Raw genomic sequence first — 55,938 nt, 5'->3', positions numbered from 1 at the left:
CACTGGTAAATCCACACTCTGTTTCTCCCAATCTGTGAGAAATAGGCTTAAAGGGGCAATCTGCAGTTGCTACATCAATTGATGGACTCATAAATGAATGATATGCACCAATTGTTATTTCAATAATATGGCTTATAATTGACTCATGGGCTCAGGTCAACTGTCAAACCCCATCAGATCCCAAAATATAAGATTGTGCCCCCCCCCCCAATGTTTTTAAACAAACCAACACTGTATAGCCTCAAAACTTGGTTAAAACTAGAATTTTTATATCATGGATGCCCAGTCCTTGAATCCATAGCTCTGTCTATACATTGAGTGGTTGCATTTCTCCGGCTCCATCCCTCAGCCTTTTACCAAAACAGGGGAAGCTCTTTGTCATTGTTTCAACTGCTGATTGCTGCTTTAAGATATTATTCCTTTCATTCCAATCCTAGTGATATGCACAGATCTCAAGTTAGGATTCAGTTCTTATAGATTTAAACCTTTAAGAGTAAATCAAGTACTGCGGTATATCCAGTGGAGGGGGCAAGAGAGTCAGAACTATACAAACTGCCACAGAAATCATCCAATCATCCTTTCAAAGTTCTTGAAGTTTTTTAATTGACTGACCTACGTGTCTTAAAGAAATTATGGATTGTCGTTTCTCTTTGCTTATTTGAGCTGTTCTTGCCATAATATGGACTTGGTCTTTTACCAAATAGGACTATCTTCTGTGTACCACCCCAACCTTGTCACAACACAACTGATTGGCTCAAACGCATTAAGAAGAAAATACATTCCACAATTAACTTTTAAAAAGGCACACCTGTTAATTGAAATGCATTCCAGGTGACTACCCCATGAAGCTGGTAGAGAAAATGCCAAGAGTGTGCAAAGCTGTCATCAAGTTGGCTACTTTGAAGAATCTCAAATATAAAATATATTTTGATTTGTTTAACACTTTTTTGCTTACTACATGATTCCATGTGTTATTTCATAGTTGTGATGTCTTCACTATTATTCTACAATGTAGAAAATAGTAAAAAAATAAAGAAAAACCCTTGAATGAGTAGGTGTGTCCTAACTTTTGACTAGTACTGTATAAAGTGGGTAAAACAGAACGTAAACATTATTAAAGTGACCAATGTTCACTGACTCTATGTACATAGGGCAGCAGTCTCTAAGGTGCAGGGTAAAGTACCGGGTGGTAGCCGACTAGAACAGTGACTAAGGTTTAGGGCAGGGCACTGGGTGGAGGCCACTAGTGGTGACTGTTTAACAGTCTGATGGCCTGGAGATAGAAGCTGTTTATCAGTCTCTCAGTTCCAGCTTTGATGCACCTGTACTGTCTCCACCTTCTAGATCAGGGGTGGGCAACTCCAGTCCTCGGGGGCATGATTGGTGTCACACTTTTTCTCCATCCCTAGAAAACACAGCTGATTAATGAAATTCCATTCTAAGCAGAAGATCATTATTATGTGATTATTGGAGTCAGGTGTGTTAGATGTGGCTGGAGCAAAACTGTGACACCAATCAGGCCCTCGAGGACTGGAGTTGCCCACCCCTATTCTAGATGTTAGCAGGGTGAACAGGCCATGGTCTCGGGTGGCTGAGGTCCTTGATGATCTTCTTGGCCTTGTTGTGACACCGGGTGCTGTAGATGTCCTGGAGGGCAAGCAGTGTGCTCTTGGAGAGTCCCGTGGTTGCGGAGGGTGCAATTGACCATACCAGGTGGTGATACAGCCTGACAGGATGCTCTCAATGGTGCATCTGTAGAAGTTAGTGAGGTTCTAAGGGGTCAAGCCCTCTCCCTGTCAATGTGGGTGGGCCGTGCTGTCTCTGCTGTCTCTTCTAGTCCATGATCAGCTCCTTTGTTTTGTTGACGTTGATGGAGAGGTTGTTTTACTGTCACCACTCCGCCAGGGCTCTCACCTCCTCACTGTAGGCTGTCTCATAATTGTTGGTAATCAGACCTACCACTGTTGTGTCATCAGCAAACTTGATGATTGAGTTGGAGACGTGCGTGGCCATGCAGTCATGGGTGAACAGGGAGTACAGGAGGGGGCTGAGCGCGCACCCCTGTAGGTCCCCCCTGTTGAGGATCAGCGTGGCTGAGGTGTTGCTGCCTACATTCCCCACTTGGGGTCAGCCCGTCAGGAAGTCCAGGACCCAGTTGCACAGGGAGGGGTTCAGTCCCAGGGCTCTGAACTTAGTGATGAGCTTGGTGGGCACTATGGACTTGAAGGCTGAGCTGTAGTCAATGAACAGCATTCTTACATAGGTATTTATCTTATCCAGGTGGGATAAGTCAGTGTGCAGTGCAATGGCGATTGCGTCGTCCGTGGATCTGTTGGGGCAGTATCAAATTGTAGTGGGTCTAGGGTGTCGAGTAAGGTGGAGGTGATACAGTGGGGCAAAAAAGTATTTAGTCAGACACCAATTGTGCAAGTTCTCCCACTTAAAAAGATGAGAGAACTTGTTATCAGTATAAAAGACACCTGTCCACAACCTCAAACAGTCACACTCCAAACTCCACTATGGCCAAGACCAAAGAGCTGTCAAAGGACACCAGAAACAAAATTGTAGACCTGCACCAGGCTGGGAAGACTGAATCTGCAATAGGTAAGCAGCTTGGTTTGAAGAAATCAACTGTGGGAGCAATTATTAGGAAATGGAAGACATACAAGACCACTGATAATCTCCCTCCATCTGGGGCTCCACGCAAGATCTCACCCCGTGGGGTCAAAATGATCACAAGAACAGTGAGCAAAAATCCCAGAACCACACGGGGGGACCTAGTGAATGACCTGCAGAGAGCTGGGACCAAAGTAACAAAGCCTACCATCAGTAACACACTACGCCTCCAGGGACTCAAATCCTGCAGTGCCAGACGTGTCCCCCTGCTTAAGCCAGTACATGTCCAGGCCCGTCTGAAGTTTGCTAGAGAGCATTTGGATGATCCAGAAGAAGATTGGGAGAATGTCATATGGTCAGATGAAATCAAAATATAACTTTTTGGTAAAAACTCAACTCGTCGTGTTTGGAGGACAAAGAATGCTGAGTTGCATCCAAAGAACACCATACCTACTGTGAAGTATGGGGGTGGAAACATCATGCTTTGGGGCTGTTTTTCTTCAAAGGGACCAGGACGACTGATCCCTATAAAGGAAAGAATGAATGGGGCCATGTATCGTGAGATTTTGAGTGAAAACCTCCTTCCATCAGCAAGGGCATTGAAGATGAAACGTGGCTGGGTCTTTCAGCATGACAATGATCCCAAACACACCGCCTGGGCAACGAAGGAGTGGCTTCGTAAGAAGCATTTCAAGGTCCTGGAGTGGCCTAGCCAGTCTCCAGATCTCAACCCCATAGAAAATCTTTGGAGGGAGTTGAAAGTCCGTGTTGCCCAGCAACAGCCACAAAACATCACTGCTCTAGAGGAGATCTGCATGGAGGAATGGGCCAAAATACCAGCAACAGTGTGTGAAGACCTTGTGAAGACTTACAGAAAACGTTTGACCTCTGTCATTGCCAACAAAGGGTATATAACAAAGTATTGAGATAAACTTTTGTTATTGACCAAATACAGTGCCTTGCGAAAGTATTCGGCCCCCTTGAACTTTGCGACCTTTTGCCACATTTCAGGCTTCAAACATAAAGATATAAAACTGTATTTTTTTGTGAAGAATCAACAACAAGTGGGACACAATCATGAAGTGGAACGACATTTATTGGATATTTCAAACTTTTTTAACAAATCAAAAACGTAAAAATTGGCCGTGCAAAATTTTTCAGCCCCTTTACTTTCAGTGCAGCAAACTCTCTCCAGAAGTTCAGTGAGGATCTCTGAATGATCCAATGTTGACCTAAATGACTAATGATGATAAATACAATCCACCTGTGTGTAATCAAGTCTCCGTATAAATGCACCTGCACTGTGATAGTCTCAGAGGTCCGTTAAAAGCGCAGAGAGCATCATGAAGAACAAGGAACACACCAGGCAGGTCCGAGATACTGTTGTGAAGAAGTTTAAAGCCGGATTTGGATACAAAAAGATTTCCCAAGCTTTAAACATCCCAAGGAGCACTGCGCAAGCGATAATATTGAAATGGAAGGAGTATCAGACCACTGCAAATCTACCAAGACCTGGCCGTCCCTCTAAACTTTCAGCTCATACAAGGAGAAGACTGATCAGAGATGCAGCCAAGAGGCCCATGATCACTCTGGATGAACTGCAGAGATCTACAGCTGAGGTGGGAGACTCTGTCCATAGGACAACAATCAGTCGTATATTGCACAAATCTGGCCTTTATGGAAGAGTGGCAAGAAGAAAGCCATTTCTTAAAGATATCCATAAAAAGTGTTGTTCAAAGTTTGCCACAAGCCACCTGGGAGACACACCAAACATGTGGAAGAAGGTGCTCTGGTCAGATGAAACCAAAATTTAACTTTTTGGCAACAATGCAAAACGTTATGTTTGGCGTAAAAGCAACACAGCGCATCACCCGGAACACCCTATCCCCACTGTCAAACATGGTGGTGGCAGCATCATGGTTTGGGCCTGCTTTTCTTCAGCAGGGACAGGGAAGATGGTTAAAATTGATGGGAAGATGGATGGAGCCAAATACAGGACCATTCTGGAAGAAAACCTGATGGAGTCTGCAAAAGACCTGAGACTGTGACGGAGATTTGTCTTCCAACAAGACAATGATCCAAAACATAAAGCAACATCTACAATGGAATGGTTCAAAAATAAACATAATCAGGTGTTAGATTGGCCAAGTCAAAGTCCAGACCTGAATCCAATCGAGAATCTGTGGAAAGAACTGAAAACTGCTGTTCACAAATGCTCTCCATCCAACTTCACTGAGCTCGAGCTGTTTTGCAAGGAGGAATGTGAAAAAATGTCAGTCTCTCGATGTGCAAAACTGATAGAGACATACCCCAAGCGACTTACAGCTGTAATCGCAGCAAAAGGTGGCACTACAAAGTATTAACTTAAGGGGGCTGAATAATTTTGCACGCCCAATTTTTCAGTTTTTGATTTGTTAAAAAAGTTTGAAATATCCAATAAATGTCGTTCCACTTCATGATTGTGTCCCACTTGTTGTTGATTCTTCTTGAAGCCTGAAATGTGGCAAAAGGTCGCAAAGTTCAAGGGGGCCGAATACTTTCGCAAGGCACTGTACTTATTTTCCACCATAATTTGCAAATAAATTCATTAAAAATCCTACAATGTGATTTTCTGGATTTTTTTTCTTCTCATTTTGTCTGACATAGTTGAAGTGTACCTATGATGAAAATTACAGGCCTCTCTAATCTTTTTAAGTGGGAGAACTTGCACAATTGGTGGCTGACTAAATACTTTTTTGCCCCACTGTATGTTCCTTAACTAGCCTTTCAAAGCACTTCATGATGACAGAAGTGCATGCTTCAGGGCGATAGCCATTTAGTTAAGTTACCTGGGGAGGCAATCAATAAGGTAAGAGTTCAGGTGAGTCCCATGAAGCGCTGATGCGCGTAACAATGGTGACAGGTGTGCGTAATGATGGGTCACCTGGTGCCCTTGAGCGCCTTAGAGGGGGAGTGGAAGCAGGCGTGACAGTACCCCCCCCCCTCTAGGGGCACCACCTGGCTTCCCCCCTGGGCGAGCCTGACGGGCCGGCCGAGGCGCGGGAGCTGGACGAGCCGGCTGAGGCATGACATGGGATGCTGAGCCAACCGAGGCAAGAAAACCTCTCGAGCCAGCTACGGCATGGAAGCTCAACGAGCCAGCTGAGCCACCCCCGGTTCCTTCAGCAGCGGCACCCAGACCCGACTTCCCCAACCATAACAAAAAACTATTCTTCCAATATTAGTGTCTGCATTCTGTGAGGACATATGCTGGGAGACAAGAAGCAAGTACAGGGAGTGAAGATTTAATGGATAAACGGACATGAAACAGGGGAAACATAGCAACAATAATGTAGACACTGGGAAGAAACTGAGGAAGTGACAGATATAGGGGAGGCAATCAATAAGGTAATATAGTCCAGGTGAGTCCCATGAAGCACTGATGCGAAGCACTGATGCGTGTAATGATGGTGACAGGTGTGTGTAATGATGGGCCTCCTGGTGTCCTCGAGCGCCAGAGAGTGGGAATGGGAGCAGGCTTGACAGAAACAAAGCAACAAAGCAACAAACACAAAACTTTATTAAAACTTAAAATGGCACTCCAGTCTCCTTTTCACCTTATTTAAGAACTAATTTAACACCTCATTTAACATCTGAAAGGCACATCGCAATAGGTGGTCCAGGTAAGTCATGACATAGCAGTGGGGGTTGGGCCTTTCCTCTTTTGTTCTCTATTGCTTCTCTATTGTTCCTCAAGCAAGGAGGAGGCAGATGACATCACGGATTCCCATTAGACCAACTCATTGAATGCCCTAGTCCTTTAAGTTTGCAGTTGTGTCTAAAAAACACTATTCTGCCCAAAATATATTTTTTTACCCTTTAGTGTGTGTACTTTATTGTATTTATACTGGGGATATCGCTTTTCAACAGTAAAAGTTCATAAATCGCTGGAGGCCTTCTTTAGTATGTTAACTTCTTATCCTTCTGTGATGTTGCAAGAGTTCCTGGGTTCAGATCCCAGGCGAGCCCCACAAAATGGATCCTCAGTACAGCATAGGAGGTTACACTTCTCTTGAATTGTAAATTATTTTCTTCTCATGTTTTTTAACCTTCTTATGAGACCCTGTCAGTCATACCTACAGCACATTGTACCAAGAGGTTTCATACCTACAGCAGTTACACAGAACCAGACATGATTAAAACTATGTGTGGACCACAGTTGAAACAGGACTTTTAGAAGAGAATGCCCACCTAATGCCACAGTTCTGATGGAGTGAGAAGGAGAGCTAGTGAAGTAGAGGCAGAGATAGAGGACTGCACACACAAAGGTGGGACTTGAAGGGGAAATTGGTACATTAGTGGGTCCCAGAGGGAACTATATTATAAACTCATAGCTAGTCTAGACCCGAGGCAGTCTGGTCAAAACGCTACTCCCTCTTAGTGTAGGCTACATGTTGTTGTCCCTCTTTGATTAAGTCTGTCTCCATATTTATCCAGGGTACTGAAAAAAATGATACAATTTCACAGGCTGTTTCATAAAAAAAATGTGCCCCCTCAAACTGAACTGTGACAGACAGTTGTATTCCTCTCCCTTGCCAATAGTGTCAAGTTATCTGTGTTCTGTTCTTGAGAAGCAGATGATGACAAGGCTTGACAGAGGAAACTGACACTTTCTGGTAACGGATATTTTATGTGTCTGATACAGCCTGCCAGGGTAATAAAATAAAACCTTTTCACCACAGCGAAACCAACTTATTTTAAAACCCCTAAGAAGGACAAATTAGCCATGATGAATTTCAAACATTATACTTGGAAAAATGAATCTTTAGGGAAGAACGTCCACCTGCTAGTCCTTGAACATGAAAGGACAGCGTGTGCTACCGTAACGTTAGCTCTGAGAAAATATCCCAGCACAGATGGTGACAAAAGACAGAGACAGTCTAGCCCCTCTCGCTTGGAGAATTACTCCAAACACACACTGGAGCTCGAGGGGCAGGGTGGATAATGTTTGGCCCGCCTCAGACTTCTCATGAACCTGTCCCGACTTAGGCCTTTTCCAGTCACCAAAAGCCAAAGACAACCTTATGATGTTGACTGGGACTTGCTTCAGTTGGCCAAACTATCTGGATGGAGCCTCAGCCCCTCCACCCTTTCCCCATCCTCCTAGCCTTCCCTTCCAATCCTGTGGTGTCTGACATGCCCGCAGGCATCTGGGGAATGCCATATGGGGTGAGTGTGGACGGAGGCCTCTGTGGCACCACATACCTGCGAAGTGGCATGGTAGGGCTTTGGGGGTAATGTGGCTGGTGCATGTGGCCCTAAGAGTCCCTGTCTCATGTGGCTGCAGACGCACAGACTAATCCACTCACTCAGTGATGAGAAGGCCCGGCCTGGCCTTTCTGATGGACCTGATGCCTGATGCCAAGACTCCAGCAGACAGTTCGGCCAGGCAGCCACAGAAAGAACAAAAAGTTAAAGGAATTTCTGAAAGTTATGAAACTTAACTCATTCTAACTGACATTGTAACTCATTCTAACTGAGTTCTACGAGGAAGAAAATAAACAGTCTGCTTTGTCTGAGACATTGGACATACAGTATTCTCATACTCTTCTAACACACACACACACACACACACACACACACACACACACACACACACACACACACACACACACACACACACACACACACACACACACAGGTACACACACACACACACACACAGGTACACACACACACACTGACAACCACACACACACACACACACACACACACACACACAGGTACACACATGCGCATGTGCACTCACACACTCATCGTCTGCCCCTCGGTCTATTCACCGTAATAACTTGGGCTGTTTTTGTAACAAAACATGACCCTAATCCCAAATGCAGGGAGCTGTGAATGGCTCTGAACAAAATGGCAGACAAATGAGAAGGATTAGAGTAGGCCTGTGAAAGACTGAAGGGTTTGCTATTGATCTTCGGTGGTCCTGGGCTCTCTCTGGGCCTTTCTGTTTAAAAACTCCACTGGGTAAGAGCATGCAGGGCCACTCCAGAGCCCCCTCGGCAACTGAGAGACACACAACAGCCGCAATTAGTCTCAGGAGCTGTAATAGCAATTCAATAAGAGCTTTAAAATTCTGCCCCTTCCCCCCACCTTTTTAGTCTACATACATCAGATCGGTATTGTGAGTGGCAAGGTTTTTTTTCTTCTCCCACCCACCACAGTTCTTTTCACTCCTCTGAGAGAAATTGACCACACAGGGTTTCAAAGGTCCCTGAAGCTTTAGGACGTTGTAGCTAAAGCAGCATGACTTGTGCCCCATCATATTATTGCTTGTTTTGTCTGGAATTTTCATGACGCTTTTACAGATGACAAGGCATGTATAGATACAAAACAAAAACTGCTTAGTTCAATAATCTACATACAGTATGTGTCTGTAAAAAAGGGTAATAGGCAGAAAAATGTATACTAAAATCACTGTTTGAGGTTAGAATAATTCCCACAGTACTGCCCTAACATTGTGAGGTCAGTACAGAGCTCTGCTGTAATGAATCAGGACAAATCATTAGAACACTGAGCAGCTATGCATTGCTATGGGGTCGATTTCAAACATAGTTCTTCTCCACTAAATGATATTGCTTATATTTTCTATGCCCTTTGCCAAACCTTGGAACCACCCTATACGAGTGCATAAACACAATGTGTAGTGACACATAGCAACTGATGAAACCCTATATTTAGTAACAAGCACCTGTGCATAGGGCATTAACAGGCCATGGTAGAGTGGGAGTGGGTGGTGTCCTTTGGATGATATCCATTCCCATTCACTTGTATTGTGTTTGGAGCATATTCCACCTTGATTTTTTTCATGCCATTTTTGATCAAAGTCGATTGCTTTGATGACCGCTGCCTAGGGATCCCTCTTGTTTTTCTGGCGAGCACACTGACAGGACAGCAGAGGAACAATGATAATTACAGACTCCCATTTAGTGTCCCTGTGCTCTGAGCTGGGTCTGGCATAAACAGGCAGCCTCACCTTAAAGCCAAGAAATACATTATTGTACTGTTAGACGTGTGGAGAGGTGAAGACACTTTGACGATGAGGTGGGCCATTCAACAGAACAGGCATAAAATGGGATTACTTTACTTTGTCGGCTTGCATGTTTCAAAGAGATGCTGTGCCTGCTGAAGGATTAACAAGGACGCATTGGACGAGAAACACCTGCAAAACTAGATTTCTGCAATTACAGTATATAACATCTGTCTATTGTCTACTAAACCTTATTTCCCCACTTAACTCTCAGTAAAATACAGAACTAAGTGAAGGTTTCACTACTTTCAGCTGTTTCTTGTGAGACCCTATAGATTGGGCATGTGGCACTTTAAAGGTTCAGATGGTGTCGCAGCTGAAACTTCCTCCACTAAGATACAAGTAACCCTTGGCCACGTCTTCAGCTCTAAAGATGTAAAACTATAAGGGTATAAAAAAAATACAATTAAAAACTAACACACTCAGTCTCCCTAGACCCTCACACCCACATCCAATTGTTTGGCAGACCTTTGGATCGAACGGCAGCGTGACACAAAGTTGTTTTGAATAGACATGTTTCCCATCAAAAACAATTTCACATTATGACATGCTGAAACGTTTGCCTTTCTCCCACCAATAGAGGCCATTCATCTCCATCTTTGCAGTCTGGGTCATCATGGGTCAGTCAATGTGATTGAAGACCCATGATGGCCCATTGAAGACCCATGATGGCCCATTGAAGACCCATGATGGCCCATTGAAGACCCATGATGGCCCATTGAAGACCCGTGATAGCCCGTTGAAGACCCGTGATGGCCCATTGAAGACCAGTGATGGCCCATTGAAGACCCGTGATAGCCCATTGAAGACCAGTAATGGCCCATTGAAGACCCCTGATGGCCCATTGAAGACCCATGATGGCCCATTGAAGACCCGTGATGGCCCATTGAAGACCCGTGATAGCCCGTTGAAGACCCGTGATGGCCCATTGAAGACCCGTGATGGCCCATTGAAGACCAGTGATGGCCCATTGAAGACCCCTGATAGCCCATTGAAGACCCGTGATAGCCAATTGAAGACCCGTGATAGCCCATTGAAGACCCCTGATAGCCCATTGAAGACCCCTGATAGCCCATTGAAGAGCTCATCAGGGGAGGTCCACTACATCAAATCCACTCCTGCTGTGAATGTTCATGTGGAGATGATGATTATGTAACTCTGATGGAGATGTTGACAACCCAAAACAATCAAGGCAAGTACAGTACATTGCATAAGAGGCAAAATGGTCACTATTTTAGAATGGAGCTAACTGAAGAGATGTGGTGCGTGTTAGCATAAGTGACTCCTTGAACATTGGGTAATTTATGTGTATTTTATTGACGTTCAAGCTGAACACGAACCAAGAAACTCACTAATGTTGTTTTGATGACAGTATTCAATTAACAGACTACCTAATAACTGACTAATAGTTGAAACATGTGTTCTTGTAGATCCTCATTGCTGACCATTCAGATGTTGGGAGGAGGTGCCATATTGCAGTAACATACAGTATAGACTACAATTAGGATTTCAGACTAGACACAAAATGGAGACAATAACATCAACTTCAAATGTTATACGGTACAAAAAGGTTGAAATATATTAAAAGTTCTATTTGCAACAGGTTTTTGAAAATGTTAGCAAGACATGACAAGATAATGCAATAACCAGCTATCATACATACAAAATTAATGGGTTAAGTCCTATCACTGTCAAAAAGTGTACATACAACCCAGTGGAGGTTGCTGAGGGGAGGACGGCTCATAAAAATGTCTGGAGCGGAGAAATGGAATGGTATCAAACACATGGAACCCACCTATTCCACTCCAGTCATTACCACGTGCCCATCCTCCCCAATTAAGGTGCCACCAACCTCCTGTGATACAACCTCAAATGCACTACGTGTTTCAAAGGGAGTACCGTATGCATTTAACTACTGAATTCTGGAACTAACATATCAGAGACAACGTCGTGACTCCCACTTTGACCCCTGAGCTAGTGGTCTAGGATGAAAGAAGGAGGCTAAAGCAGACTTCTGCAGAGCTCACAAGTTCATTTCAGAAACCCAGAAGACCCGATAGCCTTCTAGTCTATGTTTATTCTATTCTACTGAGCCATTTACTTTACGTTCCTATTCTTGTTTTTTTACTATGTCTTATTGTTGATGCATTGTCGAGAAGGAACCTGCAAGTAAGCATTCCATTGGACGATGTATACCATGTATCCCGTACATACGACTACCCGATGTCTTACAGCAGATATCCATGGTTATCAATGTACATCAGTCCAAACGTTTCCGTAAACATGGAATTCTGTCCCCTCTGTCTGAAGTCCACTCAAATGCAGAGTCCTTGCAGCGTTGATTGTAAAGGCCTTTCAGTATCTTTAGAGAATCATCTCTCTCGATCAGATGGATATTTTTGACAACCTAAATCAAAGCCCTGTTCACTGTTTGTCAGCTCTTTTACATCGGCAGTCCATTGGTTTAACAGCATATTGTAAGGTCACTCAAGGGAAAGCATTGTCTCCTGTAGAGTCGCAGAAAATAAGGGATGGGGGCAATATATAGACAATACTCGTACCCCTTTAGAGGGAGGATATGTTTCAATTACACACTTTCTCAGCGGACGGTGGAGTCAAAATTACTCCTTGACACAGAAGAGTGTCATCATTATTATCCTCTCGGCTTGATAATCAATCATAATAATAGTAGACATACTGTATTTACACAATATTAGCAGCTTTACTTCTGGACCTTACGCTCGTGGGGGGGGGGGGTGATGAATAACTTACTTAAACTTACTGTATTATGCCCCCCACTTCGATCTCGACAAACAAAATAGTTTATAAGACCCCAACAAATGTACATATATGGGAGAAGGGATGGATATAATAATGATAATCAAATAATCATATTATTCCTAATTATCTTGGTAACCACAACACTAGTAGGAGGGACCGGCTGCAGAGCAGAGCATGAGTCCAGTTGTTCCTCTATGAGGGCAGCATGGGGAGGAAGTGGGTGGAGGGGTGTCTCCTCCGGGCTTTGTGACCTCGCCGGGGCTTCCCCCTGCCGTTCAGAGATACGAACATCTGCCTGCCGCCGTGTTTCCAGCGCAGGGAGGCATACGTGTTGTAGCCGTTCTCCTCGATGCGCTCCTTGAACTTACAGTTAGGGTTGTACTTCACCTGCAGGGGAGGGAGAGAGGGAGAGAGGGAGCGAGGGAGAGAGAGGGAGAGTGAGGGAGAGTGAGGGAGAGTGAGGGATAGCGGGAGAGTGAGGGAGGGAGAGAGGGAGAGAGGGAGAGAGGGAGCGAGGGAGAGAGAGGGAGAGAGGGAGAGAGGGGGAGAGAGGGAGCGAGGGAGAGTGAAGGAGGGAGAGAGGGAGAGAGAGAGAGGGAGAGAGGGAGCGAGGGAGAGAGAGGGAGAGTGAGGGAGAGTGAGAGAGAGAGGGAGAGAGGGAGCGAGGGAGAGAGAGGGAGAGAGGGAGAGAGAGAGGGAGAGTGAGGGAGAGAGAGAGGGAGAGGGAGAGAGGGAGAGTGAGAGAGAGGAGAGTGAGGGAGAGGGAGAGGGAGGGAGAGAGGGAGGGAGAGAGGGATCGAGGGAGAGAGGGAGAGAGGGAGAGAGAGAGGGAGCGAGGGAGAGAGGGAGAGAGGGAGAGAGGGAGAGAGAGGGAGAGCGGGAGGGAGGGAGAGAGGGAGAGAGGGAGAGAGAGGGAGAGAGGGAGAGTGAAGGAGAGAGGGAGGGAGAGAGGGAGAGAGGGAGCGAGGGAGAGGGAGCGAGGGAGAGTGAAGGAGGGAGAGAGGGAGAGAGAGAGAGGGAGAGAGGGAGCGAGGGAGAGAGAGGGAGAGTGAGGGAGAGTGAGAGAGAGAGGGAGAGAGGGAGCGAGGGAGAGAGAGGGAGAGAGGGAGAGAGAGAGAGAGAGAGGGAGAGTGAGGGAGAGAGAGAGGGAGAGGGAGAGAGGGAGAGTGAGAGAGAGGAGAGTGAGGGAGAGGGAGAGGGAGAGGGAGGGAGAGAGGGAGGGAGAGAGGGATCGAGGGAGAGAGGGAGAGAGGGAGAGAGAGAGGGAGCGAGGGAGAGAGGGAGAGAGGGAGAGAGGGAGAGAGAGGGAGAGCGGGAGGGAGGGAGAGAGGGAGAGAGGGAGAGAGAGGGAGAGAGGGAGAGTGAAGGAGAGAGGGAGGGAGAGAGGGAGAGAGGGAGCGAGGGAGAGGGAGCGAGGGAGAGAGGGAGAGAGGGAGAGAGGGAGAGAGGGGGAGAGTGAGGGAGAGAGGGAGAGTGAGAGAGAGTAAAACGTGTTTATTATGACCAGGAGTAACTAACAGCAGTAGCATGGACACACCTCTGAGATAGGGACAAAGGTCCATGTCTGTTATTGCATTCATGTTTTCCATTTATTTCTGTGTTGTTATGGAGTTATTTGTTGTGTGTTGTTTCTATGTTGTTCCATAACAAAACAATAACCATCCACATTGAATGGCAAAGCATTTTATAATTAGGTGTTCATTATGGTCGGATCACGGCCAAGAAGATATAACAATATAAAAACATGTATTTTTGATACTGTAACTAACCTACATGAAGAAGTGTTCATCTGCAATGTAAAATGTTTTGACAGTCATCTATCAGATTGTTATCACTTCCTTGATCCATTTCTGAGGCTATGAACAGAAACAGGGATTTGTGTCAATATACAGGCACAGGCCAGCCAACAAAGCCCTCTCCTCATTGCCATGGGTGGTTGGAACTTCTTATCTGTATGTAGGTATGACCTAAAGATATGACCATCAAAACAGATTCTGGAGCAATCCCATCTACATGCCACTATCAGGCTGAGATCACAGGGCCCTTATGGAGATAGCATCAGGCTAGCTTGATTCTCCTGCTTAATGGTCATTAAGGGAGGTTTCAGTGGGAGGTTCTAGGAAGCTGAGTGAGTTCATCTATGTCCTGTTTATGCTGGTGGCAGGGTGAAATAATGGTCTGCAACTCATCACAGCTTCACATTGCTGACTGATTGCCAGCTCCAGATTTTTCTCTCTCTCTCTGAGCTGTAAAACACTTAGATACCACGCCATAGGCAGCCTCATTACATGACAGAGAGAGAGAAAAAGAGGGAGAGAAAGAACGAGAGAGCTGTGTATGAGCACAACAAGTGGCAGATGGCACGCAAGACCTTCACATCTGCCTCTTCTGACATTAGTTCAGCCTCCTTTTCTTGGCTATCTGCAGTATTCTGACTTTTCTTGGCTATCTGCAGTATTCTGACTTTTCTTGGTTATCTGCAGTATTCTGACTTTTCTTGGCTCTCTGCAGTGTTCTGACTTTTCTTGGTTATCTGCAGTATTCTGACTTTTCTTGGCTATCTGCAGTATTCTGACTTTTCTATCTGCAGTGTTTTGACTTTTCTTGGCTATCTGCAGTATTCTGACTTTTCTTGGCTATCTGCAGTATTCTGACTTTTCTTGGCTATCTGCAGTATTCTGACTTTTCTTGGCTATCTGCAGTATTCTGACTTTTCTTGGCTATCTGCAGTATTTGGACTTTTCTTGGCTATCTGCAGTATTTGGACTTTTCTTGGCTATCTGCAGTATTTCAACTTTTCTTGGCTATCTGCAGTGTTTTGACTTTTCTTGGCTATCTGCAGTATTCTGACTTTTCTTGGCTATCTGCAGTATTCTGACTTTTCTTGGCTATCTGCAGTATTCTGACTTTTCTTGGCTATCTGCAGTATTCTGACTTTTCTTGGCTATCTGCAGTATTCTGACTTTTCTTGGCTATCTGCAGTATTTTGACTTTTCTTGGCTATCTGCAGTATTTTGACTTTTCTTGGCTATCTGCAGTATTTTGACTTTTCTTGGCTATCTGCAGTATTCTGACTTTTCTATCTGCAGTGTTTTGACTTTTCTTGGCTATCTGCAGTATTCTGACTTTTCTTGGCTATCTGCAGTATTTTGACTTTTCTTGGCTATCTGCAGTATTTTTACTTTTCTTGGCTATCTGCAGTATTTTGACTTTTCTTGGCTATCTGCAGTATTCTGACTTTTCTATCTGCAGTGTTTTGACTTTTCTTGGCTATCTGCAGTATTCTGACTTTTCTTGGCTATCTGCAGTATTTTGACTTTTCTTGGCTATCTGCAGTATTTAGACTTTTCTTGGCTATCTGCAGTATTTTGACTTTTCTTGGCTATCTGCAGTATTTTGACAGTGGAACAAGCCTCTCTTCAAGACCCGCGTACGAGCATCACCTGCAGCTATTATCAAGCTGGGCCCAGGTATATAGTCATGATTGATATTGCCACTATTAGAACTTCATACATGAAACTTTGGCCTGCTGTTGATTTTCCTAGTGTAGACCTCAAAGACTCATTTGAATGGAATGACCTGTGCTTGGAGGAAACATCAATGTCCCCTAGCTGGAACCTGGCTTCCCATGGTGTCTCATGTAACAATGTTGCAAGGTGTACCTACCGATCCAAACAGTGTGCCTTTTTTGGACATTGCTAAGTACAGCCCGGTGCTGACCGATTTGATGGCGACGACTCCCACACTGACAGATCGGATTTCCATTAGACCTGAAAAAGAAGGAACAGACGTCTCTGTTAGAACAGGGGAGTTTTCCATCATAAGCTACTCTATCGTTATCGATTAGGAAACCAGACGGGCATATGCTCTGGGGAGAGGGTTTTCCCAAGACAAAAGAGAAAAAAACTGGATATGCATAATGGCCCATTTAAATGTTTCCCTTTGTGAAGAGACATCTACAACTCAGTTTCTTATTAACAATCGTCTCACTGAGAACTACTAGACTGCAGAGACATAAATACATTTGAAAATAGGCTGTGTCATCCTTCAGAAATACAATATGATTCAAATCAGCCATTTCAAAAACATATCATACACAATATTCAAGAGGAAAAATCTATTTACTTGTAAGACAACACTGTTTTCAAGTTTAAAAAATTATAATTTATTATTCTGTGTCTGGAAGTACGATATGATTTATGCAATGAAATGAGAACACCCAGTCTTTTAATCCATTCTGAGCCAGACAAAATTTTCCAGAGCTCACTGTATTTACACCCTCTCAGTAGACTGACTATAGCATTCAGCACAAAGAGCATTATGGGCTGGGTCCTGTCTGCACAGGGAGGGAGTGCCATCATCCCAGACCAGACACTGACACTCCACCCAGATGATGCTCGGTGAAGTTTACCAGGGAGACACAAAGCAGCGTCTGATGGCCACTTACACCAACCTCTTACCCACTTTCTCCATAAAAGACCTGGCAGTTCTGCAGGCTAATTGTTTCTTCTGGGCACTGATTGCAAACAAATCCCATGTGGCTTGGTCATGATCTGGTTTTAGTCTACACAAAAAGCCCTTAGCCATTGTCATGGTGATAGACGGAAATGTTTTGGAGATGACCTGTGGGTCTTACCACGGGGGCCTGAAAAGGACCTAATTGCTGGATATGCTGCTCCCTTGGAGAACTCCTCCTGTCTCACCTTCAAAGGCACCCCGATGTGGCCTGCTATCAGATCTAAGCACACATCCCTCCCAACAGACACCGCAAGCCATGGAAACCTGTTTTTTGGAGGAGAAAACATCTTGAGAAACATGCTGTTTTTTTCTCCTCTAATGGGCACCTCTGAATGTTGCTGAAACGGAAAACGAGGCTAACAAATAGGCTGTTGCATTTGGACAGGGCCTGTAAACACAGTAACATCAAGGTGCTGAAGGAGATGAGGACCTCACACCAGTAGGAAATGAAGTAGGAGCAGTAAACTCACGACCCAGACCAGCGGTGCAGCGCTGCTCATGCAGAACCACATGTGCTGAAGGGGGCAGCTAGTGGGTTTCCGAGCAGGGACACTGGTTAAACCCATCCAGAGATGAAAAATAAACGCGCTCACCAGGGTCCGAGCAGGTGTTACTCTCCCGCCACTGCCATCTTTCCCCTATTTATTTATGTCAATCCAGACTCTGTTTGGAATGAAATTAGGAAAAAGCTGTAATTGGGAGCAAGTGTTGGCTTAATATGTTTGGGGATTTAAAAAAGAGTATTATAAACTGGGTGGTTTGAGCCCTGAATGCTGATTGGCTAAAAGCTGTGGTATATCAGACCGTATACCACGGTTATGACAAAAATGTATTTTTATTGCTCTAATTACATTGGTAATCAGTTTATAATACTATAACACACCTGGGGTGTTTGTGGTATATTGCCAATATACCACGGCTAAGGGCTGTATCCAGGCACTCCGCATAATAACAGCCCTTAGCTGTGGTATATTAGCCATATACCACACCCCCTCGAGCCTTATTGCTAAATTATATGTCAATCATTATTTGAATATGTTGGTAACCTATTGTTTGAAAATGATAATGCTGTAGAAGCAGGTGTTTGTAGGATATATTGGCACGGTTTGAAACACCCGTGTCAATTTATCCTCCAAACACCGGCCTCTCAGGCATTATCACTTAAATAACAGAGAAGGGTAATGGTCTTAGAGACACTTAAGATCAGGGAAGTTTTTATACAGGTGAAATCCTTATCAACAATTGACATTGTGAAACCAACTACTAGATAAGACAGCCAAAGACATTGACAATGTTTCTCTTTCCTTCCTTCCTGAACCATGTAGCGATACACAGACTCACAGCTGCTACCACCACTATCCATGCTTACCAGGTGAGGTCATCCACATCAGACACACAGAGAGACAGAGAGACAGAGAGACAGAGAGGGTAAATACATAGAGGACCTGTTGAGTGTCTTTCTTCTCTGACATGTTTGTGTACATGGAGCCCCTTTCTCCACACAGCTGCAGTGGGACAGCCAGCCCAGGGCCAGTCAGCCAGAGCCCAGGGCCAGTCAGCCAGCCAGCCCAGGGCCAGTCAGCCAGCCAGCCCAGGGCCAGTCAGCCAGTCAGTCCAGGGCCAGTCAGCCAGCCAGCCCAGGGCCAGTCAGCCAGCCAGCCCAGGGCCAGTCAGTCAGCCAGCCCAGGGCCAGTCAGCCAGCCAGCCCAGGGCCATTCAGTCAGCCAGCCCAGGGCCAGTCAGCCAGCCAGCCCAGGGCCATTCAGTCAGCCAGCCCAGGGCCAGTCAGCCAGCCAGCCCAGGGCCAGTCAGCCAACCAGCCCAGGGCCAGTCAGCCAGTCAGCCCAGGGCCAGTCAGTCAGCCAGCCAGCCCAGGGCCAGTCAGCCAGCCAGCCCAGGGCCAGTCAGCCAGCCAGCCCAGGGCCAGTCAGCCAGCCAGCCCAGGGCCAGTCAGCCAGCCAGGCCAGGGCCAGTCAGCCAGCCCAGGGCCAGTCAGCCAGCCAGGTACCAATCCATCCAGCTGCACCCCCATCCCTCTGATCCTTCAAAGGCATGTTAGCACATTGATGGCAATGTCCCCTTTTGAGCTGTGTTTACAAACACTGGGCGTTATGGTGGTAGGGAGCGTGCAAGCGACTCATAAGCAATTAGGCCCAGGCAGGCTGGTGATTGGAGCTCACTGTGGGTTTATGGGGACTTGTCTAGTCCAATGAAAAGCGCTGGTGCCTGAAAGTGCTGCTGCCTCTAATTGCCATTATTTGCTGCTCTGAGCTCCAGGCACGGTAGGTGCTGCCATGATCCTCACTCTGATACGTAGATTGCACTATGTACTAAAAGCAAGGAGTGGATGTCGTGGTTACAATTACTTTTCTTCCCTGAGGTATCGAATGCAGGAACGTGGATCTCTTACGTGTGAGAATAGTTTTGTACGGAAGATCTTTTGGATATCAGTCTTCAAATAGACCTCATAAGTCCTCATTATGTTAAGGCTAATGACCACCTCATTAGACCCACGTATCATGTTGACAACATGTTGTGTCATATTTATGTGTTTCTGCTTTTTCAATGCAGTATTAACCCATTTTTGCATGTTAACCAATTATTGCATGTGCACATGCAATAAAGGAACTAATGATGAAAGAAAGGGTAGCTATTTGTAATCATGCTGTTTATTATAATCCACTCTCTGCTGTGCATGTTTCATCTGCTCTGTTGACGAGACAGGTAGCTTTAGCTTCTTTCTTACCCTTGGCAGGATCTGTTGACATGTTTTGGCCAGAGCTGTTAATAAGCTGAAGCTGCTATTACAAACAAATCCCTATACAGGACTAGTCAAGTGTGGACTGACCGTTTTCTATCTTCTATGGGATTTTCAAAGCCCAGTCGTCTTTTACTCTTTCTCTTTTCTTTCGTTCCCCCTTTTTTGGAAGTGAGCCCCTCGTCAGATCATTCAGCCTTTTCTGACCTTGAAATAAAAACGTAGAAAGGAAAGCGAGAAACTCTCACGGGGTTCCTTTTGTCAGACTCATGCTATGGGAGGAGGAGGGAGTGGGTACTGGGTGTAGGGGCTGGTAATAAAAAGGGGAGGGGGGTCATAAAACTATGTGGACTCCAACTTGCCCCTCCGTCCCCCAATAACTCTTTGTTACTTACCTGAGAGGTGGAGGAAAGACAAGATCTTATTAATGACTGAGCTTTTTGTTGGACTTGGGGGGGACGGGACGGGGGGGGGGGACCGTCCCAATACACAATTATAAAGCAGGGGATAAGGGAGGAGGAGAATCGAGTGAAAGATTTCTTGGATTGCCCCCTTCAGCAGCCCTCCATGGCCCGGTGCTCGACCAGGAGAGAGCCTGGGAATCGGGGCGCTCCCGCTGGGCGCCTGCTCTTGATTGACATACCTTTTCAATTATTTCACAGTTTGCCTTTAAAATGGAGAGGTCCCTGTTGTTTTTTTTCTCTGCCCTCCTTTTCAAAACACAAGCTTTTCATGCTGGGTCTTCACTGCTGGGCCTAATGGCTGTGACCAGCACCTTTGATCTGAGCTGACCCCATCAGAGGGCTGGGGACTGGGTCCAAGCAAAGGCCTGTGTGTGTGTGTGTGTGTGTGTGTGTGTGTGTGTGTGTGTGTGTGTGTGTGTGTGTGTGTGTGTGTGTGTGTGTGTGTGTGTGTGTGTGTGTGTGTGTGTGTGTGTGCGTGTGTGTGTGTGTGCATGGTTAAGGAAGGAGGGGACAAAGCCAGCATCACTCAATACTACTTTAAACACCTTGAAAAAGTATCATGGGAACAAGAACTTGATAGGTGATTGGATCAAAATTGTTTCAAATGAACCCTGGCAATTAACTTTTTATGTAGCATCACTCTGTTATTAAGCATAGCGTTTTTACTCTAATCTCAATGTAGGTCACAGGTTTTGAATGAATTCGCAGAATATGGGAATCTGTAGATATATACTACAGATATACTATTTTTACATTATGAACAATTATCACATCAAAAGGAGGATAAGGAATGTTAACTTCAGCTATACGTGTCTTGTTGAAGCTATGTGAACCATATCAGTCTTATCAGTCTTATGTGAGCCATATCAGTCTTATCAGTCTTATGTGAACCATATCAGCCTTATCAGTCTTATGTGAGCCATATCAGTCTTATGTGAGCCATCAGTCTTATCAGTCTTATGTGAACCATATCAGTCTTATCAGTCTTATGTGAGCCATATCAGTCTTATGTGAGCCATATCAGTCTTGTAAGTCTTATGTGAACCATATCAGTCTTATCAGTCTTATGTGAGCCATATCAGTCTTATCAGTCTTATGTGAGCCGTATCAGTCTTATCAGTCTTATGTGAACCATATCAGTCTTATCAGTCTTATGTGAGCCATATCAGTCTTATCAGTCTTATGTGAGCCATATCAGTCTTATCAGTCTTATGTGAACCATATCAGTCTTATCAGTTTTATGTGAACCATATCAGTCTTATCAGTCTTATGTGAACCATATCAGTCTTATGTGAGCCATATCAGTCTTATCAGTCTTATGTGAACCATATCAGTCTTATGTGAGCCATATCAGTCTTATCAGTCTTATGTGAACCATATCAGTCTTATCAGTCTTATGTGAACCATATCAGTCTTATCAGTCTTATGTGAACCATATCAGTCTTATGTGAGCCATATCAGTCTTATCCTACAGCCAAACTCTGCCGGGTAGAAAGGAGAAAAGGACAATCGACCCCTCTTGGCCTTTTTTCGTCGCTTTTTATGAGTATATAGTGCTTTTTAGACATCTTGAGACCCCCTTCTTTTGTGTGGAGCTCGAAAGGCAATGGGGTGAACAGAGGAAGAGAAAGGGGAGCTTAACTTCACACCACTGGCTTCTACCTTGTCACTTGTCTGTGTTTGAAAGGCTGGGGAGGGGACAGACTTTTCTCAGTCTGTCCTGCTCAGCCTCTCATAAAGGACTACTTTCACCTGCATGTTTAATGGATAGTCTCATCTAGAACAGTTTACACACAATCTTCTCCTTGACCTGTAGATAAGATACTGTAGGGCACCAGAGGAGCAGTATTAGTTTCATGACAAACACTTGATAAGGACATCTCTCAACAAAATGTACAGGCTTTTATCACCTTTTTGTTTCATGAGCAAAGAAAATACCCCCCCTCCCCTCCTACAACCCTGACAAAAACAGCTGACCTGGCCATCAGTTAGTGGGCCATTAAAAATACAAACATCATCATCTAATTGGTTTCAGTCCCTGTCCAAGCTGACAACCTGATATGATAATGCTGAACCACATAGCCATGTTGTTATGGGCAGCCTGAGGTTGTGGTGACAGATCAAGTCCAAGGACAGACTCATGCCACTGGCAGGTTCATCGCTCTCTCTCAACACAGCTCTGAGGGCAGAGAGGTAACAGAGGTAACAAAGGTTAGCCAAACGGTGGGCAGGGATCTGTAATGTGAGATCCGCAAAATATATTTGAAAAAGAGTGGATCATAAACATGTGTGTTATATCATACATTGTAGAATTTATCGCCTGGTTGAAATACCACTGAATAGATCCCCCCCCCCCCCCCCATAAAGTCAAGGATTGTGTTTAATTTCATTAATTCCATTCCGACTGAAAGAGAAGCTTGGCTAGGATTTGGCAATATGACTTCTATATAATAGAATTGCATTGGTAACAGAGAGGTGTTTAATATAGCGGGCATTTTAGAAATGGCATGTATAGTATGGAGAATACTATTGGATGGCCACAGTCTTGACAGTTTTACCACTACATTGGGTGGCCCATTCGTTTTACTGATAGCTGAATAATAGATGGTGAATTTCTTGTCAGGGTCCCAGTACATGTAGATTATAATAGCAGAATTTACTGGAAGCCTGATAATTCTATCATGGCATGTGATACTGCCTCATTGATGGCTGTTTTTTTTATGAGTGGCTGTATGAAACCAAATCTTCCATTAACTTCGAGTCTGACAGTGTTGGGACGGAAAAGGATCTCTTACAGGACACACAGACGTCTGCTGGGAGGCGAGGAGGGAGACTTGCTAACCTTTACATAGGAGCTTGTAATTCAGTCAGGGTACATGAACTCACATCCACTAAGGAAAAAGACAGCAGAAATATATAATCGATCAGCTTTCAATATTACACTGTCTGTATATTACTACACAGCACTTGGTACATTTGGTGAAGCCAAGTTGCACTTGTCGCAATTATACATTTCCACAGTATAACGGTGCACTTTGACTGTGACATTCAAACTGAACCATTAACCACTTCATCTTTCAAACAGCTTTTAACTCTGGAAAAACAAAGAGGGGTGGATTTAGGTAGATTGTATGTGGTCCGTGTGCGTGATTGGCCCTGTTACATGATGTCATGAAAGCAAAGATGGGCAGGTTTATGTTAGTGCAGGGAGGGAGCAGGCAGCAGGGCTTGTTTGGGTCATGGTGCTGCATGGTGCCTGTGCCACATGTCCTTCCCATTAATCCGTGTCTGAGGAGGAGGTCAGTGACAGACAGGAAGCAACATTGATCAGGTTCAATCTCAGCATCTACCTGCTGAAACCAGATGACAAAGCCCAGACAGGGAAGAGGTACAGGGAAGGGCAGACAGAGAGAGCCCCATAGAGCTCCATAAAGCCCCATATCATGACTGACCGAGCGGCTGGTTGGGTGATTAAGAATTACAGCTGGAAAAGAGATTACCCCTGCTGAAATATCGCACCCTTTGAAACAAATTTAGAGACATGAGAGAGAGGCCTTGATTAGCCAATTGGGGGAGAATTGAAACAAATTTAGAGACATGAGAGAGAGACCTTGATTAGCCAATTGGAGGAGAATTGAAACAAATTTAGAGACATGAGAGAGGCCTTGATTAGCCAATTGGAGGAGAATTCCCTAAGCACTATTTCTAATCCTGGAGGGCTCAAATGGTTTGTTCATCAGACGGAAGAGAGAAGGGAGAATTGGATATCTAGCCCTGTAGATGTACATGCAAATCAATGCACCGTAACTAAATCCAATTCTAGGAGAAACTAAAAAACATGTTTAACCCTTAGAGGTGAAACATGCATGTTTTTGACTATCTTCACATCACATTCACTTCTCACTGAATGGTTTATTCATGTAATTTATCTTCAGGGATGTTGGTTTGGATGCTAGAATATGTTCTACATACAGTTTAATTTAAAGACACACTGTAGTCAAACTTGCGTCAAATGGAAAGCGAGCCAGATTGGATGAGGGATTTGTGACCTATGGTTTTTACATGTTTTCTTTTTAGAACGGCACGTTTCATAACTAATGTGGCTGTCAAAAGGTTGTGTCAGTTTTTGCTGATATACTGAACATATGGTGTGATGCCCTCACCAGTTTAAAGGACTGACTGGGGTTGGAAAGCAGAATAAAATGTTCAATCTCTGCCACCCCAGAGCAGTGCCCCAGAGCTGTTGAGCTGCCCCTGTGGAGCTCAAGGCTCAGCATCAGGGCAGCAGCCTGTGTCTCTGGACATGCATCATGCCTAATTAAGTCTCACAAGGCAAAGATGATTTATTCATCCCACCCAAATGGCTATGAGACATGTCTCCTCGGGGCAGAGTGCAGCTAAGAGGCTCCCTCACACAGACACACACAGAGGCACACACAAAGACACACACACACACACACCTCTCACCCGCTGCAGACCCCTTGCTCCTTCCCACATGTTTTAATGTTGCTGGTGTGAGTGGGGAAGCACAGCTCAGCAGAGCCCTGAATGCTGTCCAGTGCGAGGACCCTCCTTGTTCTGTGTTGCGGTCTGTGATGATATAGTACATATACTGTAATGCAGTATACACGTTCAATAATGTGTTGCTTCTAATCGCTGACTGCTTGTCTAAATAAATAGATTAAACAAATGTAATTCTAAATCATTCATTTCCAGACCCAGACCCAGACATACTCAGTCTTAGATGAGATGAAAGCTACTGAAACAGAAAAAAAAATGGCAACCCCACACCAACTTGATGAAATCTGAGTCTACTAACATTACCTGAACACCTCTCTCAGGTCTACAGCATGTTGGAGACATTAAATGCATCCAAAGTAGCCGAAGTGAAAAGTATCCAGCCCTATAGCCTCTCTCTTGAAATAAATGAAGACTGTCTTGGACTCTTGGCTACCAGAGGTTCTAACAAGTAATAAAGATACTCATGGCTATTTTTACTCTCATTTTTGGGCGGTTGTGATCATTGCTCATAGTAATGGATGTTGTTTTTATTATACAGATGTACTTTTAATAACCAGTCACCCTGACACGGCTAATGAAGTGAGGATAAGACAATACAGTTTGAAGTTTGTACAGTCTGGTGCATGTCCTACTACACACACCACAACCACACACCACTACTACACACACCACTACTACCACACACCACTATTACCACACACCGCTACTACACACACCACTACTACACGCACCACTACTACCACACACCACTATTACCACACACCGCTACTACACACACCACTACTACACGCACCACTACTACCACACACCACTATTACCACACACCGCTACTACACACACCACGACTACACGCACCACTACTACCACACACCGCTACTACACACACCACGACTACACGCACCACTACTACCACACACCACTATTACCACACACCGCTACTACACACACCACTACTACCACACACCACTATTACCACACACCGCTACTACACACACCACTACTACCACACACCACTATTACCACACACCACTACTACCACACACCCCTACTACCACACACCACTATTACCACACACCACTACTACACCCACCACTACTACCACACACCACTATTACCACACACCACTACTACACACACCACTACTACACGCACCACTACTACCACACACCACTATTACCACTACTACACACACCACTACTACATGCACCACTACTACCACACACCACTACTACCACACACCACTACTACACACACCACTACCACACACACCACTACTACCACACACCACTACCACACACACCACTACTACCACACACCACTACTACACACACCACGACCTCACACCGCTACCTCATACACCACTACTACACATACTCCACTACCACACACACCACTACCACACACACCACTACTACACACACCACTACACCACACACCACTACTACCACACACCACGACCTCACACCTCTACCACACACACCACTACTACACACACACCACTACTACACATACCACGACCACACACTCCACTACCACACAAACCCCTACCACACACACCACTACTACAGACACATGCCAAAACCCTGTGTCTGTCTGAGGACTTACATGTGTCTTGTACGGTGTCTCTGTACAATGTGATGTCCTATACAATACCCTCCCAGCTGATGACTTCATGTGTACAGTACAGTGGACACTACCCTGTCTGCTGATGACATGCATGTGTGATCAATAATGTGACTAGATCATGTATAGGAATAGCCATTGTATTTATATGATGTATGCAATATGTTGTGTAGTCAAGGAGGTACCTGGAGGAAATTGAAACAGAGTGAGAGGAAGGCCTGTCTGGGTGTGACGGTGTCTGTGTGTTCCCTTCGTATATGGCCAAGAACACGGAACAACAACGGACAATTGACAGAATGGAGAACAGGAAAACCAGAAGAAAAGAGCTGGCAGAGCTAGCTCCTTCCCTACCCAGATCTCCACTGTTGTTCCCACATCCCTCTTGGGGGATGAGAGCGCCGATGGGCCTGATAACATTATTTGCCTACTGTCTTTTAATCTATCAGTCCACACTCACTCACTGCCGAGCTATCTGTGTGTGTTGGGATAGGCTCGCACGGACACGTCCCATACACACTGGACAGCTCCGCATAGACCAGTAGTATGGGGAAGTGATGGGGAATGTGCAGTGACATGGGGATGTGGGTAGACTTAAGTCATTTTATTGTTCAAACATTTTTCTCTATTTATGGTCCGACAGATATCAATCGTTTTCAAAAGATGGCCAGCGGGACAAGATTTTTTCATTTTGCACAGACAAAACTACATATTTCAATGGCATGTGCAAATCATAGAACATTCCACATGACAGTATCGAGATAAACAAATAATGCAATGCTTACTCAAAATAGTTCACACAAAATCCCCAGATGATAATGAAGTGCAACTGTGATTCTCTGATCTGAATGCATCTAACCTAAGATCCCGACTCTTTTTGCAGGGTGCTTTACAGTTCTACGGTATGGTTGAGCTGTTTTATCTTATATCTTATATAATATAATATATCTTATCTTATAAACAAAACACCCCTTTGACAATGTCATACCCAGTATAGTTTTACAAGCCCACGGCACAAGTCATGCAGTATAATGCCAGCAGTTGACGAATGAGCATTCAATGTCAAATGAAATACTACTTGTATGACATGCTACTAGTACGGAAACATGAATTCATCCCTATTCCGGCTCTATTTTACTCTAACCTTCTGAGTGCAGACCAGAACGGGCTTCTGCTGTGTGTGTGTGTGTGGGTTGGTTTGTTCTTGTATCCTTGTGGGGACCTAAAATCCGCAAAAGTCCCCACAAGGATAATAAAACAAGGAAAATTCTCCCTTTTGGGGACATTTCCCACATCCCCTTGAGGACAAAGGCTATTTTAAGTTTAGGAGTTAGGATTAGGATTATGGTTAAGAGTTGGATTTAGGGTTACGGGTTAAGGTTAGGATTAAGGTTAGGGTTGTGATAAGGGTAACGGTTAGGGTTATGTTTAGGTGTTAGGGAAAATAGGATTTTGAATGGAAATTCATTTTAAGTCCCAATGAGGATAGAACAACATAACGTGTGTGTGTGTGTGTGTGTGTGTGTGTGTGTGTGTGTGTGTGTGTGTGTGTGTGTGTGTGTGTGTGTGTGTGTGTGTGTGTGTGTGTGTGTGTGTGTGTGTGTGTGTGTGTGCGCGCGCGTGCGTGCGTGCGAGAACGGGTTAGTGCTCAGGTGAAAGCTGACTCTCACACTCCCTCGGCCGCAGATGTGAGGGGTGACATTCTCTCACACACAATCCCTCTCTGGTACAGTTTCAGGGCCAGCACAGCACTCGGCCCAGTTTCCCCTTTATACTGCTGCTGCTGGGAGAAGTGCTCGGGGGATTAGCCAGGTCCTTCAAAGGCCCTTAAAGCAAATGACAGGTATCCTGTTTCGGCGGTGCTGGGACAGGCCAGGTGAGGAGCACAGAGGCCAAGCAGGAGAGCAAGGGTCAGCTGGGGACAAAAAGACAAGGCCAGCGTGGGCCCCACTCTATCTGGCTCACTCCCTGGCTCAACTAAACTGGGAGCCCTGCGTTTATGAATGGTCCGCTTGATGGGACCGCCGAGACATTGTCTCACTCTGGTAACTTGAGCTTTTTACAGTCCGGCGTTTTGTTTTCGGGTTGGGGAGTTTTTCTTTTCGTATGGGCATGACTTCCCCGATGGAGAATTGATTTGAATGAAAATAAAACGTATCTCATCAGACTAGTCAATAATTCAATGTTTTTACCTTACCAACGATGCTCATTCACATTGTAATTTGCATTGCAACACTTCTCTAAAGTAAAGAAACACAAATGAACACAAAAGACTAAGCAGTGTGAAATGAAAGGTTTTTTTCAAACAAGATTTTGGAGGACAAATGTTGTTGGTGACAAATGGATTTAGGTTAAGTCATTCTAATGTTTCCCTCTATGTGGGGATTTCAGACTCTATCGTACTAGTTAGAAGTTATGATATGGTACATAATAATAATGATAATAATACATGGGACATATGTAATACTTTCAAGAACCCAAAGTTGTTTTACAATTGCAGAAAGCTGGCAGCTAGTGCTGTACTATATGGACAGAATCATTACCAGACAATCCTTCCCCTCGGCTAAACATTTTCTTAAAATTGCACTTAGATTTTGCATTTCCATCAAAGACCTACATTTGAATACTTGGGACGGCCACACACCATTGAAGTTTACCAGTCCATTGTTTTATCACTCTACATCAATCTATTGGACATTGTGGAAGACATGAGACAGATACAGCTGATAACCATATATAGATGGCCATGGAGAGTTCCATAGCCTGCCATTGTCCCTGGACATCACGTACGCAGTTTGTCCCTGGACATCAAGTATGCAGTTTTTCCCTGGACATCACGTACGCAGTTTGTCCCTGGACATCACGTACGCAGTTTGTCCCTGGACATCACGTACGCAGTTTTTCCCTGGACATCACGTACGCAGTTTGTCCCTGGACATCACGTACGCAGTTTGTCCCTGGACATCACGTACACAGTTTGTCCCTGGACATCACGTACACAGTTTGTCCCTGGACATCACATACACAGTTTGTCCCTGGACATCACGTACAGAGTTTGTCCCTGGACATCACGTACACAGTTTGTCCCTGGACATCACGTACACAGTTTGTCCCTGGTCCACCGCCATCCACCACCACCACCACCACCACCACCACCATCTCTCTCTCTCTCTCTCTCTCTCTCTCTCTCTCTCTCTCTCTCTCTCTCTCTCTCTCTCTCTCTCTCTCTCTCTCTCTCTCTCTCTCTCTCTCTCTCTCTCCACCCCCGCCCCACTCGGTGAACGACTATCTAGCAGAGCTGCGGAAGTGTTGAATTAACCAATTACCTCTTGCAGATAAAGCACACGTTCTCACAGTCTGGTAGACCAGGGTCAAATGTGACCAATTACCCCATCCCCTCCAAGCAGAGATCCTCAGTCTGTCTGATTCATCCACAGTAAGACAGGGCAAATCCCTCAGAATCCTGACCCACAACTAGAATGGCCCAACCCAAAGACACATAGTAAAATTCTACAACAGTAAAACTCAAAAACAACACTGAAGAAAACAGACTAACAGTGCACATTACCACTAAGTTGGGTTGCCGCTGATGTACTGGGCCTAGCTATGCAGATACTGAACATCAAATAACTTGTTGTAAACTATTACAAACATGAGTCATTCAAGATAAGGTATGCAGTAAAAGAGGTTTGTATGGGAGACCTCCCGCCCTGCCACACAGATAGCTAATAATTTAATCTGTAAACACAGCCATATGGAAGACGTGCTCATGCTTGGAATGCCAACATGCAACAAGTGGTATTATAAACAGTGAGTTCCTCAGGTCTGCTAAGACTATGCTGGGACCCCATTAACTCCCTCCAGCATGAACAATCAGACAACAATCCCCCTGTACTGATGAAACCAAGAGGCATGGGGGGCAGCCCCGGGGTGCAGCGGTGCGGGTCGTGGGGCAACTGAGGGATTGGAGGGGTGAAAGAGGTTAACTGAGCCACAGTGTGGTCATCTGTCTGCGCCTGTGTGGTACAGATGGGGTTTTCTTTAATCAGTGAGAGAGAAGTAGCGCAATGCCTCCAAATCATGCATCACATCCGTAACGAGCGAGAGGCTGTCAAAGGCTTCACAGATAGTTACGAGCAGATTCGCCCCGTGCATTGTGACTCACGGCTTCTGCAGTTTCCTGCACTTTGCTATCAAAAGGGGGCCACTAAATTACAGTTGGAGTTGCATCTGCAGCTGGTTTGCTGTCCAGACACAGGCACAGGCCTCTGACTGGAAACAGAACCAGAGGAAAACAACGGCTTGTTTACCATTTCTTACCTTCATCTTTGGCTGCAAAACGGTGCAACACTGATTCAGGAGCAGGCGCATCTAAACTTAAACAGATAATGTCAGGTTAAACAGTGGGGTTTCATAACTTAGGTACAGCGAGAACTTGACGCTCGTGTTTACAAACCCAATTATCATGCTATCAGAATACATGCTATTTCATTAACTCATTTGAACTCCACTTAGTTCCCTTTAGCCTTAATTAACCCTAACCAGTCCAGTGATGACCTCTGGCTTATTTGGGTTTCTTCTGAACCTCCCTGTTTCCAACTTATCCAGGACTCTGAACAAAATAGGCACAGTGTTGCCATGACAACCAGGATGAGACAAGGTGTGTGTCTCTTTGAGTGGCAGGGGATGAGGTTGGGTGGCTCATCAAGTTAAGTTCAGAGAAGTAGAAAGTTCCACTGGATGAATATGACACAGAGTTGTCTCTCTGGCCTCAGTTTGCCCCGTATTTACATTATTAAAATGAGACGGGCAGACAGGGAGGTGACAGGTGGCACAAGAGGGAAATCAGGGCCCTGTCAGAACTGTCACTAGCTCCACTGGCCAAAGGGCCCTGACCCCAATCCTATCCACTGCAGGGGAGGAGAGAGAGAGGAGGGGGAATGGGGCTGGCATCTAGACCCTGTCGGCTCATCCCAGTCACCAAACACACATACACACACACACACATTCACGTCAACCAGCTCATGTTGCAGCCGCTGCAACTGTCACTGGCAAAGATGTGAATAAAGCCTGCAATTTTAAACACGTCTAAATATTCTCTCTGGGGATGCCTTGCTACGGATGGATGCAGGGTTCAGGGGGTTTCATCACCTGTTCTCTGTGCCACTTTGTTAGCTGACTCCAAGTCTTCATGAGTCATAGTCATTTCTGAATAAATGCTTAGTTATCTGATAAATGAATGCACCGTCCCATATGAAAGTCATGTTACTTCCCTCTGTCTCATTCATAATATTCCGTCAGAATAAGCTCTAGGCAGGAATCATTACTGTAACTGCTCAATGAGGTGCTGGCTTGTTTTGATTGAAGTCCTACTGATTGAGTGTACTTCCTTACTGCAGCTGTCTGTGGAGAAAGCCCTCTGACACTCCAATGCTTTGTTACCACCCGATGTGCTTTAATGAAGAGCATGAGCTCCTACATACACAGAGAGAGCGAGAGAGCGAGGGAGTCTGAATCTACTGAGGTAAAGTCTGGTTCTGATTAGGCATTAGTGGAAGGAAAGGCACATCTTTCTCTGTTTAGAGTCCACATCATGCTCCTACAATGGCACAAGAACAAACACTGCACATCCATTCTATAAAACACACACGTGCAAGTTCACAAATAACTTTTACATGCTACTCACATCCTGCTCATGTTCACTTAGCTAAATGCCCCCTCAGATAAAAAACAGGTACAGGGGATGCGTGTGTAATGCATTCCTACAGGAAAGTGAGGTGCAATGTCTAAACCTGATGGTATGCGAAACCTGGGGAGTTGCCGTTTTTACACTTTTACATTTGCATTCATTATCCACTTCCAGAAATAGCTAGGAAGGTTACAGTACATCAGACAGAGACTTTAGACCTGCTCGACTTTGGGTGGGCATATGAAACTATGTCAGGGGTATTCCTCCTATCTTGAATATTGTATCAATATTCTGGGTGTGGCCTAGGACTACAGAGGGGTCGGGGTTCACTCCTGTGATCTGTGAAAACACATCCACTGCTTGAAATGTGCCAGAGTATGTCTCACACAGGAGGAGTTTGGGATTATTACCATTGATTCATACCAACAACCCCAGCACCACTGTATAATAATGAGTCATAGCGACATGGTGTAAAGATAAGGCCTAGTAGTAAAAATAGACCAATATGTCCATGTAAATCTGTCATTTCCAGTATATTTCACCGTGACACAATGTGACTTCCCTGTGGAGGTGTTGTAATTAGCCAGATATACACTCTATTACACACATAGTAGCAGTCAATGAAGTCTCTCTTTCAGTTGCCTGACAGCAGGTTAATATTTACTCCTAGCCATGCACGCAGGTTGTTGATGTGAGGGACTTGGGTCCAGAGAGCTTTCCACACAACGCCTCTCCTCCCTTCACAGACAGATGAGGCAAGGTGGGTGGGTCTCTCAGGCCGGGCACCAGACTACTGTAAGTAGGAAAGGGTGGGGAGTCGAAGGACCAGATTTACGTGAGTGTAGGGGCGCGTGGCATCCAAACCTTGCCCTATTTTATGGTTGCTTGTTGCTTCCTTTAATGATGCAATCCAGGAATATCTGTCTAAAGGGTGGGCAAGCTAGCCAACAATCTGCAGGTGTGCCGACTACGCATTCTTAAATGATATTGCTTTCTTCCTTTTACCATTTATTACTCACATCCAGGACCCTGTGAATGCAGGTCAAATTTGTACACCTTTAAACTCTCCACTCAGGCATTACCTGATTTCAATGATGCCAAGTTGTGCCTATTTTCTACTTAACATGTTTTTTTGCTATCTCCTCTTCTATTCCAGGGCCAACAGCTCTTTCCAAGACAATGATGTGAGACTCATTATTCGAAAAGGTCAAAATAAACCATTATAACTCTGACAGTTGGCCTGAGGGAGGGCCTGCCCTTGTCTTCCACCTCGCAGAGCCTCACAGAGCCTCTCAGAGCCTCGCAGCGCCTCACAGAGCCTCACAAAGCCTCACAAAGCCTCACAGAGCCTCGCAGCACCTCACAGAGCTTCACAAAGCCTCACAGAGCCTCACAGAGCCTCGCAGAGCCTCGCAGAGCCTCACAGTGCCGGGGTTGAGTCCATGTCTCCCTCTCCATGTTATGGAGCGGACTGATTTAAGCCGAGAACTGAGTACTGGTGACAATATTTCCTTTGGCAGATGATGATTCAAAACATACTGTATGGTGCTGCTGCCTGAATAAGACTGGCTGACTGGCAGTTCTCAGCTGATATAATGAATACTTACTTTACGCCTTTCACAAAAAAAACTCTAATAATAACAGTGCTAATGACCTCTCATTGAGGAAAATGCTGAGCTCTACTCCCCTCTAAAAAGTAACAGTCCGTGTAAAACACTGCAATGCCCACTGTAATGTATTGTAGGTCATTAAAATGATGTATACACAGGGAAAATCATTTAGGGAGCATGGTTTGGACTCTATTAGCTAGAGTATATTAGTCAAGGTAGCCAGCAGACAGAGCTGAATAATATCAGACAAGAGCTGAATAAACATCAGACCGATATTAATAACGTCAGACGGAGCTGAATAACGTCAGACGGAGCTGAATAACATCAGACGGAGCTGAATAACATCAGACGGAGCTGAATAAGGTCAGACGGAGCTGAATAACGTCAGACAGAGCTGAATAACGTCAGACGGAGCTGAATAACGTCAGACGGAGCTGATTAACGTCAGACGGAGCTGAATAAGGTCAGACGGATCTGAATAAGGTCAGGGGGAGCTGAATAACATCAGGCAGAGCTGAATAAGGTCAGACGGAGCTGAATAACGTCAGACAGAGCTGAATAAGGTCAGACGGAGGTGAATAACGTCAGGGGGAGCTGAATAACATCAGACAGAGCTGAATAAGGTCAGACGGAGCTGAATAACGTCAGACGGAGCTGAATAACGTCAGACGGAGTTGAATAACGTCAGACTGGGATTAATAACATCAGACGGAACTGAATAAGGTCAGGTGGAGCTGAATAAGGTCAGGGGGAGCTGAATAGCGTCAAGGGGAACAGTTTTTTTCTGGAATCAAGAACACTTGATGACTTGTCTTGCTGTATCTTTCATTTATAGGCTGTCAAACTATGTAATTGTTTCAGTTCTCGGCAATGAACTCTCTCCAAGGTCTATAATGTGTTAAGCTCTTATTCCCCTCGTCATTAAAACAGCCATTCAAATGGAAACCCTCTTAACATCATTTACTCAAGTCTTTTGAAGAGGGTTCCTTGTTGGCAATGAGATCGTCTCCTTTTTGTACTCTTTCAAATCCACAGGATGTACAAAAGGTAGGATGTAAAAAGGAGTTTGCTCTTGGAGCCAAAGTCAGACTCAATAAACCCAGTGATGAACTCAGTACGTAACAGAAAGGAGCTGAGGCCAGACTGCGGTTGTTAGCTGCTAATTGCCCAAAAAGCCTGGCCATTCATGATATCAAACTCCGGTGTTAGAAGGTAGTGAGGTTAGACTAATTAGTGCCACTGCCACACGTTTCCCGCAACATTCCCAGGGTGTGTGTGTGTGTACAGTTTTTTTGTTGTTGCTTTTTGCCTCCCAATACCAGGAACCGCTGGCAAGAGATCGATTTTTATAGTTTCCCACTCGGACCAGGGCCGCTGTCCTTATTCGGAAGGATTAAAGCGGCAGGATTCGTGGGATTTTCCCCTCCTGCTGGCACCATGATTCTCTACGAAGCCCCTTAGACTCTTTGGAGGGAACCTTGCACAACGTCTAATGAGCAATGGGAAAGACTCCAGCTCTCCTACCTTTTAAATGTCCACCACAATACTAAGCAGAGCACACCCCGGCCCTCTCACACCCTCATTAACATGTGTGAACTCCCTATTCAAAACAGCCTGTCCTTACTTTAGCCAGGTGCTTCCTTCTTTAGCTTTTTCTCCATGATTTTGATCCAGTCACACATCTAAGTCCGTCTGACTTCTCTTAGCGTTAATGGTGAGTCATGAGAGGAGTTAGACAGAATAGAACTTTCTCACGCCTTCAGAAGGGCTAACTAAATACCCAGAGCATAGTGTAATGTCTAACAAGTGAATGTTTATGGCCAAAGCAAGGAAATACAAACATGTTATACAATACATTTGGAAATAGGGAAATAAACAAGTCATTCAGTAAATGGTTGGGATTCCTGCCTTGGTTCAGTATCAGGAACATCGTCAATAAGGAAAAATAATCACAATTAAAAACTCAGGTGTCCACACTACCTTCATGTTTACACCAATGATAGGTCAGTTTTACTGCCCTCTCTCTCTCAAGACCCCTTGACTGTTCCACATGTTCTTATGTTACAGCCTTATTCTAAAATATATATTTTTAAACTAATCTAGTTACACACAATACCCCATAATGACAAAGCAAAAATAGGTTTTTAGATTTTTTTTGCAAATGCATAGAAAAAAATCGATGAAATATCACATCTACGTAAGTGTTCAGGCCCTTTAATCAGTACTTTGTTGAAGCACCTTTGGCAGCGATAACAGCCTCGAGTCTTCTTGGGTATGACGCTACAAGCTTGGCACACCTGTATTTGGGGAGTTTCTCCCAGTCTTCTCTGTAGATCCTCTCAAGCCCTGTCAGATTGGATGGGGAGCGTCGCTGCACATCTATTTTCAGGTCTCTCCAGAGATGTTCAATCGGGTTCAAGTCCAGGCTGGCTGGGACACTCAAGGGCATGCAGAGACTTGTCCCGAAGCCCCTCCTATGTTGTCTTGGCTGTGTGCTTAGGGTTGTTGTCCTGTTGGAATGTGAGTCTTCGCCCCCAGTCTGAGGTCCTGCGTGCTCTGGAGCAGGTTTTCATCAAGGATCTCTCTGTACTTTGCTCTGTTCATCTTTCCCTCAATCCTGACTAGTCTCCCAGTCCCTGCCACTGAAAAACATCCCCACAGCACGATGCTGCTACCACCATGCTTCACCGTAGGGATGGTTTGCCAGTTGATGAGCGGTGCCTGGTTTCTTCCAGACTTGACACTTGGCATTCAAGCCAACGAGTTCAATCTTGTTTTCATCAGACCTGAGAATCTTGTGACCATTGGGTTCTTGGTCATTGTCAACTGTGGGACCTTATAAAGACAGTTGTGTGCCTTTCCAAGTCATGTCCAATCAATTGAATTTACCACAGGTGGACTCCAATCAAGTTCTAGAAACATCTCAAGGATGATCATTGGAAACAGGATGCACCTGAGCTCAATTTCCATCTCATAGCAAAGTGTCTGAATACTTATGTAAATAAGGTATTTCTGTTTTTTATGTTTAATACATTTGCTAACATTCCTGAAAACCTGGTTTTGCTTTGTCATTATGGGGTATTGTGTGTAGATTGATGAGCATAAAAAAAATAAGTAATACATTTTAGAATAAGGCTGCAACATAACAAAATGTGGAAAAACATTCTCTGAATGCACTGTGTACATATATTTTTTTATATATATTTCTCTCTCTCTTTCTATTTCTTTCTCTCTCTCTTTCTATTTATCTCTCCATCTCTCTCCCTCTTTCTCTCTTGCTCTCTCTCTCTCTTTCTAAAAAGGAGATCACTATCTTATAGCTACAATTAACAGAAATAAACTGGCATTTTAGAGACTAAGCATAAAAGATTTTTAAGGTCTTACAAGCAGCAATATAGATGCCTGCACAATAATTTATCCTGTCCATTCAAATGTGCCCAATTCATGTTCAACCCAGTCCTTCTCTGGTCGGTGAGTGACAGTTTCCCCTCTCTCAAAAGGGTTTAAATCATTTCCACATCCTATTCAGAAGGGGTGGAAGATTTTCTTCTCTTGGGCCCAGTCCAAGTCAAATACTCATGAAGTCATTGCAAAGGAAAAGTCTTACATCAAACAGTGAGATGTTGCAAAGCTAAGCTCAAGGGAAATGTGGTAAACAGGACACATGTCCTCCCAGTGAAAATGGCACAGATGAAGAAAGATAAAACAGCAAATTGGCAAATAGCGAAGCAGGCATCTTTTTTTACTTCTCTGATTATACTTGTCGCAGGGCCTCATTTCCTCAGGTTGAACGCGGTGTCATAGCCTGGAGGTCGCTCAACGGTTTGATGCCTTTAGCCACACCCTTCAATTCAACAGTGGGTCCTTTTCAAGTGAGATGTGAAAATGTCTCATACATTGGCATACTTGCCAACTATATTTCATAGGGAACTGACCTGAGAAAAAAGGGAAAAGTAAGAAAACAAGGTTGGCCAAGCATAATCATCCCGTATGTATTTTGACATGGACTAAGGCTGTCCGGGGGACATCAAACATTGTGTTGGGATTTTATTGGTCCCTAACAGCGTCCTCCCTATTCAGTGATTGGCTGCTGTGGTTTATCGTGTGGAAGATGGTCCAGCCTCAACAGCTGTTGTGCTCTTCTTAATTAGTAAGATTTGACCCATGACCTGGGACAGGATATGATGAGTAATGACTTTTAGAGCTTTTGTAAACACTTTGATTTGTTTGGCCCTTCGATCATTGTACCTTCACCATTTACTAAAAAGAAAAACATGTTGAACCCCAATCAGTCAAAAATAAATCTCTCCCCTCTTATTATTATTTCAACACGCAACTTTAGTGCCTTGGTGACATGGTAGTTTGTAATCATATGAAGGCCTACTTTACCAGTGTGGTTTTTGCAAGCTTTCCACCATTGGCTAGGTTTGGCAGGCACTTTATCATGGCTGATGGGTATCTAGATCATTTGTTTTATAAATACTGTGCTGTGGCCTGTGGGGATTAGGTCTGGCTGTGACAATAACAGGTTTAAGGAATTGATACATGACCTGTGTGCTCAAAAGCATCAGGACAGAACAGGATGCTACTGTATAAGACAGAACTGAACCTTTGAAATTATAAAAAAAAATATGCAATTGATATCTGGCCCACAAATAATGTCCAGACCAGCACAAGTGTTACATTTCAATATATACCACAGATCATTCAGTCATTCAGCGTAATATTCCACTGCGGGACCCCAAGAACCTCACTGTAGAGGTGCAGTATCATATTGTATCTCGACATAAATATGAGAACACAAATCACAGCATCTATCCGGGTATAATACACAGTTGAATTATTGGAAATTATATCCCAACCATTTTTGATTTTGGACTATCACTCCCTTGCTCACCCTTTTCTCTCAGACTGTGCTCCCTGACCTCTTTAACCCCACTTTCTCTGTCTCTCTCTTTCTAAACAGAGAAAGATGTGCCTTTCCTTCCACTAATGCCTAATCAGAACCAGACTTTACCTTAGATCTCTCTCTCTCAATTCAATTCAAGGGGCTTTATTGGCATGGGAAACGTGTTAACATTGCCAAAGCATTTTCGGTAGATAATATACTCTCTCTCTCTCTCTCTCTCTCTCTCTCTCTCTCTCTCTCTCTCTCTCTCTCTCTCTCTCCTCTCTCTCTCTCTCTCTCTCTCTCTCTCTCTCCTCTCTCTCTCTCTCTCTCTCTCTCTCTCTCTCTCTCTCTCTCTCTCTCTCTCTCTCTCCTCTCTCTCTCTCTCTCTCTCTCTCTCTCTCTCTCTCTCTCTCTCTCTCTCTCTCTCTCTCTCTCTCTCTCTCTCTCTCTCTCTCCTCTCTCTCTCTCTCTCTCTCTCTCTCTCTCTCTCTCTCTCTCTCTCTCTCTCTCTCTCTCTCTCTCTCTCTCTCTCTCTCTCTCTCTCTCTCTCTCTCTCTCTCTCTCTCTCTCTCTCTCTCTCTCTCTCTCTCTCTCTCTCTCTCTCTCTCTCTCTCTCTCTCTCTCTCTCTCTCCTCTCTCTCTCTCTCTCTCTCTCTCTCTCTCTCTCTCTCTCTCTCTCTCTCTCTCTCTCTCTCTCTCTCTCTCTCTCTCTCTCTCTCTCTCGCCCAGCCTCTTCCTTCAGCTGTTCCATACTCTGGTCCACTGGGATGATACAATATTTTCCAACCTCAATTAGCAGAGGGCCCGTTGACTAATTCCAACTGTTTTTACACCTGAGAGGTTGGGAGCAGGGGCTGGAAAAACTGAGTGAGGCAAGGGTGTAGCAGGGCAGTCGGGGGCAATGTAGCCGTGTTGACAGACCGCAACACAGAGAACAAGGAGGGTCCTCGCACTGGACAGCATTCAGGGCTCTGCTGAGCTGTGCTTCCCCACTCACACCAGCAACATTAAAACATGTGGGAAGGAGCAAGGGGTCTGCAGCGGGTGAGAGGTGTGAATGTGTGTGTGTGTGTGTGTGTGTGTGTGTGTGTGTGTGTGTGTGTGTGTGTGTGTGTGTGTGTGTGTGTGTGTGTGTGTGTGTGTGTAAGTTAATTTCACCAACTGGGGAGATTTTGTTGGTCCCCACAAGGTCAAATACTATTTCTAGGGGGTTTAGGGTTATAATTCCATTAAGTGTCAGGGTTAGGAGCTAGGTTTAGGGTAAGGGTAAGAGTACCGGTTAGGGTTAGGGAAAATACTATTTTGAATGGGACTGAATTGTGTCCCCACAAGGTTAGCTGTACAAGACTGTGTGTGTGTGTGTGTGTGTGTGTGTGTGTGTGTGTGTGTGTGTGTGTGTGTGTGTGTGTGTGTGTGTGTGTGTGTGTGTGTGTGTGTGTGTGTGTGTGTGTGTATGTGTGTGTGTGTGTGTGTGTGCTCATATGTGATGTGTTCACAGAATTTGGTTACATTACATCTATGTTTGGATAATAAAGTAGTTGCTGTTTCCTTATGTTTTATTAGACAAAACATTTTTGTCAACTCAACACAAACATCTCCTGTGCAAGCCAAGCCACTTAGAACTCAACACAAACATCTCCTGTGCCAGCCAAGCCACTTAGAACTCAACACAAACATCTCCTGTGCCAGCCAAGCCACTTAAAACTCAACACAAACATCTCCTGTGCCAGCCAAGCCACTTAAAACTCAACACAAACATCTCCTGTGCCAGCCAAGCCACTTAAAACTCAACACAAACATCTACTGTACCAGCCAAGCCACTTAGAACTCAACACAAACATCTCCTGTGCCAGCCAAGCCACTTAAAACTCAACACAAACATCTCCTGTGCCAGCCAAGCCACTTAAAACTCAACACAAACATCTCCTGTGCCAGCCAAGCCACTTAAAACTCAACACAAACATCTACTGTACCAGCCAAGCCACTTAGAACTCAACACAAACATCTCCTGTGCCAGCCAAGCCACTTAAAACTCAACACAAACATCTCCTGTGCCAGCCAAGCCACTTAAAACTCAACACAAACATCTACTGTACCAGCCAAGCCACTTAGAACTCAACACAAACATCTCCTGTGCCAGCCAAGCCACTTAAAACTCAACACAAACATCTCCTGTGCCAGCCAAGCCACTTAAAACTCAACACAAACATCTCCTGTGCCAGCCAAGCCACTTAAAACTCAACACAAACATCTCCTGTGCCAGCCAAGCCACTTAAAACTCAACACAAACATCTACTGTGCTAGCCAAGCCACTTAAAACTCAACACAAACATCTACTGTGCCAGCCAAGCCACTTAGAACTCAACACAATCATCTCCTGTGCCAGCCAAGCCACTTCAAACTCAATATAAACATCTAATGTGCCAGCCAAGCCACTTAAAACTCAACACAAACATCTACTGTGCCAGCCAAACCACTTAAAACTCAACACAAACATCTACTGTGCCAGCCAAGCCACTTAAAACTCAACACAAACATCTACTGTGCCAGCCAAGCCACTTAAAACTCAACACAAACATCTACTGTGCCAGCCAAGCCACTTAAAGATATGTGCCCTCTTTTCACCGAGACAGTCGTACTGAGGCTGCAGTCTTGTGTCTGTGTCAATGGAAGCTCATTAAAAATGCAGAGCTCCCTCTCTAATCTAAAGCATAGTGACCATATCAATATCAAGGAATTCTCTAGGTGCAATGACCTGTGGTAACACAGAACCCAAACTGGACCTCAGAATAGACCAGGCCATATCGTCTCATTGTGAGGTATGACCACATCACGACCATAAGGTCCATTTCACTTATTTCAAGGCCGAATGACCACTGGTTTGGCAGGGTGCAGCTTTAGGGGTGCAGGCAGGTACACACCCTCACTGTGCTGTAGTGTTCATAGAGAACCATTCTTTCCAGGGCAGGAAATGAGAGGATGGTGGTTAAAGAGTATGAGAGCATTGCATTTGGGGGCTGCACATTTTCATGGGGAACCAGTCTTTACAACTGACTAAGCACTTCTGACAAGACCACGGAAAGACACAAATCTCCCAATCCAGATGCATCACTTTTGCTGTTTTCCAGCATGAAAAAGCTTCATGTAGCTGCAGTCCTCTTAAGAACTTGCATTGTGATGCCAATTCCTGATTTCCGCTCCTGCTCCAATCTGATTTTAAAGTGACAAACATAAGCACGACCTGAGAGTGTAACGTTTTCTGATTATGTCTGACATCTAAACCACCTTCATGAAAATTAGAATCCCCATTTGAGGGAAAACAAACACCAGCACAATTTTGAATTGTGATAATTCAAGTCAATGTGAATGGATGTTGATGTGTGTGAGGTATAAAACTGTCTGCCAGACGAGAAGTCTACTAGCCCCGGCAGGTTAACAAATGTCACCGACTGTTAAAAAGCTGTACACAGTGGCAGACTGACTCGGCAGTCCTTGCTGTTACCTCGGTAGCATGGAAAACCCCCGATTCAGCCACTTGTGTAAAAAGGCATTAACGACTAAATACATAAATATAACCGTCAAAGGCATAAACCTCTCAAGGCTGTCCAGTAGCCACTGGGAGGTCAGTTCATGACCAGAGACAACTCGTCTGTCCTGGTCAACAGTCTGAAAGACACCATTGATGGAGATTGTGGAGTGAGTGACACCTATGCCCAGTGCACTGCTCTCCTCTCAAGTGTCCTTACTACTAACATCAGATACAGTGCAATCTAATCTGGGGGATCTTAACATACAGAGATGAGATAATAGCAGCTGATCTGTTCAAGGCATTTTTTGAAAGATCATTGACTGATAGGTGTGTGTGTAAGAAGACTTTACACTTTGCATGGGTATGTAGAAATTCTCAGAGTGTCTACAGTAAATTATACAGTGCTGGTGAGCCCAAGGCACTTGTTGTACGTGGAAGTGAAGCCAGCTCTCTGGTCTAGTCTGAAGTTTTCACACACACGTGATCTTTGTTGGCGGTTGTTTCTGGGTCTGTACTTAACAGTTTATATCACAGAGGCTCCAAATTATCCTGACAATTCCACTAACAAGCGCTCAACAAAATCGGTGAGAAAACTGTGAGAAATAGAAAATTGCTGCCCCTTGAACCAGAGGACTTTCAACACAGTTTTGACAAGTTAATCCCCTGTGATATTGAAGCTTTTTTCCCAAGCCCAGTTTGCATGAACAACTGATGCATAATGTCTTTCTTCAAGTCTGCCTTGCTGTAAACACAGTGCCGGGGTTCCCATGAGGTGTGTTACTCCACACTGGGTATTCCCAGTTTACCTAGCAACGCCTCCCGCTCCAAACACAACATAAATAGGAGTGACAGGCTGATACAAACCAGTGAAACCCCTATGAACCACTATAAAAGTAGCAAGATAAGAGAGTTCACACCACCATAAAATATCATATAGTGTCATAGGCATCCCGCCACTCCTCCATCACATAGGAGAGATAGAGAGGGGAGATAGTGTCAGCTTACTCACTTTCAGCGTAGTTTTTCCGTCTGGTGCCATCCACCTTGCCCGTTTTGTCGATACAGAGAAATAACTTGTTGGCGGAGTAGAGCCGCCGTAGTCGGACGTCGCCCTCTAGGTGATTGTAACTGCGTGTGTGCCGCTCCAGTGTCCATGAGCAGTTAATGCCCCTCGCCAGTACTTGGAGGGGCTCATGCCCTACCCCAGGTGGGCAGCCCCCCAGAGCTGTGCCAGCCACCAGGAGCAGGGTGAGGCACAGCAGGCTGAGGGAGGCAGCGCTGGGCAGGGGCGGAAGCCCGGCGTGGGCAGTGCCAATGGCAGCGAGGTCAGGACCGAGTCCGGCGACGGGTGGCATCCATCTGTACATGGTGGATCAGACTCCCAAGGTGCACCTTGCACAAGCAGTAGGCATGCTGGCTGGCTGGAGACCCAGGCTGTGTGGTCCAGTCGAGTGGTCTCTCTCTCTCTCTGAAGGTGGAAAGGGGTGGTGATCAAGCAAGCAGCAGACCCTGTCACTGAGGACCAGTCAGCAGAGCAAAGAGGAACCTGGGCTTCTAACCAGCCCTCTGTCACAGATAACTTTGTCTCTTTACTTGTCTGTCTGATGATAAACTACTATTTCTCTCTCAGCCTCTATTTACTCACTCTGTCCCTTTAAATTATTTATTTTGTAATTCCATTGCCAAAAGTAATCTGTTATTTTCTGTTGTTTTCCTTGTTCTGTTCCTTTTGGCTTGTGTCCTTCTTTCCAGCTGCAGAGTCAATCAGTGTCCTGTCCTGCGATGTGTGCACCTTGCGATGCTCCTCTCTCCAGCTGGACTGGAATACAGTGCTTGTCTGGCTGAGAATGACTTGAGTGAGTGACTGTGTGTAAGTGTGTGTAAAAGTGCAATAGGGAGAGCGAGTTACAGAAAGAATGTGTGTGTGTAGAGAGAGAGGAGAGAGAGAGAGAAACCGAGAGGGAGACAGAGGGAGAGAGTGTGTGTGTATGTTTGTGTATATGTGAGTGAGAGAGGCAGAGTGAGGGGAAGGTAGAGTGAGAGAGACAGTGAGGGGAAGGGAGAGTGAGAGAGACAGTGTGTGTATGAGGAAGAGAGAAAGAGACAACAGCTACTGAGTGTGAGAGGCAGTCAGTGAGTGAGAGAGGCAGTCAGTGAGTGAGGCAGTCAGTGAGTGAGAGAGGCAGTCAGAGAGAGGCAGTCAGTGAGAGGCAGTCAGTGAGTGAGAGAGGCAGTCAGTGAGTGAGAGAGGCAGTCAGTGAGAGAGGCAGTCAATGAGTGAGAGAGGCAATCAGTGAGAGAGGCAGTCAGTGAGACACGCAGTCAGTGAGTGAGAGAGGCAGTCAGTGAGTGAGAAAGGCAGTCAGTGAGTGAGAGAGGCAGGCGGTGTTTGAGAGAGGCAGTCAGTGAGTGAGAGAGTAAGTGAGTGAGAGTGTGTCTGGTCTGTCTGCCTGTATGAAGCAGTGAAGCAGTAAATGAATGACTCCACTCTCTCCTGTGCAGTCCGTCCCATCTCCTGTGTGGAATGGGAGGCTTGGGCTTGTCCTGCATTTTATCCTGGGCAGGGCTTGCATCTGGGGAGTTGAAAGGAGAGGGGTGGGGCCACAATCATTGATAACTATTTGAAATAAACGAGTTAGGCTTTGCACGATCTCTCTTTTATCATTTCTTAATGTAGCCTTTGTCTCCTAATAGTGGTTCCTAGAAAGCCATTAGCCGGCTACCTGTAGGTTTTATTGCTCCGTGGAAAGAGTCAACTGGAAAGTGTTAAGTCAAACTCCTTTGTTGTCCCGGCACTTGAAGATGATGAGGAATTATCCTAGGTCAGCAGTGAGAAGGTAAATTGACATGGATTGGCCCTTTTGTGACACCATTGACTTCGACTATTTGTAGACACATGGGACAGATTAAAGAGGGCTTTAGTTTGTCGGAAGCAACGACAGAGGAGTCTTTCTGATCACCTGTGTTAATATTTCCTTGAGGTGGTTTCTGATGTTCACCTCTGATTTGTGAGACCAGGGTGGTAATGGTGAACACCATTTTAACAACTTCACACTCTGTCTGTCTGTTGTCACAATTAGGCTGTAAATCAGGACTGAGTCTTTGCGTTCAAAGAAATTAATATGTCACCTTAGGGTGATTAGCCTTTTAGGGACCCTAAGCAAGATTTGGTTGTGGGGAGACCCCACCTCGCAGACAAACAATTTTGGTTTTAAAGTTAATTTCCTGCAATTCTACACATTTTGCAATGGGAAGTAGAGAAAATATTATCTTGCAATTTTTTAACACATTTCCTGCAATTCTACACATTTTGCCATGACTTATGCCATGGTAATGATAACTGAGTAAGAGTGACTAACGAAATCAATGGGGGCCCCCTTGAGGTCAGAGTCCCTGGGCCCGTGCCCTATGAGCACGTTGGTATACGGCCATGATTACAACAAGTTTAGATAGCTGGCTAGACTAACTTACCAATCTAAAAATAGTTAGCTGACATGGATAATTGACTGACTGTCAGTGACTGACATAACAAGAGAAAAACTGCTGATGCACAACCACATTTCGAACTTGCACCTTGTGTATTCTACTAGTCTAACTGTCAACAGTTAGTTGACTTCCTAAAAATATATAAATATACCTGTATATACAGTCCAGTATATACGGGGCCAAAAGTTTTGAGAATTACACAAATAATAATTTTCACTAAACCTGCTGTCTCAGTTTGTATGATGGCAATTTGCATATCCTCCAGAATATTATGAAGAGTGATCAGATGAATTGCAATTAATTGCAAAGTCCCTCTTTGCCATGCAAATGAACTGAATCCCCCAAAAAACATTTCCACTGCATTTCAGCCCTGTCACAAAAGGACCAGCTGACATCATGTCAGTGATACTCTCGTTAACACAGGTGTGAGTGTTGATGAGGACAAGGCTGGAGATCACTCTGTCATGCTGATTGAGTTTGAATAACAGACTGGAAGCTTCAAAAGGAGGGTGGTGCTTGGAATCATTGTTCTTCCTCTGTCATCCATGGTTACCTGCAAGGAAACAAGTGCCGTCATCATTGCTTTGCACAAAAAGGGCTTCACAGGCAAGGATATTGCTGCCCGTAAGATTGCACCTAAATCAACCATTTATCGGATCATCAAGACTTTCAAGGAGAGCGGTCCAATTGTTGTGAAGAAGGCTTCAGGGCACCCAAGAAAGTCCAGCAAGCGCCAGGACCGTCTCCTAAAGTTGATTCAGCTGCGGGATCGGGGCACCACCAGTACAGAGCTTGCTCAGGAATGGCAGCAGGCAGGTGTGAGTGCATCTGCATATACAGTGAGGCAAATACTTTTGGAGGATGGCCTGGTGTCAAGAAGGGCAGCAAAGAAGCCACTTCTCTCCAGGAAAAACATCAGGGACAGACTTATATTCTGCAAAAGGTACAGGGATTGGACTGCTGAGGACTGGGGTAAATTCATTTTCTCTGATGAATCCCCTTTCCGATTGTTTGAAGCATCGGAAAAACACTTGTCTGGAGAAGACAAGGTGAGCGCTACCATCAGTCCTGTGTCATGCCAACAGTAAAGCATCCTAAGACCATTCATGTGTGGGGTTGCTTCTCAGCCAAGGGAGTGGGCTCACTCCCAATTTTGCCTAAGAACACAGCCATGAATAAAGAATGGTACCAACACATCTTCCGAGAGCAACTTCTCCCAACCATCCAAGACGAACAATGCCTTTTCCAGCATGATGGAGCACCTTGCCATAAGGCAAAAGTGAAAACCAAGTGGCTCGGGGAACAAAACATCAATATTTTGGGTCCATGGCCAGGAAACTCCCCAGACCTTAATCCCATTGAGAACTTGTGGTCAACCCTCAAGAAGTGTGGGGGGGGGGGGGGCAAACAAAAACCCACAAATTCTGACAAACTCCAAGCATTGACTATGCAAGAATGGGCTGCCATCAGTCAGGATGTGGCCCAGAAGTTAATTGACAGCATGCCAGGGCAGATTGCAGAGGTCTTGAAAAAGAAGGGTCAACACTGCAAATATGTACTCTTTGCATCAACTTCATGTAATTGTCAACAAAAGGCTTTGACACTTACGAAAAGCATGTAATTATACTTCAGTATTCCATAGTAACATCTTTGACTAAAATATCTAAAGACACTGAAGCAGGAACTTTGTGAAAATTAATATTTGTGTCATTCTCAAAACTTTTGAGAATGACTGTACCCTGACTGTACACAACATTAGGAACGCTTTACATGACAGACTGACCAGGTGAATCCAGGTGAAAGCTATGATCCCTTACTGATGTCACCTGTTAAATCCACTTCAATCTGTGTAGCTGAAAGAGAGGACAGGGTCAGGGGCCCTTATACCAACTGCTTATACCTGGGGCCGGCACTGCTGATACCTAATGTATTCAATATTTGTCAAAACTGTCCATACACTGTCCTGTCCTCACTCCTTCAGTGTATTCCTGATGGTATTTGAAGGGTGGCTCAAGTTCACTGCATGCTAATCATTAATAATGAAATGAGGACAAAACTGTAATGTGTTGACCTTTTTTTACACAAAAGTATAACCAAATGAAATATTCACTATCATCTGATTCTACCAGCCGAGGGTGCTAGGAGCATCCGCCGTGAGAGCAGCCGCAGCATTCCACAGCACATGTTCTAAAGTGAGTCTATCCAGTTAGTGCAGCACTTACTTCCTTTTAAAAGGGTCCCAGTTTCAATTATGTGTACCGCCCCGGGGCGAGCACGGTGTCCAGGGGTGGAAGTGTGTTTGAGGGGTGCGTGCACAGAGAGGACAACAGTGACTTCACACTCTTTCGCTTGTTAACTGCTCCCAGAAACTTGGCTGTCCCTCTATCCCCCCTCTCCCATCATAAAAGACCAGTCAGACAGAGGCCAGCTGCCCTCTCTCTCCCCCACAGCTCCCAACCCCCCTAACCCCTGGCAGTCATTCCTGTCTACCTGCTTGTTCTGGCCATTAGATATTGTGGAGTTCCTCCTCAAAACTTCTCTCTCTATTTATCTGCATGAGCCCCAGGAAAATAGGCATTTCACCCCCAATTAAACCACTGCAGTGTCTCTTTACTCCCAGTAGGTTTATTCCTTCTTTCCTTCAAACTCTCCTTATTTCCCTGTGGAGTTCATTGGAGTGACTGTTTGTTGTTGCCTGCCTGTGCTGTTGCCAGGCTGGAGGAGCCTGGGCTGGGAGAGCAGAGCAGACATTGAGGATGTGTTTTTTGTTAGCATTGTATAAAACTGTTTCCCCATCTTCAAAAAAATGTAAACAGTTAGCAGGACAGCTGAGTGTTCGTAGACTTGCCTGTGTAATTGTTATAGGGTGCTCCAGCCTTCTCCATCAGCACTGTAATGGAAAACAATATTCTTCAATGTCCTCCGAAGTGCTAGAAGACCTTCTATCACAGCTGGCTTTGCTTATGCCTGCACAAAAAATGTGTGTATCTAAATACAGATATGCAAATCTAATTGTAATCATTGAAGCTTATACATCTACCTTCAGGTGTGGCTGGTAGACTTTGCATCATGCTGTGGGAGTGTAGGCCGACATACCTTTATATAAAACAAATGCTAAAATAACTGGGGTAAGGGGTTTTCTTTGGATTCTATTTGATTCTAATGCATCTTTAAGCTAATTTATATGATAACTCTTCTATTTCCACTTCATTCGTATGCCATCTGCTTGGTCATCCCTATTTTCCCTTCATGGAGAGTGAACTCTTTCATGCGGCCTGCACCCCCAGGAAACTCCAGTTGCCCTTCCTCTCTGAAAATTACCCAGAATTAAAATCATACAATCATGCTATGTACTGTATAACTTCTTACTTAAAAGTTAGTCCGGAGATCAAGAACAAAGTTTATATCTGCATCTGAATGTCAGATGTGGCAGTAGATTGCTTTGTGGTGTCCTGGGTCCAAGCGAGACACATGCTCATGTATTGCTGTCTGTGGCTTGACTATAGACCTACAGCTTAGCTATTGATAGCTATAGCTTAGCTATTGTTGGATACGTTATTGAATAGGTAGAATATGAATCACCCTAAATTGAGCTGTCTGGATATTTCCAGGAGGATATGGTGCTTGAAAGAATGTTGTATTGTTCAAATATTTTATCATATTTAACCAGAACCCTGTACATTTATCACTGTGCTTTATTCCCAGTTACCAGTGCAAGACATACTAGAATGACACATGCAGTATAGCATTAAATACAGTATGCCTACATGACATAATCCAAGTCCATTCAAGACTTTAGTCAATGTGATGATCATTAAGAACAAAGCACATTATTTCCCTATCCTAAAATACGAGGCAAACGTTAAACTCAGAGATCAGTAACAGGTGGGGGGCCCTCTGGTGTGACGCAGCTCTCTCTCCAAATGAGAAAGGGCTGGCTTTTTGGTAGTTTGATCCCTCCCCTCTCTCCTCTCCCCTGCAGAAGGCTTTCAGTCAGCTCCCACGTTGCATCTCCTGGCCAGGGTGCGCCCTGAGCAGAGAAAGCTCTTCAGCCCGGGCACCAGAGGAGGATGTTCACAAGCAAAGGAACCTAATCTTTCCCAGCAGGGATCCAAGCGGCTCTGTAAGTGTATGAATGGAGATAATATCTCTGTAATGAGTCCTGTTTGTACCCTCAAAGTCTTCAAAAAGGCCTGAAACTCGACCTCCCTCTTAGCACTGACAATCCCTCAGTAATAGATCCTATTATTAATTGTTTTCTCTCTCTTGCTAACTCCACTGACTCACTCCCTGTTTCTGTACTCTTTCTCTCTCTCCCTCTCTCTCTCCCTCTCTCTCTACCTCTCTCTCTGATCTCCTTTCAGTTGATCACCCCTGACCTCTTGCTTTTTAAGCATATGATCATTCTGCTCTTTTGTTATTTATCCAAATATTTAAAGACAGATTTACATTTGTAGTATATAAGTCTCTTCACATTGCTCTCGTTAGCATCTTTTGGTAGGCCTACCAGATTTAGGGAAATTTACGAAATTCACAAAAGGGATATATTGTTAAAATACAATGCCATGCCAATACATTATTACAACTTCTATGTTTATGCAATTAGTCTGTCGTCACTTGTCGACTTCCTGACAGTTTGGACCAATGCAGGTGTTCTTGATCTCTCTGTGCTGCACACCGTGGGTGACTGTGTAAACATCCGGGACTCATTCAGGAACTGACCAGACCACCACCATCACTGTACCCTGGCCTAGTCAGAGCACGGTTCATTTGCATATCCTGTTTCATGACTATTGCCTATTGTCAGTGGCCTGGTGATAAATGGGGCACCTATCTGATGGACTTTACTGTTCTGAGAGATCCAGATGGCGGGAGCAGATCCTGAGCGATACCACAAACTGCGGCTTTTTTAAGGAATAAAAAGAGACATGCCAGGTGTTAAGTAGCCATGATTTTGCGTGTCAGTGATTCCAAAGCAGATAATCAGAACACTGATAAAGTGAGAGACAGAGATAGCAGTATGTAGACGTGGTTACTGTAAAGACCTCTGCTGGCTCAGCATTTTACAACCCCTCAGAGGGCTTGGACAAGAACCAAAAGGAATTTTTGAGTCTAGCATTAAATACAGTGATGGAAATAACTAAGCATCACAAAGGAAAACTGCTACAGTACATGTGGCTCTGTAGTCAGAGCCATTATTCTATTAAAGTAGCACTTGTAAATACCAGCATTAAAATCATTACAATATTTTCTTAGATGACTCCATCATTCAAGCCATCTTAATGTACCTTCCCTCTCTGTGTGAGAAACCCTGTGAGAGTGGTATGAGTCAGTCATAATGGTCAATATGTTTGTATTAATTCCCTGTTGACACTCATACTTTAAGTATTTGCTCATTGTCACGTTCTGACCTTAGTTCTTTTGTTATGTCTTTGTTTTAGTATGGTCAGGGCGTGAGTTGGGTGGGTTGTCTATGTTCCTTTTTCTATGTTGTGTTTTGCGTTTGGCCTGGTATGGTTCTCAATCAGAGGCAGGTGTTGTTAGTTGTCTCTGATTGAGAATCAAACTTAGGTAGCCTTTTCCCACTTGTGTTTCGTGGGTGATTATTTTCTGTTATGTGTATGTCACCTTTCAGAACTGTTTTGTTTTGTTTCTCCTTTGTAATATTGTTTAGGTGTTCTCGGTTTAATAAATATACGATGAACACTTACCACGCTGCGCTTTGGTCCTCACCTCATTCCAACGATGATCGTGACACTCAATCTGTGTGGCAAACAACGAATCAAATAAAGTTCTATCATTAAAACATTATTTATGGCAGTATTGGCAAATAATCATGCAGGACCAGAGGTTAGGTAGAAATACTGATGTAATGTGACCGACAAAAACATAATTCCTACTGTATGTGGCTATGCATATACTGTACATATACTGTCCAGTACACACACAATAATTTCCTAAATATGTTTTCTTGACCATTTCAACATGATGACTAATATCTGACATGTCCAAGAACGACTCCTCTAGGAAGTCATGCAGTTGGACAGCCGTAAGCATGCAGCTGTCTCGAAAAACACTAGCTTCTTTCCACAAGGGGAATGTCACATGTTCCATCTGAGAGGCACACACATATATGCTCAAAGCATTTACCAACACAAGTCTTTCACAAAGCACCTCCGTCAAGTTTTCTTGGCCAGGTGAACATTCAAAACAGCGTCCATCTGTAAAACAAAAAGGGTGCCCCTACAGAGGTGTGCAAAGCATCCTTATGATCAAAGTGTGTGAGAATGGCAGCCTTGTCCTGGCCTGGCTATTATCAGGGCCATGAATGGCTGTCTTCTCCCCTTTTGTTGGCTCAGGCATTGACAGTCACTCACCCGGCAATGACTGTCACCAGCGCAAAGAGCCAGCCGCCAACAGAGGCCGACCACATCAAACGAGCCTGTCGAGGGGCCCTGCTCGTGAACCATAGCAACAAACACCTCCTGATCCTCACCTACATCTCAGCAGCAGACACCAACCGATGTGACTATGATCCCAGCCACCACCTCCATTGAGAAAAGATGTACTGCCTGGACCTCATTTCCCAGCCTGACCTCTCAAGTAGTACTTATGTTAACTTCCAGCGCCTCACACAAAAGGCTGTACAAGTCTTTAGGAATGCTTTAGAGGTGACAAGCGGAATCTGACACTTGTTAGGTCAAACAGCATGCATGCTATTAGAACGATGTAGAATTTATCTTCTGCATTACTTCAATTTAGGATACAATGAAAAGGGCCTGTGAGAAAATATACCATTCAGTTTAATTTTAATTGTATTGTACTCCAGAAAGCACTGTGCATTTGTTTAAAATGGTATGCTGAGCATAATATTGAATAAACAACATTCAATTTTCCAAAGATGATAACTTGTAGACCTTCTACTTCTAAAAATGACAAGACTCACAAGTGTATTTTGCAGTGCATAGTAGAGACTGGACAGTTTATATGAATCTCAAAAGACCAGACAATGTATCCTATTGGTTCCCTAACTAATTAGGACGCTCAAATGCCAGATAAGGTTAAAGCGCATCATTCATAATGTCATTATTAATATGTTGTTTACCAGCAGAGATAATATGATTATTTTCCATAGTATCAGGTCAACATGGTAGCCCTATTAGGTTGTGTCAGAGGAAGACCCTAAACATGTCTAAAGACTCCAGCCACCCAAGTCATAGACTGTTCTCTGTGCTACTGCACGGGAAGAGGTACTGGTGCACCAAGTCTGGAACCAATAGGACCCGGAACAGTTTTTACTCCCAAGTCATAGACTGTTCTCTGTGCTACTGCACGGGAAGAGGTACTGGTGCACCAAGTCTGGAACCAATAGGACCCGGAACAGTTTTTACTCCCAAGTCATAGACTGTTCTCTGTGCTACTGCACGGGAAGAGGTACTTTTTTTTGGGACCCTTTTTGCACTTTGACTCATCACAGACACTGCTGCTACCGTTTACTATCTGTCACTTTATTCCTAGTTATATGTATATACTCATCTACCTCAATTACCTCGTACCTCTGCACATCGACTCAGTACTGTAACACCTTGTATGCAGCCAAGTTATTACCTCGTACCCCTGTACATCGACTCAGTACTGTAACATCTTGTATACAGCTAAGTTATTACCTCGTACCCCTGTACATCGACTCAGTACTGTAACACCTTGTATGCAGCCAAGTTATTACCTCGTACCCCTGTACATCGACTCAGTACTGTAACACCTTGTATGCAGCCAAGTTATTACCTCGTACCCCTGTACATCGACTCAGTACTGTAACACCTTGTATGCAGCCAAGTTATTACCTCGTACCCCTGTACATCGACTCAGTACTGTAACACCTTGTATAAAGCCAAGTTATTACCTCGTACCCCTGTACATCGACTCAGTACTGGTACTCCTTGTATAAAGCCAAGTTATTACCTCGTACCCCTGTACATCGACTCAGTACTGGTACTCCTTGTATAAAGCCAAGTTATTACCTCGTACCCCTGTACATCGACTCAGTACTGGTGCACCTTGTATAAAGCCAAGTTATTGTTACTCATTATGTATCTATTACGTGTTTTACGTTCCTATTATTTCTCCATTTTCTTTATCTCTGCATTGTTGGGAAGGGACCTTTAAGTAAGCATTTCACTGTTAGTGTACACCTGTTGTTTGTGAAGTATATGACGAATATTTTTTTTTTCATTTATTACATTGTAATTACACACTGACAACATGGAGAGTCAGTTCAAATGTGTTTTAAAAGTTGACCAGTGGTGGTTGGAGGCCATCCAAAAGGTTGTGGGTCTTTATATTATGTGGCAATTTCTCACTCAAACCAAGACATGAGAGTACCAGCAAGACCACTTATGTATGACCTCTAGTTTGACCTTTGTTCTACTTATTTTATGGTAAGGCTGCCACCTATAGGTGATATAGGTCACACACACACACGTCACACACACCTTGTCCTTAGGTTTTTTCAGTGGCGTTCATAATTTAGATATTTGATATTCTTAAATAATGATAAAATAGAAATCTGAACAAACATAAAAGTTATTATTCTCCCTAGAGAATAAATGATACAGGTTAAATGACCAATGCAGCCATTTTTACCTCAATTGTCACGGTCGTCCTCCTCTTCATCTGAAGAGGAGAGGCGAGAAGGATCGGAGGACCAAAATGCGGCGCGGTATGTGTTCATTATGAATATTTAATTAAAGAAAGCACTGAACACTGAATACAAACTATACAAAAACAATAAACAAATAACGACAGTGAAGCTATAAATGAGACCTGTGCTGACACAAGCAACTAACATAGACAATCACCCACAAACAAACAGTGAAACCCAGGCTACCTAAGTATGATTCTCAATCAGAGACAACTAATGACACCTGCCTCTGATTGAGAACCATACTAGGCCGAAACATACAAATCTCCAAATCATAGAAAAACAAACATAGACTGCCCACCCCAACTCACGCCCTGACCATACTAAATAAATACAAAAACGAAGGAAATAAAGGTCAGAACGTGACATCAATATCAAATAATTTCTGGGTAACAATTAAGTACCTTACTGTGATTGTTTTCAATTAAAATGTTCAAAAATAAACGAAAATATCTTAGCAAAGAGCAATTTCTCAAGCAAGAATTTAGATTGAACTGTCTGTTAGTGGTCTGAGTGGGGAGGGGAAAACTGAAAACTAGCTGTTATTAGCAGCGAGGTTTGGAATTCTCTTTCTTATTGGTGAATCAATTAATTTACCGCCTGGTGATGTCGGCAGGCAGGCCAAAACTCAATCCCACCAAAAACTGTAATATCTTATGTTTCACCGAGCCGTGGCTGAACAACGACACGGATAATATAGAGCTGGCTGGGTTTTCTGTGCATCAGCAGGTCAGGACAACTACGTCTGGTAAGACGGGGGGTGCGGGTGTGTGTCTACGTGTCAATAAAAGCTGGTGCGCCATGTATAATATTAAAACGTCTCAAGGTATTTCTCGCCTGAGGTAGAGTACCTCATGATATGCTGTAGACCACACTATCTACCAAACGAGTTTTCATCTATATTATTCGTAGCTGTCTATTTACAAACCGATGCTGGCACTAAGACCGCACCCAACGAGCTGTATAAGGCCATAAGCAAACAAGAAAATGCTCATCCAGAAGCGGCACTCCTAGTGGCCGGGGACTTTAATGCAGGCAAACTTAAATCAGTTTTACCTAATTTCTACCAGCATGTCACATGTGCAACCAGAGGAACAGAGGAAAAAAAACTCTAGACCACCTTTACTCCATACACAGAGATGCATACAAAGCTCTCCCTTGCCCTCCATTTGGAAAATTTGGCCATAATTCTACCCTCCTGATTCCTTCTTACAAGAAAAAATCAAGCAGGAAGTACCAGTGACTCGCTCAATACGGAAGTTGTCAGATGACGCGGATGCTATGTTACAGGACTGTTTTGCTAGCACAGACTGGAATATGTTCCGGGAATCATCCAAGGGCATTGAGGAGTAAACCACCTCAGTCACTGGCTTCATCAATAAGTGCATCAACGACGTCGTCCCCACAGTGACCGTGCATAAATATCCCAACCAGAAGCCATGGATTACAGGCAACATCCACACCGAGCTAAAGGCTAGAGCTGCTGCTTTCAAGGGCCAGGACACTAATCCGGACGTTTATTTGAAATCCTGCTATGCTCTCAGATGAACCATCAAACAGGCAAAGCATCAATACAAGACAAAGATTGAATCCTACTACACCGGCTCTGATGCTCTATAAACTACAAAAATCTCTGAAACTGGAAACACTTATCTCCCTCACTAGCTTTAAGCACCAAC

General features: G+C 44.5%; 1 protein-coding gene across 1 annotated transcript; it reads right to left on the bottom strand.

The window, feature by feature from the left end:
- Positions 1-10,989: 10,989 nt before the first annotated feature.
- On the bottom strand, positions 10,990-44,073 carry LOC109898756 (fibroblast growth factor 10-like). Its single transcript, XM_020493857.2, has 3 exons — positions 43,082-44,073; positions 16,139-16,242; positions 10,990-12,859 (listed from the first exon to the last, which is right to left on the bottom strand). The coding sequence occupies exons 1-3, from the start codon at positions 43,437-43,439 to the stop codon at positions 12,665-12,667; spliced, it is 657 nt and encodes a 218-aa protein (XP_020349446.1). The 5' UTR covers positions 43,440-44,073; the 3' UTR covers positions 10,990-12,664.
- Positions 44,074-55,938: the final 11,865 nt, after the last annotated feature.

The sequence above is a fragment of the Oncorhynchus kisutch genome, linkage group LG10, assembly GCF_002021735.2.
Source record: "Oncorhynchus kisutch isolate 150728-3 linkage group LG10, Okis_V2, whole genome shotgun sequence".
In the NCBI taxonomy this organism is placed as follows: Eukaryota; Metazoa; Chordata; class Actinopteri; order Salmoniformes; family Salmonidae; genus Oncorhynchus; species Oncorhynchus kisutch.
The sequence above is the reverse complement of the archived record's forward strand: the minus strand, read 5'-3'. Positions and strand labels throughout refer to the sequence as shown.

Excerpts from the sequence above, each read along its gene's own strand:
- LOC109898756 (XM_020493857.2), bottom strand. The coding sequence starts at position 43,439 with ATGTACAGATGGATGCCACCCGTCGCCGGACTCGGTCCTGACCTCGCT. Across the intron at positions 16,243-43,081 it reads ACGGAAAAACTACGCTGAAA|GTCTAATGGAAATCCGATCT; the intron begins GTGAGTAAGCTG and ends CTTCTTTTTCAG. Across the intron at positions 12,860-16,138 it reads AAGGCACACTGTTTGGATCG|GTGAAGTACAACCCTAACTG; the intron begins GTAGGTACACCT and ends CCTCCCCTGCAG.